At 46.3% G+C, this 60948-nt stretch overlaps 3 protein-coding genes across 6 annotated transcripts; all 3 read left to right on the top strand.

Moving 5' to 3' along the window:
- Positions 1-3516: 3516 nt before the first annotated feature.
- On the top strand, positions 3517-30249 carry OGA (O-GlcNAcase). The gene is made up of 16 exons (XM_061162444.1): positions 3517-4131; positions 7420-7471; positions 7897-7994; positions 9551-9681; positions 12360-12531; positions 13677-13775; positions 14638-14922; positions 17282-17440; positions 17894-18507; positions 18891-19065; positions 22434-22519; positions 23482-23586; positions 24430-24515; positions 24800-24992; positions 26620-26779; positions 28152-30249. Exons 1-16 carry the CDS (start codon positions 3933-3935, stop codon positions 28286-28288), a joined length of 2751 nt encoding a protein of 916 aa, XP_061018427.1. The 5' UTR covers positions 3517-3932; the 3' UTR covers positions 28289-30249.
- Positions 30250-31367: 1118 nt separating this feature from the next.
- NPM3 (nucleophosmin/nucleoplasmin 3) lies at positions 31368-33700 on the top strand. Its single transcript, XM_061162443.1, has 6 exons — positions 31368-31525; positions 31765-31850; positions 32089-32208; positions 32327-32420; positions 33142-33263; positions 33342-33700. The coding sequence occupies exons 1-5, from the start codon at positions 31408-31410 to the stop codon at positions 33252-33254; spliced, it is 531 nt and encodes a 176-aa protein (XP_061018426.1). The 5' UTR covers positions 31368-31407; the 3' UTR covers positions 33255-33263; positions 33342-33700.
- Positions 33701-39006: 5306 nt separating this feature from the next.
- FGF8 (fibroblast growth factor 8) lies at positions 39007-44623 on the top strand. 4 transcript variants are annotated; one of them, XM_061163141.1, is made up of 6 exons: positions 39007-39038; positions 39137-39173; positions 39705-39791; positions 40049-40196; positions 43396-43502; positions 44333-44623. In XM_061163141.1, exons 1-6 carry the CDS (start codon positions 39007-39009, stop codon positions 44621-44623), a joined length of 702 nt encoding a protein of 233 aa, XP_061019124.1. The 4 variants fall into 4 exon arrangements, with proteins under 4 accessions (XP_061019124.1, XP_061019122.1, XP_061019126.1 ...); XM_061163139.1 differs by having other exon boundaries at positions 40016-40196; XM_061163143.1 differs by lacking the exon at positions 39705-39791.
- Positions 44624-60948: the final 16325 nt, after the last annotated feature.

Genomic DNA, 60948 nt, shown 5'->3' with positions numbered 1-60948 from the left:
TTGAAGGCTTTGGTGTCATCCATAAAGCAGAAATAGATGCTTTTCTGAAACTCTCTTGCTTTTTTGGTGATCCAGCGGATGTTGGCAATTTGATCTCTGGTTCCTCTGCTTTTTCTAAAACCAGCTTGAACATCTGGAAGTTCACGGTTCACATATTGCTGAAGCCTGGCTTGGAGAATTTTGAGCATTACTTTACTAGTGTCTGAGATGACTGCAATTGTGTGGTAGCTTGAGCATTCTTTGGGATTGCCTTTCTTAGGGATTGGAATGAAAACGGACCTTTTCCAGTCCTGTGGCCACTGCTGAGTTTTCCAAATTTGCTGGCATATTGAGTACAGCATTTTCACAGCATCATCTTTCAGGATCTGAAATAGCTCAACTGGAATTCTCCCTCCACTCTCCCTCTACTCTCCCTTAATTCATCACCAATCCTGGGGATTCCCTGGCAGTCTAGTGGTTAGGACTCTGGTGCTTTCACTGCTCAGGGCCAGGCTCAATCCCTGGATCTCTAGAGGACTAAGATCTCTACAAGCCATGCAGCACAGCCCCCCCCCCCCAAAAAAAAAAAAAAAAAAATCACCAATTCCACCATCAAAGGTTCACCATCTCTCTCCACTGCTGTTCCTTAGTCTAAAGCACTATCGTTGCTTAACTATATTTTTTTCCATTTGAAGTAGACCTTCCTTACTGTGGTTACTTTTCATCACATCACTAGATTTCCTCTCTTCATAGCACTTATCACAAACTGAGTTCCTGTGTGTATACTGAAACTATTTCTCCAACCAGAATGTAAGCCCTGTGAGAGCAGGACCCTATCTTGTTCATTCCTCAACTGTTTATCACAGGCCTGCTAGGCTATGGTTCCTACTGTAGGTGCTGGGGGATAGAGGTGTGTTATGGAGAGAAAGGGTGTGGCAAGAATTGCCCATTAAACTTGAGAAGTACAGATATGGAAGGTGGATCTTGCCTGGGTCATGGACTTCGAAGTGTTGGCTACAGAGAGTAGATGAAATTGTGGCTGATGACTTGCGATCAGTTGCCACATTGTAAAGTGTGAAGCAAAGAGGAAAGTGTCATGAGACTGGAGGCTAGGGTCACCTGGAATGCCAACTCCAAAATCCCCAAAGGACCACAATATCCAGTGAAGCTGCTATGGCCCCCTACTGTCATCACAGGAAGTCCCCTAATCCTAATCCCCATCTTATGCCAAAGCCTTTGACTGTGTGGATCCCAATAAACTGTGGAAAATTCTGAAAGAGATGGGAATACCAGACCACCTGACCTGCCTCTTGAGAAACCTATATGCAGGTCAGGAAGCAACAGTTAGAACTGGACATGGAACAACAGACTGGTTCCAAATAGGAAAAGGAGTACGTCAAGGCTGTATATTGTCACCCTGCTTATTTAATTTATATGCAGAGTACATCATGAGAAACGCTGGGCTGGAAGAAGCACAAGCTGGAATCAAGATTGCCAGGAGAAATATCAATAAACTCAGGTATGCAGATGACACCACCCTTATGGCAGAAAGTGAAGAGGAACGAAAAAGCCTTTTGATGAAAGTGAAAGAGGAGAGTGAAAAAGTTGGCTTAAAGCTCAACATAAAGAAAACTAAGATCATGGCATCTGGTCCCATCACTTCATGGGAAATAGATGGGGAAACAGTGAAAACAGTGTCAGACTTTTTTGGGGGGGGGGCTCCAAAATCACTGCAGATGGTGATTGCAGCCATGAAATTAAAAGACGCTTACTCCTTGGAAGGAAAGTTATGACCAACCTAGATAGCATATTAAAAAGCAAAGACATTACTATGCCAACAAAGGTCCATCTGGTCAAGGCTATGGTTTTTCCAGTGGTCATGTATGGATGTGAGAGTTGGACTGTGAAGAAAGCTGAGCACCGAAAAATTGATGCTTTTGAACTGTGGTGTTGGAGAAGACTCTTGAGAGTCCCTTGGACTGCAAGGAGATCCAACCTGTCCATCCTAAAGGAGGTCAGTCCTGGGTGTTCATTGGAAGGACTGATGCTGAAGCTGAAACTCCAGTACTTTGGCCACCTCACTGGAAGAGTTGACTCATTGGAAAAGACCCTGATGCTGGGAGGGACTGGGGGCAGGAGGAGAAGGGGATGACAGGGGATGAGATGGTTGGATGGCATCACCCACTCGATGGACATGGGTTTGAGTAAACTCCGGGAGTTGGTGATGAACAGGGAGGCCTGGCGTGCTGTGATTCATGGGGTCGCAAAGAGTGAGACACGACTGAGCGACTGAACTGAAGTTATCCCCATCTTAACATTCCAGTACTAAAAAGAGGGACTATAAGAGTCTGTGGAGCTACAAGTTGGTCTACCGACAGAGGAGTCTAATATGAGACTGAAGTACAAGATGGACAATATTAAGTGTTAATAATCAGAATGAGAAGGAGATGCTTATTTCACATTTAAACCACCTACCTAACCACAGATTTCTCAGCCACTGAGTGCATCTTGACAGGACCAAAGGGTGCCCTGAGAATAAAAGCAAGGAAACCCAAGTCCATCTAGGGCTCAGGGAAGGCTTCCCACAAGGAAATGTTTGTGCTGAGGCTCAAAGAGTCTCATGTCTCCATTATACACAATTCACACTCCCCATTCCCAAACAGGCCAGGCCTTTTCACCCCTTCCTACATGTGTACTCCCTTCCACTTGCCTAGAGTGCTCTCTTCTCTCTCCCCAACTAACTACTATTTCTAAATTGGCTAAATCCTATTTATCCTTTATGACCCCGATCGAAAGTGAAGCCATGGCCGCCGCCTCTACCCAAAGGAAGATGAAGTCAGTCCCTCCTCTGAGCTCCCACCACACTTGGGTACACCGTGTGGGGATTGTGTGTGTATTCGTTAGTCTGAACCTCCTTGCTGTGAGCTCATAGTGGCCCAAGAGGAAAGCAGGAGGCAAGCTCAATAGGTGTCTGCTGAAAGAAGGAATGACTTAGTTTTTAAAGGGGGCTAGCGCCAAGCTGGAGGTAGAGGGAAATGTTTGAGGGCAGAGGAGTGAGCTGACCTTCTTGGAGTGTTGTCTTCACAGAACCGAGCCTGGGTCAGGCTGATGTAATGAATCAACTTGTCAGAAGAATCTCAATAGAAAGTAGGTCAGTTTCTTCCCAGCTCTTTAAGAACCAGAGGCTCGGGTTCCGCGCCTGCGCATTAAGAGAGTAAACACCTCTTTTTTTTCACCCACTCCCGCCTGCCAGCCCTATCCACCTCCCTATTGCCCCAACCCGCTCCAGCCTCCTCCCATTCTCCCCTTCTCCGGGTTGGTTAATGGTCTGTTCTTGGGAGTCTGGCTCGTTCTGGAGGGTGGAGAGCATAAATGGTACATCCCACTGCCTTCGTTACCTTCCGCTTTTCACTTTTTTTCTGTTCTGCTCCCCCCTACCGAATGAAGCTCAATAGTCTGGTCCAAAAGAAGGAGGGGGAGCCGGGCTGAAGGGACCGGTCTGAGCCGGTCTCCGGCGCAGGCGCAGTGCGGATAAACAGGAAGCGGGCGGTAGAGGCAGCGGCAGAGGAGACCCAGGGGCTTCGGGAGGAGGCAGCGGGAGAGCTAGGATTATCGGAAGGTCAACAGAACCTAACTGAGAAGGAGAAAAAGAGCCTTGGCCATCTGCCTCCAGGGAAGGATACGTCGCGGACTCGCTCTGCGCTTAGGCTTCCGGCCTTCCCCAGCTTAGGCTGAGGCAGCGGCTGACAAAGGGCTCGCGCCGGTGCCGCCGCCCTTCTCATCCGGGCATTCGGGTCCCTGCGGAGCAGGAGGGGGAAGGGCAGAGGGGGAAGGGAAGGAGAAGGGAGGGCGCGCGCTAGGAGCCGAGGCCCTCTCTAGGGCTCCGGGCCGGCGGCCCAACGGACGGAGGCCGAGGAGGACCTGCAGAGGTGGCGGCGGCCGGGGGCAGGAGAATGGTGCAGAAGGAGAGCCAGGCGGCGCTGGAGGAGCGGGAGAGCGAGCTCAACTCCAACCCTGCCGCCTCCGCGGGGGCATCGTTGGAACCGCAGGCAGCTCCAGCCCCCGGAGAAGACAACCCAGCCGGGGCCGGGGGAGCAGCGGTGGCCGGGGCGGCAGGAGGGGCTCGGAGGTTCCTGTGTGGCGTGGTGGAAGGTGAGAGCTGTGGCGCGCGGGCTGGGCTGGAGCGTCCTCCCCCCGCCCCACCCTAGTAGTAATCTGTTCTTTCCTGGTTAGGCGGATGGCGGCGGAGCCTGGGCGGCGGCGGTGGCGGGCGGGGGGGGGGGGGGGGAAGCTCTAAAAGGGGATTATTCCTGTGGGTCTGAAATTTGACCCTGCTGGAATGAGGGAAGAGGCGAGAGGGTGGGCAAGTCTTCTCTCGCGTTCTGGAACGGCGTCGAATTCCCCTCTGGCTATTAACGTGCCTGACCCCACCCGCCTTGGACTTGGAGCCAGGCGTGCTCCGGTGGAGGCAGTGTGGGGAGTCTGGTCTTGGGCTCTGAGTTTTACATCTTTGTACCTTGGGATCTTGTTTGCTAGGGTGGTTTGTGTTCACATACGGAAAGGCATGTATAGTGCTGCTGCCCCTACCCTTAAGGAAAAAAAGACTACCCATCAGATGTGCTAGTTGTATTCCTGTAGTGAAGAGGAGCACTGTGGGCCTATAGTTTTACAAATTCCTTTTTGCTTAGAGGTAGTTTTTTTGGTTTGTTTTTTGTTTTGTTTATTCAGTTCCCAACCGCCCACCCTTTAAATCCAGTTTCATTTGCAGCCTGGAAAATTGCCCTTTGCTAACTACTCCGCCTTGCCTCTGGGGGATGAAGCTTTGATTTTAATAGTATCTCAGATGTGGAATTTTTAGTTTAGTTATTGCAGAAGAGGTTTAAAAATTCCTTTTCACCTCCTCCATTACCATTTAGGAATGATGGACTTTTTTTGGTAGTTGGAGAAAATGAGTAGAAGAGGGTATCACAGTTTATGAATGTAATGGACAAATGTTGCACAGATGGGCATTCTGTGAAAGTATTAATCAATTTCGTTATTGCTCTTACCTGAAGTACAGCATGTATTCGAACTTTCTAAAGTATTTTGGCTAACCCAGGGTTTCCTAGCTTGTATACTTCATTAGTTTTCTTTTATGTAATGGTGTGCTTAGGAGTAACAGTTAAATAACTGGTCTTCATACAAAACCAGAAAGGCATGGAAAAGGAAAGAAGGATTGTCCTCATGGATGAGAACTTCCAAACATATGGAGTATTCATTTGAAAGATAAAGTTTAATTGTAGGGGAAAACAGACTAGTTGGCAGCTAGGGTTAGAAATGAAACGGTTAAGTGAAGTTAACTGTTGCACAATTTTGGGGAAAACAGAATGGAAAAACTACCTGTGTGTTTGTCTGGAGTCGGTGTTTATGAAAACATGATTGATTTGCTTGACTTATCCATCGATATATTTATAGGACTAGAATCTGCAGGGAGATACTAGGAAAAGAATCTGTGTTTTGTGACCTAAGATCTTGGGATGGAGGGTGGGAGAGAAGTGCTGGACAATTAGAAATTTTAGAGCTAGACTACAGTGAGTCTAAGGATACTTGCCTGTGGATTACACCTTCAGTAATTACAGAAAAAGCTAGCTGTGGTTAAGACCAGTTGATTTATTTTTCAGAATAGTATTAAAAAGGAACTAGTCTACTTACAATTGTCTTATATCTGTTGTCTTTTCTCCTTCCCATTCCCTAGAATATTTCCATGGTGACTAAGCACCTGATTTTTTTTTTTTTTTTTTTTTGATGTTTGTTTTTTCTTTCCCTCACAAACCTTTGTTGATTTTATTTATTTACATACTTAGGAGGTTAATTTGTGCTTTTATTTGCAAGTATTTACAGTGGCCAACAACATTTATTGATTTTAAAAGTGCATTTTACATCACAAACCAACACACACATATGTATACCTATATAAAAGTGAAACAAAAGTTTTGCCAAAAAGGTCTACCCTGAGTGTTAGTTTTGTTTTGGGGTTTTTTTTTTACGAGTTGGTTTTGTTTTTTCTTTTTGAAGGAAGGGTGAACTGCACTGACAGTCACCAAAGTTCCCAGTTCTTAAGGTTCACTTTACTGACGTGAATAATGTTGCCAGTTCTGTGGACGAATCTTTGTTGATTTTAACTCGTGTAACAGCCCTGCTTCCTCTTTGTGGTGCTAGTTAACTAAAACCATAAACCTTACTCTCAAAGAGCAAAGTTAGGGTTTCTGAAGATTAAAATGTTAGACCCTTGAAAAAAATTTTTTTAAATGTTCAGACAGCTCTAAAGGAAAGTTTAATGCCTACTCCAAGAGGTAATGATGATGCAAACTGTTGAAGGAAAGCTGTAAAGACTTGTAAAATTCACTTAACATTTTAAATCACTTGTAAGAGAGTAACCATGGAATTGTCCAGATTCCAAGTGCTACAGTTTCATGCATTAGTACCTAATGAATTTTTAATTTTTATTTTTTGGTCTGTTTTATTGTCTTTGTGCAGAGTAACCATTCTGTTTAGAGTGAAGGTTCAGAAATTTTGGTTTTGAGTTTGGTTTTGAGTTTGTTAAATTGTGTGTGTAAGGAGCATTTTGTGTTCAAAACAGAATTTGAACCGTCTTCATAATATTCTTGAGAGGTTGTCCTTACCTCTGGCAGATGATTAGATTGAGACTGGTGAAAATAAAGGTTAGGCAAGCCGTAATACCAGTTTGGTGCTTATATCACTAACATCATTCATCTGCTGGTTTGTTTCTTGCATTACTAGTGCTGTACCCCCACATGGGGTACTGGAGTGAGTCACATTCTTGAATTTTCAGTTGTTCAAACATTTGCTCTGGAATTGAGATTGCTTGAGTTTCCTGTTTGGGCCAGTTCCAATGTTGAATTTTCTGTGAGTGTAGTTTAAGGCACTTTTTGGGTCTCTTTTATAATGTAATTTTGGAAAACAAAATCATAAAATTGGGTCAGTCAGATTCTTTACTAATTCTGTTCCTGATTTTTTTCCTACCTTTTCTACCTCTAAAAGTGGTTTAACTCCCCTCTTAGATAGTACTTGTTATTAATAGCAGCTTGGGGTTACTAGGCTTCTCCTCTCCTCACTGTAAGATTGAGATAATCTTTTTAAAAAGTTAGGTTTAAATATATGGTATTTTTTGACAGTGAAAAGAGATGATGTTTAGCTCTTTTTAAATAACTTTATCACATAAGTAATTAGTGTCCATGGTAGAAAAACCAGAAAATTTGCCTAAGCAAAAAGGGAATTAAAGTCACTTTATAATTTCACCCCAAAACATGTTAATATTTTATTAAACATCCTTCAAATTTTTGTATTGTTTACAAACTGACGTCATTTGTATTGTAATCTGCTTTTCTCAGTACACAGTTTATCACATTCTTAAAATTTCATTCTTACTTTTGAATCCAGGATTTTATGGAAGACCATGGGTTATGGAACAGAGAAAAGAACTCTTTAGAAGGTAATTTTTTATTTTGTAAAGGAGAGTCTTAATTAACATTTCCTTTTGTTTGAGGAAACACTAGCACTGAATAGGCCAAGTACAGTTTGATGATTTCTCAGTTGCAGAAGTTATTTTAACCTTGGTCTTCTTCCTCTTCACCTAGGCAGGTGGTTCTCAGACTTGCCTGGGAAAGCTGGATAGGTTTTGGGCTTCACTTGCTTCACTCAGAGCTGTTGTATTTTTATTTAAAACTGTTGGATATGTTAACATTCCTTATTTAATTTTTTTTACAACTCCACTGGACTTGAAAAAGGTTAAAAGCTACTGCCCCAGAATATTAGCTTTTTAAGAGATGGAGCTGCTCCCAGAAAAGGGAAAAAATTGAGGTATACTGGTTATGCATGTTGCCTGTTTATATACATGTAATTTTCTTTCCTTTTAAGGCTCCAGAAATGGGAATTAAATACATATTTGTATGCTCCAAAAGATGACTACAAACATAGGATGTTTTGGCGAGAGATGTATTCAGTGGAGGAAGCCGGTAATCTTTTTCTTTTTAATCTGTAAATGTAGATTATGTGAAGAAAACAGGTATATTTTAAATGTAGTTGTACAAGAATTAAGTATTCCACTTTCACTTTGTGGGTAGGTTTCTTTTATATAGTAACTCTGTGTGTGAGTGCAGATTGAAAGAATAGCGCTAACGATGTCTGGCCATGGTGTGATTCATGACTTTGCTAGCCTCATTCCACCTGTTTTGTGGTCATAATTGTACTTTTTAACTTCTGCCAGTAAGCAGTAGGCCATTGGACAAAGAGGTGCTGAAGCAAGGCTAGGCCTCTGGCAAGGCAAGTGAGGTGCCTGCCTTGGGTGCAAGTTTTAAAGTACTCCAAAAAATCAGTAATAAAGGTAAAAAGTATTATCTATTTTTAAAACCAGAACTAATGCGAAAAAATCCATGAACAAAATACCAAAATCTAAAATAAAGACAGGGTTAGTATTATTGATTGTTTTTTTTCAGGTTCAGCCAGGTATGGCTTGGTCTTAACCACTTGATTACTAGTACTGGTCCTGTCTTTATTTAGAAGGACCTTACCCTGGTTCAGGCCTATACTGAAGTGAAAGCTCTCAAACTGCCCTTTCTGCGTGTGTTCTTATGTCGAGTTAGCTACATAAAATTCATAAATACAAGTAACTAAGGCAAATGGTGAAGTGCTTTTCTTTGTGTACTTGAGTGAGTGGGGGAACATTTTCATACCTGGAATTAAATTATAACTAACAAGTAATTTACTTGTTACAAGTAAGATAGTTACAAATAAACTAACAAATAATTAACTTGATATTTGGTTATAGAGCCCAGCCAAGATAGTGAAGGCAGAAAGTTTTCTTAAATTATGAAAAAAGTAATTAAAACTCCATCTAGTTTGTTGTTTACTACTCTATATAACTTGTGTTTCTTCAACTTGATTTCTGGTGATGCTGGTAATGAAATTTAATGTGATCAAAATATAGTTAAATGAATATCTTAAGATACTACTGAAAGTTATTTAAATAAATATCTTGTGGTATGGAATAGTATTTCAATTTACTTAGGAAAATTGTCTGTCACATTTTAGAAACTTAAAGCTGTGATAGATTTGTTGTAGTTACAGAGATGTCAAGATTGTTAAGGCCATCACTTAACCCTGGTTCTTAAGAACACATTTTTCTTTTCTTCTAAATTATAAAGTAGTTATATGTAGAGTTATTTTTTTAGGAATTCCAGTTGTAGAGAGACAGCAAAAACATAACTCTCAAACACTTGAGAAATAAAATTGGTTTGCATTCAGTAAGATTGATGCCTTAATTGAGTATTTTTGAGAAATGGCAATGGAAGGAAGAGAATTTTTTTATTGAGTTCAGGGTGATATTAAATTGTATCAAGTTTGTGCCATTAGGTAAGGCCTGTTGTCACATTGGACATGACAGTTTTGTAAAATTGAAGGGACTTTTTCTCTTGACTTATTGAAAATCGGAGAAAAATAACCTTCAGTTTAAAGGTGAAGGCTCTTTTAGTTTTCTGTGCTGCTTTCTAAAGTCATGGACTCTGTTCTTTAGAGCAACTTATGACTCTTATCTCTGCTGCACGGGAATATGAGATAGAGTTCATCTATGCTATCTCACCTGGATTGGATATTACTTTTTCTAACCCCAAGGAAGTGTCTACATTGAAACGCAAACTGGACCAGGTAATTTCCTTGCTTTTTCATTATTTTTCCCTGAGTCAGTACATGAAACTGAAAAGTTTCTGAGTTGCTTTTATGATATAAAAAGAAAACCAGATTCATAGTACTTCTTTGTTCCTGTACAGATTTTTACTTTCTGTGCAAATTTTTTACTTTTGATAAGAATATTTTCTAAAGGGAGTGAAAAGAGCTTAACTGGAGGTATACCATTGCTTTACAAATTTCCCTTTGCGTAAGAACTGCCTTAAAAGAATGCTTAGAAGTAATGCTTAAAAGAATGCTCATAAGCTCCATTCCCATAGATTCTTAATGAAGACTTGAGGTGGAGACTTAGCTCACATTCCAGCTGATTCTGAGTCTTCCAGAGTCACATTTCCAGAAACTCTGTATGCTGTTCAGTGCTTGCTTGACTGAACTTCTGAGTGAGGTTATAGAAATAGGATTCACTCGGTTATATGGTTAAGAGACGTAATTCAGTCTGGAAATGACTGGCTAGTTTCCCAAAATGAGAAGAAAAACTAGGTAAACGTGTAAGCTGTTGTTGAACCTGATTGGAATCTACATTCTACTTAGTATAAAAGCTGCACATGTGTTTTGGTCAAGTAAGTGTAATATGTTTATTAAAACAAAAGTTTACATTGGACTTCCCTAGCAGTCCAGTGGCTAAGACATCATGCTTCCACTGCCAGGGGTATGGGTTCCATCCCTGGTCAAGGAACTAAGATCCCACTTGCATTGTGGTGCACCTTTTAAAAAGAAAAAAAAAAAAAATTGTATATTATTGGTGGTATTGGAATGGCTGGTAAAGAATTTAAAGTTAATAGGTTGTTGTAAAAGTAATTGTGGAAAAAAAAAAAAGTAATTGTGGTTTTGCAGTGTTGACATTTGCCATTTGATGTTGGAATACATTCTTAAATGTGAATATATCATACATCATTTTAATGGGCATTTCTCACTTTGTTTTTTTGCTAATGACTTATTACTTGCTGTATATTTTACATGCATTTGAAACTATGAAAATGATGTTAGACAAAAAAGCAAATTCAAGCAGTTTTCTTACTCGAGTTAAAAAATGGGTCATAAGACAGTGGAGACACAACATCAACAATGCATTTGGCCCAGGAAGTGCTAATCAACGCACAGTGCAATGGTGGTTCAGGAAGTTTTGCAAGGGAGACGAGAGCCTTGAATATGAGCACAGTGGCTGGCCATCAAGTTGACAACAACCAACTGAGAGCCTTTATTGAGGCTGCTCCTCTTACAACTAGACAAGTTTAAGAACTCATTGTCAGCCATTCTATGGTTGTTCAGCATTTGAAGCAAATTGGAAAGGTGAAAAAGCTCGATAAAAGGGTGCCTCTTGAGCTGACCGAAAACCAAAAAAATCATTGTTTTAAAGTGTTGTCTTATTTTATGCAACAGTGAACTATTTCTCAATTGAATGGTGTCATGCAACAAAAAGTGGATTTCATACAACCAGTGATGCCCAGCTCAGTAGTTGGACTGAGCAGAAGCTCTAAAGCATTTCTTAAAGCCAGACTTGCACCAGAAAAGGTCCTGGTCACTTCGGTGGTCTGCTGCCAGTCTGATCCACTACAGCTTTCTGAATTCCAGCAAAACCATTACATCCAAGAAGTATGCTCACATACATCACTGAAGTGTGCTCACGATGAGATGCCCTGGAAGCTGCAACACCTGCAGACGGCATTGATCAAGTCCCAGTCTTCTCCATTACAACGCCTGACCTCACTTGCACAACCAATGCTTCAAAAGTTGAATGGATTGGGCTGCAGTTTTGTCTCATCCTCCATATTCACCTGACCTCTAGCCAATCGACTACCACTTTTTCAAGCATTTCAACAGCTTTTTGCAGCGAAAATGCTTCCAAAACCAGCAGGATGCAGGAAGTGTTTTCCAAGAGTTTGTTAAATCCTGAAGCATGGATTTTTACGTTACAGAGATAAACTTAACTCTCGTTGGCAAAAATGTGTTGACTGTAATGGTTCCTATTTTGAGTTATAAAAGATGTGTTTGAACTTAATTATAACGATTTAAAATCAACAGTCTGAAATTGCAGTTAACATTTGTACCAACCTAAAAGTTTGGGATTTCCCTGGCTGTTCAAGGGTTAGGACTTGGTGCTTTCACTGCCAGGACTGGGTTTAGTCCCTGGTTGGGAAACTAAGATCTCACAATCTGTGTGCTGCGGCCAGTTAAAAAAAAACAAGTAGTTAAATTTCTGTGAATAAGCTCCTAAGAGGTTATTTCCCTGCTTGATCATATTCTGCTATTTTGGTCTTTCTGATTGATGACTTAGGTTTATGTGCAAAGAAATTAGTTAGCATCAGTGCATCTTGACTAGAGCAAATGACTTGGATTTTTCCTCTGGTATGTATCTTCTGTAGTGAAAGATGTAGAAGGATAAGCCTCATTATAGAAGCTTTGTTAGACAATTTGTTTAGAGCACTCAAACCCAAATGAAAAGATGGGTACTGAAATTGTGTAGCTTTTTAACACAGAGAGGGAGTGGTTTGGCGTTGAACATTCTGTTAAGGAAAATATTTGACTTTTACATATAACTATTAACTATATATTAAATATAGTTTAAAGCCTGTATTTTTTACTCTCTAAGATGTGCTTGTAAAGCATCTTGTTTGTTTGTTTGTTTTTTTCTTTCCTAGGTTTCTCAGTTTGGATGCAGGTCATTTGCCTTGCTTTTTGATGATATTGACCATAATATGTGTGCAGCTGACAAAGAGGTATTCAGTTCTTTTGCTCATGCCCAGGTCTCCATCACAAATGAAATTTATCAGTACCTAGGAGAGCCAGAAACTTTCCTCTTTTGTCCCACAGGTATTGTATATAATAGCTTTCTATTTAACTAGTCTTGAAATACATAACTTTCAAAAGACAATGTATGAATTTTATTGTTGTTTCCTGTCCCTTTGGTATGTAAAGGTAGGAATTCTTTTTCTAGAAGATGTTTCTCCAGATCTTAAGTTGGAGAAATTTTAGGGGTTAATAAATGACAACTGAATAGGCGAAAGATTTTATGTATTTTTTGGTACTAAAAGTATATGAACATTACCTTTTCCGGATTAGAGGAAGGGAATAGTATTATCAAAGTGAAAACTAGAAAAAAGCAAATTTACATTGCATTTAACTAAGTCGCTTCTCATTTCCTTCCTACTTGTTCCTTTTTTCTGCCCTTGACTATCTGTGTCCCTTTTCATTTCTCTTACTCCCATCTGGGCTCTTACTTCCAGTAGTCAGAATAAAAAGCTTAATAATTTTTCCCCCTTTTCCTTTTTTTCCCCCCTCTTCTCCCTTTTTCCTTCCACTGAAAATTTTTTTTCTCTTTTTTTTTTTCCTCTCAAAATTCAGCCTATAAGAAAACTTCCCCAGACTTGACTTCTTGTTCAGGAAGAGTTTAAATAAGTTCTATTGATTTAACCATGTGTTTGTCTGTCTTGTTAAGAGTATTGTGAACTGTGAGCCTTATCTCTTCTGATGCTACATGAATATTCAAGTAATGTTTAATAAGATCATACTTGGTAGTTACTTAATTCATTGCAAATTATAATCAGTTATAATTGAGTTCTAAGCCAGGGGCATAATTTTGTTTTATTTTTATTATGATATTAATCCAGTCTGTTTGGCCTCTGATTGAAACTGAGAAATGTAGGCAATTCAGAGTTTGTAGAAAATGCTAAAAATTCCAATTATTTATCTTTAGTAAACTTAAATTTCTAGTGACCATAGGATCGTAAGGATTTATCTGTCCCACTTCTGGAGGAGGAATATCAGGTTTTATGAATTGATTTTTTTTTTTAATACATAAATGAGCTAGTTTGTTGGCTTCTTTGGGGGCATGAGATAGAGGCCTTTTATCATTTGGATGAAAATAGTTTAAAATTGATAGACGTTTTTATCCCCATTAAAATACTCATGACTATTTCATTCCTATTTTACTGATTAATTTTTCCCCCTACATTCAGAATATTGTGGCACTTTCTGCTATCCAAATGTGTCTCAGTCTCCTTATTTAAGGACTGTGGGTGAAAAGCTTCTACCCGGAATTGAGGTGCTTTGGACAGGTAAGTTTTAAACATTTATACAGTAAAACTTTTAATTAACTAGGATCTAGAGAAATTGGTTGTTTTGGTTAATTGTATACTTTGCTGAGGCTTAATGAGATTCTCTTTCTTTTACAAAGTATACACTCTTCACTTAGTATTAAGAATACCTTTTGAGGATTTTGTAGTGAGTGAATATCAAAATAATTTATAATTTCTATTTTGTTGTGGTTGCACTGCATCTTTGTTGCTGCCCACAGACTTTCTCTAGTTGCAGCTGCGGTGCACAGGCTCCTCCTTCCAGTGGCTTCTCTTGTTGCAGAGCCTGGGCTCTAGGGCACACGGGCTTAGCTGCCCTGCAGCATGTGGAATCTTTCCAGACCAGGGATGTCTCCTGCATTGGCAGGTGGATTCTTATCTACTGTACCACCAGGAAAGTCAAGAATGTTGTATTTTATGAAATGAAAGCCTTAATGCTAGATTGAAACTAGTAATTGATGAGCTGTATTAGCTTTCATTCTAAGAATTAAGGGAAGAAGCCCTCCCAGGGTTTAGGTTAATTAGAGTTTGCCTAATTGAGGATATATTATATTGGAAAAAAATTGTTTACATGGAAAATTTGTTTCTTATTAATGTATCATTTTGAGGAAACTTGCCCAAACCTTTAATATTTGTGTCTTCTAAACACTAATTCTAGGAATTTACTCTGAGGAAATAGTGACTGAGCAAAGGGATTAAGCTGAGTAGAAGCACATGTTGCTGTGTTGTTTTAAAAAGAAAAATTGTTTAAAAATATAACAAAATAAAAAGTTACATACAGTATATTACTATTTTGAAAAACCATGTATGAGAGTCTTTTAATAAATGATGGCCTTATTTCTAGGTCCTAAAGTTGTTTCTAAAGAAATTCCAGTAGAGTCCATTGAAGAGGTTTCGAAGATAATTAAGAGACCTCCAGTAATCTGGGATAACATTCATGCTAATGATTATGATCAGAAGAGACTGTTTCTGGGCCCCTACAAAGGAAGATCCACAGAACTCATCCCACGATTAAAAGGAGTCTTGACTAATCCAAATTGTGAATTTGAAGCCAACTATGTTGCTATCCACACCCTTGCCACCTGGTACAAATCAAACATGAATGGAGTAAGGAAAGATGTAGTGATGAGTAAGTAAATGATTTGATTCTTGACCCTGGGAAGAGATTGGGGGTAACTAGAACCATTGGTGAGTATATGTTCTTTTGTCATCAAGAATTTTTTAAGGTATTGTTTAGTCCTGTGAATGAGATGTAAATGATAGAAAAAGGGCTCCCTGGAGTGACTTTGGGCAAGTTACTTAATAACTTTTTGGCCTCAGTTCTTTGTTTTTAAAATGTGACTTGGCCTTTAAACCTGAGTAACTAGACAAAGTAGTCTTAATGTTCCTGTTACCCTTTGAGTAATTCTGATTGAATTTATGTTTTCAGATGATTATATTTAAATGGTGTATTTTAGATGGCTAGATATTCTTATCTGAGTTGCTTACTATGTAATTTCAGTTTAGCTTACATTTATGAAACATATTCTTATTTTAGACATTGGCTCACTGATTTTTATCTATGAAAAATTCTTAATTGAATTCCAGGTAAGAAAATGCTGACTAGTTGTTTATTCATTAACATTTCAGTTCAGTTCAGTCACTCAGTCATGTCCAACTCTTTGTGATCCCATGAACTGTAGCATGCCAGGCCTCCCTGCCCATCACCAACTCAAAGTCTACCCAAACCCACGTCCATCGAGTCAGTGATGCCATCCAACCATCTCATCCTCTGTCATCCCCTTCTCCTCCTGCCCCCAATCCCTCCCAGCATCGGGGTCTTTTCCAATGAGTCAGCTTTTTGCATCAGATGGCCAAAGTTATTGGAGTTTCAGCTTCAACATCAGCGCTTCCAGTGAATACCCTGGACTGATCTCGTTTAGGATGGACTGGTTGGATCTCCTTGCAGTCCAAGGGACTCTCAACAGTCTTCTCCAGCACCACAGTTCAAAAGCATCAATTTTTCGGCCCTCAGCTTTCTTTATAGTCCAACTCTCATATCCATATATGACCACTGGAAAAACCATAGCCTTGATTAGACGGACCTTTGTTGAGAAAGTAATGTCTCTGCTTTTTAATATGCTATCTAGTATGGTCATAACTTTCCTTCCAAGGAGTAAGCATCTTTTAATTTCATGGCAATAATCACCATCTGCAGTGATTTTGGAACCCAGAAAAATAAAGTCAGCCACTGTTTCCCCATCTATTTGCCATGAAGTGATGGGACCAGATGCCATGATTTTAGTTTTCTCAATGTTGAGCTTTACGCCAACTTTTTCACTCTCCTCTTTCACTTTCATCAAGAGGCTTTTTAGTTCTTCACTTTGCGCCATAAGGGTGGTGTCATCTGCATATCTAAGGTTATTTATTTTCTCCCGGCAGTCTTGATTCCAGCTTGTGTTTCCTCCAGCCCAGCATTTCTCATGATGTACTCTGCATATAAGTTAAATAAGCAGGGTGACAATATACAGGCTTGACGTACTCCTTTTCCTATTTGGAACCAGTCTGTTGTTCCATGTTCAGTTCTAACTTGGTTCCTGACCTGCATGTAGGTTTCTCAAGAGGCATGTCAGGTGGCCTGGTATTCCCATCTCTTTCAGAATTTTCCACAGTTTATTGTGATCCACACAGTCAAAGGCTTTGGCATAGTCAATAAAGCAGAAATAGATGTTTTTCTGGAACTCTCTTAGATACCTATTTATCAGACACTAAGGATTCAAAGAATATAATAGTCCCTACTTTGAAAGAATTAGTCTGGTGTTAATAAAGCAGGCAAGGAATTGTACTATAGAATGATGAGTACTGAGAATAATTATCTACAGAGTCCTAGGGGGAACACAGAGGAGGGGGTGGTTGATTACCTCTCTTAAGCAAAAGTGGGTAAACGACTTCGTGGAGAAGGAGATACTTAACACTGGGTGAAAATATAAGTAAAGCCTGTTGGGCATTAAAAGATTGGTGGGCTAGAGATGAAAACACTGTCAGTGGATATTTATTAATGATTTGTCCAGTGATTCTGAAATTAGTGTTTATTATTTAATTTGGGATTTTACATTTGGCAATGCATTTAGATGACTATGAGATTCCCTGGTGGCTCAGACGGTAAAGCGTCTGTCTGCAGTGTGGGAGACCTGGGTTCGATCTCTGGGTTGGGAAGATCCCCTGGAGAAGGAAATGACAACCCACTCCAGTACTCTTGTCAAGAAAATTCCATGGATGGAGGAGCCTGGTAGGCTACAGTCCATGGGGTTGCAAAGAGTCGGACACGACTGAGCGACTTCACTTAGATGAATATTCTAGGTGAAGTGGTTCAGTGAAGGGTCTTGGTTGTGTTTGCATTATTATGCTTAAGGTTTGTTCTTATTCTGGCTCTTCGCCTCTCCAGTTTTACCGTAAGAATTAGTGTTTTGTAATCAAAACTGTTTTTGTGCCCTTTCTCTCTTTTGCAGCTGATAGTGAAGACAGTACTGTATCAATCCAGATAAAGTTAGAAAATGAAGGCAGTGATGAAGATATTGAAACTGATGTACTCTATAGTCCACAGATGGCTCTGAAGTTAGCTTTAACAGAATGGTTGCAGGAGTTTGGCGTACCTCATCAATACAGCAGTGAGTTTGGCCTTTTAAGAGGGTTGGGTTACATTATTTGAGACATAAAGAACATTTGTGATGTCTTATTACAGGCCCACCAAGCAAAATGAAATTTAGGAATCTAGAGAATAAGGTTTTTTAAATTTTACTTTTGGCCTTAAATAGATTTTATCTTCTTGGAATGCTAATTTGTCTTTTAAATGTTTTTTTTTAATAGTTGTTCAAAGATACAGATCTTCAAAAGAGGAGAAGATAATAGGTGTTGCCATATTTATGATCTGTGTTTCCCCTCTCTTCGCTTCCTCACCTCCTAGTGGTTTAGAGAAGTGGCACTTTTTCTTAGGGCTCATATTATTTGGAATCTCAAATTGAGGCTTATAGTTACAGATATGATAAGTAGAAAACATTTCTCTGGATCTTATTTGTTCCGTTTCTCATTCTGATTATCTTTCTGGCAATTTGTTTTTATAGGTAGGCAGGTTGCACACAGTGGAGCTAAAGCAAGTGTAGTTGATGGGGCTCCTCTAGTTGCAGCACCCTCTTTAAATGCCACAACTGTAGTTACAACTGTTTACCAGGAGCCCATTATGAGCCAGGGAGCAGCCTTGAGTGGTGAGCCTACAGCCCTGACCAAGGAAGAAGAAAAGAAACAGCCAGATGAGGAACCCATGGACATGGTGGTGGAAAAACAGGAAGAAACAGACCACAAGAATGACAATCAAATACTAACTGAAATTGTTGAAGCTAAAATGGCGGAGGAATTGAAACCAATGGACACTGATAAAGAAAGCATCGCTGAATCAAAATCCCCAGAGATGTCTATGCAGGAGGATTGCATCAGTGATATTGCCCCTATGCAGACTGATGAACAGACAAACAAGGAGCAGTTTGTGCCTGGTCCAAATGAAAAGCCTTTGTACACTGCAGAACCAGTGACTCTGGAGGATTTGCAGTTACTTGCTGACCTGTTCTACCTTCCTTATGAGCATGGACCCAAAGGAGCGCAGATGTTACGGGAGTTCCAGTGGCTTCGAGCAAATAGCAGTGTTGTCAGTGTCAATTGCAAAGGAAAAGACTCTGAAAAAGTGAGTATACTTAATATACTTGCTTCTCTGGCCTGGATGGATCCCCATGCTGATGATACGGAGGAGGTCTTAAATGAGAATTGGCCACATCTTAGAATGTGTTCTGTAAAGTAGGTACAGACTCTGCTGAATCATGCGCTACCATAGTTTGACCTTAGAGTAGTTAGGAATGAAGGAAGGTCAAAGTTGATGAACATTTTAGGAATATTTGGGGAGACTTAGACTTTTATTGCTTATCTTTAGAAGTTTAAGCCCTGTGATTCTTTAATGTTGAGGGTAAATTTGCAGGTACTTGATAACATAAACTGCTTAGTTCATAACTGTGCTTTAGATTATGTTTTTAAACTTCCAGTTTTTTGAGTGTTGTTATTGATCTTCAATAGATTGAAGAATGGCGGTCACGAGCAGCCAAGTTTGAAGAGATGTGCGGACTAGTGATGGGAATGTTCACTCGTCTCTCCAATTGTGCCAACAGGACAATCCTTTATGACATGTACTCCTATGTTTGGGATATCAAGAGTATAATGTCTATGGTGAAGTCTTTTGTACAGTGGTTAGGTAGGTGCACCAGGAATAATCTCTTCTCAGATATATTGTCCCTTAAAAAAAAAAAATTATCCCACAGGGAGAAAAACATTTAGGGAATTGGTGAATTTCCAACTGTGTTTAAATTCCTTGCCTAGATTTCAAAGGTGTAGCTGTTGTTACAGACTTGAGGTGCAAGCCTCAGTAAACATATCGAGCACATTGATTTTTCTCCCTTGGGCTAATTCAGCATAAATATCTTGAAAATGTGTTAGAAAGTACTGACTTTAACTTGCTCTGACTGAATGCTTCCTGGATGGAACCATGTATACCACTTTTATCTGATTTGGAGATGAGACTCTATGAATTGTGACTATGTGAGCTCTCTGCTGCTTGCTGTGTCTTGATAATATTAATGCTGTGTTTAACAGAACAATTGCTGAAATGACCAAGGGGCCTGGAAAGAGGAAGCCATCCTCCCAGCCCTGTGCGCATGCGAGCTTTAGTGGTAGGCTATTCTGGTGCTACTTGGTATTATTTCATAGGACTTTTTCTTTATCCCTCTACCAAGTAATTGGTTTAGCAGGGGATAAAAATTGCAAACCCCTGAAAATGTTGCTTCATTAAATGGAAGTTCTCCAAACAGTGAACTTTTTTTTTTTTTTTTAAAGTTCTCAAGCTTGGTAAAAAGCACCAGCATGGCCAAGTTTCTCCAGGGAATCTCATTTCATTTTCAGGTTTTCAATCCAGGTATAAGGAATATGTAATGGACTTATGCATAGTACACAGCAGGCAGCACGGCTAACTGACATGTCAATTTTCATAGTAGTTACAAACACTATGATGGGTTACATAGTCTTGGTTGTGAAATAGAAATATGAAAAACACTGTGAGCTTACAGTTACCGTTACCCAGGAGTGGTAGCAAAGAGATTTCTCACTTTCTGTGTATATACTTTTAGATTCTTAAATATATAAAAAAAATATTTCCTTTGATACAACTAATTAGCAGCTAAAAATAGTCTGATTGTTAATTTGAAAATAGAGGGAATTCCCTGGCTGTCCATTGGTTAGCACTCCACACTTCCATTGCAAGAGGTATGGGTTCAATCCCTGGTTAGGGCACTCCCCGCAGGGCATGGGCAAAGATGAAAAATAAAAAAATAAATTGGGAGAAAATATAGAGAACTTTGGGTTCCTATATATATCGCACAACAGGTAGAAAAGAGAATTGTGACCTCTTCCTGTTAAAAGGCTCCAGGATACCTCTTCTGTGTGATACTTGTCTGCTTTTAGGCTTAGGAAAAAACCTCTCTATTGTTCGTTGGATGGTGGCATTTGCCTTCCAGGGGATATATTAACCTTTATAGGGATCAAAGTCTTAAATTTCCAACCTATAATCCAGATTATTGGGTTTGAGAAAATGTTGCTTGAAACATTGGCTACTTAGCTTTCAATTCAAAAATTATTAAAAACTCTTGATTATATACAGTATTGCTGCTTTTTCCTCTCAGGCTTTTACCTCTGCACTGTGCAGTTCCGGGGGCAGCTTTCCCTAATTGTATATAGCTGTCGTACAGTCTCAAGGTCAGAGTATCTTAGAAGTTTTAAGTGATCATCTTGGCATCCACATAGCTCCACAACAGCTCACTACAAAATATTTTTATGGTTCTATGGTAATTTCAGGGAGTTACTGATTAGGACCCTTTGTTTTCCTCCAGTCTCCAGTCCAGCTGGCATTCAGTCCTTTAAAGAATGTGGCTATGCAGTACTTTTGATTACTAACGACTTCTATTATCTTCTTCCCCATTGTGTACAGATGGGAGAATCCTCAGCACAAGTTCTACTACTATTGGATGGACAGCGGCAGATGTTCACAGCGCGTCATGATTAATTAGTTTAAATTAAAAGGTTCTGTGAGGTAGCTCAGGTAGATTTAAGGGCAGTAGGCATGAACTGAAGTCACGTTTGCGCAGCGACTGAGGCATTAACCATGTTTTCATTTATACAGCTCTTCGTACATGCAACTTTTTATTGTCATAGTTGGAAGTGCTAGTTATGTTGTAGTCTCAAAGTGGGGGGTAGGGGAAATTGGCCGTTCCTTAAAGTTTGAGTGGTATAGTTTTTTTCCTGCAGTGTAAATTTACACTGAGCTATGGAATGGGGCAGGTTCTCTTCATAACCAAAATTTTTACCCTATTTCATATTTATTTAACAAATACTACATTTCATATATATATATATGTATTTAAGTACCCCTACCCCTGAGAAATGACAACCCTGGATATAATCTCTTAATGGGTCTGAATTGTCAGCAAAAAAATTGGTTTGCTTTGGGACTGTCTGACTAGCACACTATATATTGTACTGATGAGACTGTTAACTTGAACAGGAGGTAGAATGCTGTCTTCAGTTGGAAAAGAACTATATTGCGCTGCTTTATCTTGTCAGAAGACTAGGCAGGTGATTGTGATTTGGCCTCCAAATTATCTTTTAATTTTTCTCTTATTACTAGCTTCCTTAATTGCCTATGGAAGGCAATTATAATTTGCTTTTAATTCTCTCTCATTATTAGGTTCCTTAATTGCCTGTGGAGTGGGTTAAGTGGTGACCTTAAATGCAGATTTTTGGACCTCAAAGCCTGCCACTCCATGTATGAGCTAATAAGTGTACCACAAAGATTATAATGGTTGCTCAGAGGAGCCAGATACTGTCATACTTTTAAGAAAAGTATGTTTTAGTTCTGGACAAATTAGGAGCATCAGTTGACTCTCTTTAGTTCTCAGAATCTGTCAGACTGGTATTGTTACCAATTCAGCCAAGTCTGAATTTGAATTGTCCTTGTCAAAAAAAGTACTCACTGTGTTTCATTGTCAACTTACTGAATAATTTCTTTTATTCTGCTGACCTTAGTTTTCTGACAAGATTAACCCCTTTTCTCCCATTTTTCCCTTCCCTGTACCCTTCCTCAAAATGTAAAATGTGACTTCAGACAAGTTTAATTCCTTTATGGGCTGTGATAATAAAATGTGTCATCAATTTCACTTTACTTCACTTTAAAGTTAACTTTTGGTAAAGAGGAAGCAGCTGCCTTGATATTTATAGCTGTACCTAGGGAATATATAAACGTGACTTAGACAAACTCGACACTTTCCTTCCAATAATTTAATAAAGGGTGGAACTCTTTCACTAGAACAGTGATTATTCATTAATCAGAGGAAGGAACGTCAGTATTGAAATTCCATTACAAGTTAAAAAATTATTATCACAGCCTTGTCCTGAAACCCTGGATTATTATTGTTAGAGAGCTGTTTCCACAGTGTTTGTTAGTTTGTTGGACGTTTGAGACCCCAGGAAATCCCCTTTCTCGTAACGTTCTCCGCTTGGATCTGATCTCAACAGGGTGTCGTAGTCATTCTTCAGCACAGTTCTTAATTGGAGACCAAGAACCCTGGGCCTTTAGAGGTGGTCTAGCAGGAGAGTTCCAGGTATCAATATGAATTCACAACTGAATTGACGTTTTCTTTGTTTTATGAGAAACCTTATGTTGCGCATCAGATGGCTGGAAGGATTGGTCTGCCGAAGGCTTTCTAGTCCCAAATTCAATTTAGTTACATAGCTGGATTTTAAATCAAATTTTCCTCCTCTTTCGCAGTAATTTCTGAAGGAGATGCTGCCAATTCCCCCCCGCGCCTGCGAAGCGCAGCGGCTCTAGGTATACACTTCACATTGTTTCTTTGCAGGTCGCACAGCATTTTAATCTGCGCCCGCAATGCACAATGCGCGCATGCTTGTCTGCCAGTGGAAACTCCATGAGCAAAAAGAATAAATAATTATGCAAGTGAATGGTGAAAGGGCTTTGAGATATTTTCCCAATTATTTTATAAGTAAATTTTGTACTTGAAAGAACAGTCCAGGAATGAAAATTTAAACAAAATGCAACTTTTTTTGGTGTTGGAATTTTGTTCATGGACTTTTCAGGTGCTCTACTTTTCTCCCCCCAACAGGTGCTCTGCTGCGCACAGCAAACTGAAGCGCATTGCTTTGGGGATAAAGCGTCTCCTGGACAGATAACCCTCTTCAGACCAAACCTCTCCTCCTGACATTCTGTTCTGCCATCTTTTAGTAGAGAGATGGTCTATATAAGATTGGTTTAAAAAAATAGATTTGTCATAATTGGAATAGATTTTTTTTTTTTTACTGTAAATTTAAATCCCCAGTAGTATGCCACTAAAGCTATGTAACTCAGTTTGGGTAATTTCGATTCAGAAGCATTCCCCTCCCTCAGCAAAGAGGTGTTTATATTAGTAAAGCATAGTGCACCCCTCTTCTTTAGGTCTGCCTGCAGTAGCCAGTTAATGTTAAGTTGGTAATCTGCAGTGCACACTCATTAAAAGAAGTGAATGTCTTCCCAGCACTAATCTGTCTCCCTTTTTTTTTCTTCCTACAGCGTTTGCTGCCAATTGATGGGGCAAATGACCTCTTTTTTCAACCACCCCCACTGACTCCTACCTCCAAAGTTTATACTATCAGACCATATTTTCCTAAAGATGAGGTAATTGTCTACCTGCCAACTTGGAGTGTGGTTATGGTGAACACTTAATACTTTCTTTTGAACTCCCTGATTAAAAAAAACACTTTTGTGTCTTAAAATACAAACTTTAGATGGAGAAAGTTAACTGAAACATTAAACACGGGCAGTTTAAGGAAAAGCCTAAGGAGTTTAGACTCAGCATCTTGTGCTTAGTTTTTTAATTATTTATTTGTTTGGCTCCTCTGGGTCTTAGTTGTGGTATGTGGTTTCTTTAGTTGTGGCATGTGGGAGCTAGTTCCCTGGCCAGGAATCGAACCCAGACCCCCTGCATTGGGAGGGTGAAGTGTTAGCCACTGGACCACCAGGGAAGTCCTGTGCTTAGTTTTTATCAGATGAAATGTATTCAGAGTCAGAATCCTGAACAATATCTCTGTGATGTGTTGTTCTAGCCTGATGTTCTCCAATATATTTTCTGCAGTTTGTAAAGTGCTTCCAGGCTGTTGATAATCAGCTACAGAAAAAGGCAAGCCTGCTTAAGGAAAATCACCTTTTAAGTATTTTGGATGTATAGAAAGCTGAGAGAGACTCAGCCTCATAGTTTGCTGAATTCTGAAGCCTCTACTTAGTGTCTAAAACTATCCCCTGCAAGGCAGTTCTCACTGTTTACTATAACCGTGCTGTTGTCTACTGATTTTACAAATATGACTCAATATATAAATATTTAACAAAGCAGAGGTGATGTTTATGACAAGTCAAACATTTTGTTACTCCCTCTTCTAGAAGTCCTTTATGACTTATGAGTCATATTGTCAGAGTCTGTTGCCATTTTTCTTGATGTATTGTTTAATTAGATTGTATTTTCAGGCTTCCGTGTACAAGATTTGCAGAGAAATGTATGACGATGGAGTTGGTTTACCTTTTCAAAGTCAGCCTGACCTTATTGGAGACAAGTATGTGATGAAGTATTTGTTGGATTTGGGAGTAGACATTTCAAAGGCAGGATTATCTGGTTGTGGGGAGATGAAGACTAGAAATACAGATACAGTTCTTTAGAAGTCCTACTTTAGTTGTAATAAAATCTGAGTTATTAATATGTATAAATTTCCAATTTTTATTTATGTCAAATGTAGTTTCCACACGTTGTCATTTGAGTGTATTGGGCTTTATTATATCACTGATTTCTGAAGTTTTATGTTAGTAACTTAACTCATCTGGTTTCTTTTCTTCTGAGCAGGTTAGTAGGAGGGCTGCTTTCCCTTAGCCTGGATTACTGTTTTGTCCTAGAAGATGAAGATGGCATATGTGGTTATGCCCTGGGCACTGTAGATGTGACCCCCTTCATTAAAAAATGTAAAATTTCCTGGATTCCCTTCATGCAGGAGAAGTATACCAAACCAAATGGTGATAAAGAACTCTCTGAGGCTGAGGTAATACACAGATTTAGAATTAAACAGTGGTAATTTTTTAAGAAAGTAAAGTACTTATTAAAATAAAAAAGCAAGCAGATATATCTTAAAATCCCAGTGCTTTCTAAATTTCTTACAGAGAAGAATTCTTAGGGCTTACTACTACTTATTACTAGCATGGCATTTTCCACTGTTCCCAACATTTTTTGATTTGGAGCTGTTGTGTTACTTTCTCAAGTGAAAGCACAGTGTTAACAATGAAAGAACCTTCTCTTTTCCCTTTCTGTTTTGAAGCACCAGACTTGTACGTTATGGTTTCTTCTTTAGGTACTCAGGGCAAGTTGAGTAATTAAAAATCTCATTTGTGTGCTGATGAAGCTAACTTGCTCTCTCAGTAATGCGTTTCACATGGTAGTATGAGTGAAAGTCAGTCGACTCTTTGTGACCCCATGGACTATACAGTCCATGGAATTCTCTAGGCCAGAATACTGGAGTCGGTAGCTGTTCCCTTCTCCAGGGGATCTCTCCGATCCAGGGATCGAACCCAGGTCTCCTGCATTGCAGGCAGATTCTTTACCAGCTGAGCCACCAGGGAAGCCCAAGAATACTGGAGTGGGTAACCTATCCCTTCTTCAGCAGATCTTCCCAACCCAGGAATTGAAGTGGGGTCTCCTGCATTGCAGGCAGATTCTTTACAACTGAGCTATCAGGGAAGCCCTCACATGGTAAAAGGAATGAACAGTAAAAAGTTTCTTCTGGAGGATAAACTTTACTTACACTCAATAAATACTTTCAGAGAATATACTTGGACTTATATTTGTGACATTGTCTGTTTTCTTCTGAATTGCTTCTCCCCCTTTTCTGAAATTCTCTACCCCTCTTCCCCACACCAGTGTACTCAAATTCTATTACTATTTTTTACCTTTTGCCTCTAGCTAGATGGCAGTGTAATAAGAGGCTAGTTTGGAGTAGGCTGCCTTACTTAGAATTACATCAACATGACTGCAGCATGCTGGTGATTGAGCTGTTGATGTATTGCTTTTCTGTATCCAGTGGTTCTTGGCCTAGGAACATATGAAGAATAACCAGTGTGTCTATTACAAACGTTTTTTGTAAAAATTGTAAAATATACATAAAATTTACTATTTTAACCATATTCTAGGGTATAGTTCAGTTGTGTTAAGTACATTCACATTCTTGTGCAAGCAGTAGAAACTTTAAAAACATTGTTTTATTGTGAATTATTTAGTTTTTATTTTGAATAATTTTAGATGTACAGAAGTTACAAAGATAATAGAGTTTAGGTATACCCTTCATCCCACTTTTTACATTTGTCCTTGTCTAAGAAACCAACTTTGGTGCATTATTGTAAACTCTTCACCTTACTTAGAGTTTTTCCATTAATGTCCTTAATCTGTTCAGGAGCCAATCCAGTATACTACATTACATTTAGACAAACTTAAAAAATGAAAACGTGTCAGCCAGAATTATAAGCTAATTGATTTTGCATGTGGTAATTTTCCCATTACCAGAAGAGTTGTTATTGAATATTGCTTTCCTTTTCCTGTTTCTAAGTTCTGTAGTTGGGATATGTAGATTCATAATGAGTAGCTACTGAAAGTCAAGAGATTCATCCTAATTTTTACAGAAAATAATGTTGAGTTTCCATGAAGAGCAGGAAGTACTGCCAGAAACTTTCCTTGCCAATTTCCCTTCTCTGATAAAGATGGATATTCACAAAAAAGTAACAGATCCAAGTGTAGCCAAAAGCATGATGGCTTGCCTTCTCTCTTCACTGAAAGCCAATGGTGAGTAGATATTGTGGAGTTGCTGGTATTTGGGCTAGGTGGGGACAGGACTCTTATTTTAGGATAAAAAAAGAAGTGAATTTACATTCCTTTCACCATGTACGGTTTTGCTTCTGAATTAGTGCTGCAAGAATTGCATGTGTATTAACCATTGAAAAATGCTGCTCTTTTATAAAATGAATGCTTATATTAAGCCCCAGTTAAATGAGAAGTAAACACATGACTTTATTTTTCCAGGAGATTTATAAATGATAGTTGAAAATTAAATGAACCTTGGGAAGACTTCATTTAGGAATGCAGAATCGCTGATACTCTCTCTTGAGTTTGTTACTTAAATCTTAAAAATACTTTGCTGTACATTCAGTTCAGTTCAGACCAGTCACTTAGTCCAACCTTTGCAACTCCATGGACTGCAGCACACCAGGCTTCCCTGTCCATTACCAACTCTCGGGGCTTGGTCAAATTCATGTCCATCAAGTCCAACAACCTTTTAAAACTAAAAACTTCTTAGCCTTTGGGCAAGACAAAAATGAACATACAGAAGGTGAGCACTCATTAGAGAATTGTTGATGAATGAGAATGCACTTTGTTGCATCTTTGAATCATTTGGTTCAGTGGTGTCCCCTTTGTGGGATAATTGAAATAATTCTGTCTGAGGAAAGTATAATTCTCAGAAGTGTTGTGCTTGGAATTGGATTGTACAGGTGTGAGGTATATCAATATAAAAAACACATTCTGGTTGTGTTGACTTGTGACGTAGGTTGGAATAGGCTCTGCTCTGTGGGTCCTTCAAAGGTATTTTGTGTGTGTATGTATAGTATTCATATATTCATGTATACATATTATAATTATATGTCAGCAGAGCTATTGTTTGCCTTGAGTTTTGTTCCATCCAAGGCTGGTGCCAGGCCCAACCCTACTTAGCTTCCGAGATAAGACAGGATTGGGCAAGTTCAGGGTGGTATGGCTGTAGACACTGAGGTTTTTGGACAACTTCTTTGCTAAAAGATACTCTTTCTGGGGAAGAGTTTTTACTTGCTGTTCAAAAAAAAATTTTTTTTGACATATATTTGACAAGGATTGTCTGTATTTAAGGTGTACAATTTGATGCCTTGAAATACATTGTGAAATAATCACCATATTCAAGCCAGTTAACATACCCATTAACTTTAGGATAGTTATCATTGCAATATTGATGAATATTAATATCCATTGACTTTATATAAATTTTAAAAATTGTGAGAGATTTAGGGACTGCTATAGATAAGCTCCTACTGTGATCTATTTGAAATATATAAAGATTAATCACAAGTTCATAATTCTACTAATTCAGTAACATTTATATTGTGAATGTTTTGTTTTTTTTCCCTAGGGTCCCGAGGAGCTTTCTGTGAAGTGAGACCTGATGATAAAAGAATTTTGGAATTTTACAGCAAGTTGGGCTGTTTTGAAATTGCAAAAATGGAAGGATTTCCAAAGGATGTGGTTATACTTGGTCGGAGCCTGTGACATTCGCTGGCACTATGAACTGTCGGAAAGTCTTAACTTCACCTGGTGGGTGGTGGTTGGGGTCTTCATACAGCTCAGCCTCTGGAGCGTCAATGAATCAGCCAATTCAGATTGGAAACAAAGAGAACTGTGTAAAATTCACTCATCATACTTAGAGATACTTACTCACTGGTTGGAAGAAGATAATACTGCTGCGAATCCTGTAGGAAAGAGATTTGGGCCTCCTTGTTGGGTTTTGTGTTCGGTGCCAGGACCTCTTACATGGGCTTATAGGGAGGTGGTCTTCAATAAATGTAGTCAGCACCCAGTGTGGTTGCATTTCTCACCTAAGAGTAATGAATCATTTGTCATCCTCCTTGGCTTATTGACTGAAAATGTATCTCATGCTTTAGAGACGTGACAAAGATGGGAAAGATTTGGGTTCAGAGGCCTCAGGGTGGAAAGTCCAAGTGGGATGGTTATGGCATAGTTTGAGTTGAGGAAACAATTTCGGTTTGGACGGTTTTTCTGCTTTTTGTAAAGCCTTGGCTGGTTGTCTCATAGTGACCATTGGTTCAGGCAAGTTGTGATTTGTAGGGACAGATGTGCAGTTGTTTGTGGCAAAAGCCTAAAAGTGACAAACTTGTAAAAAAAAAAATTGTATATAAACTAGTTGTAACCTGACTATCCTCTGTGTTTTCGTAATTTTCCTTTTGAAAATGAAAGGGTGCGGTTCAGAATGGCACTTTGAATAATGTAAATCAGTGGACAGTGAATTTTCTTTACTTTTGTCTTTGGTTTTGTTTTGTTTTTAAAAGAAGTGCCTCCCACCTCGGGCTAGGCCATGACCACTTTGGGTATAAGAGCCTAACTTCATAGGACTCACAATCTGTTGCAAAGTGCAGTCATTTCTGGAAATTAACCTCAATGCAGGTCAGCATGTGAAATGTTAGTTTTGACATCTGGCAAGTAGGGTTTGGGGACTGATTGATCCCATTTGCCCACAGGTCAGTTGTCCTTTAATTTCAAGAGGTTACTACTGGTTTTATTAAATCAGTCTTTAGTTCTTGCATGTTTGTATCTAATTTTTAAAAGAATGAGTACACTTTAACCAATGACTTATGGTTTCCCTTTTCTCTTTCCTTTAACTGCAGGTTCTGAAAGCTTCAAGTATTTTAATTTAGATTTGGTGTTTTTAAGGGTTCTGAGCAAATGCTCTTGCATTGAATCTTGCTCTGCAGGATTCATTTTCTTTTTTTATCATGGCTTGCTGGCTTCTCTGTAACAATGTTTTGTTACCTTGCTTCCCAGCAGTTTTGTATCAGCAGTTTAAGTTTGAGCTAAGAGGGAAGAGGGTCAAGGAGAAGAAAATTTAAAACATTTTCTTTCATAGATTTCCATCAGTTGTAGGCTTTGAAAAAAGCCTTCTAAGGGATTGTACCTAGTGACTTTCAACCAAAGCCTGTGAGTGTGCACCGAATGGGTGAGAGGAATGAAGGAGGGTTACATTCAGGGTTAGAAACCAGCAACTGGTAGCAGGATATGGAAGGTATGTTGTACAACTGGAACCAAGTTTGCATTTTCAAAGGCTGAGATGAAGGGAGGGTCTCTACCGGCTTAATGTCACTTTGTTTTTCTAAGTACATTTTGTACACTAGTGGACAGTTCTAGCATTTTATCTGGTGGATTCCATGGTCATCCTCCAGTGGAATCAGGATTTTCAGCAAGTTTGCTTGCAGCTTTATCTTTGTTTTTAATAATCAGTTTGGCTGGTATTCTGGTCACAGAGCTAACTATGAAACAGATGTCCAGGCCTCTAAGATCGTAAAATGCTGTGCTGTCAATCTTCTGTGGTTATGGCTATTTATTATGGTTGGGATGATATTTCATTGATTGTTTAGATCACAGCTCAGTTCCTGTAGAAAATGAACTGTAAAACTATCTGAAGACCATACAAGAGGCAAAATAAAACTTGAAGTGAATGTGTGGTTGTGTACTGTGTAAACCTCCTCCTTGTTTCTGCCTCCTGCCTTTTTTCCTGCTTGTGCATTCCCAAGCAAGTATGCCTCCTTTCCAAAGCTGTTTCAACTTAGGGACTGGGTCTTAAAGGCGGTTTTCTCCCACTTCTATCTCTAGTAAAAGATTGCCTTCCATATTTTCCTCAAGGCAAGGCAAAGGATACAAGTAGACTCGTTTTGGCCAGGCCACCTTCCTGACACAGTTATAACATGGGGGTAAATGAAGGCAACTAGTTCGAGTTAGTTCATGCCACCTAATAGAATAAGGAAAATTGCCTGATTCTTCGGTCAAAAGGTGAAAGTTGAAGGCAGATCCCGAATTATGAGACAGGAGTCTAAGACGTCAATCAATGTTAGGCTGGACTAGTCTGCCTCTTGACAGGAGCAGCAATTAGCCCCACGTTTTAGCTAACTACTCTGCTAGCAAGCGCCAGCATCTGGAGTTCAGTGTAGGTATACAACCATGTGGATAATGAGCCGCAGGATCGTTGCATATCCGGGAGTGGATGGAGTGGTTTGGGTACTAAGTAACAGGAGCTCAAAGTCTTCCTTCATGCTCCGTTCCTTTGGTTCCTTTGGAGGGACAACATATCTGTATTCGCTTTTTTAAGAAAAACGACGCACTGTATCTCGCCTTTGCTGGGAGAACTGGGAAGGCTTGCATTTTCATGTATTTAATGAAAGCTTAGCCTGGGGTGGGTGAGGGGAACACTTAGAGGGAGTGCAGAACTAGAGGAAATGGAGGCAGGAGCCACCCTCAGAAAGTCTTGGTCGTTGAAGTGAGCAAGGACGTTAATGCCAAGCTGATGCTTGGCACTCTGCAAAGATACGCAAAGCAGACGCGACATACTGCGAGACTGCTTTAAGGAGATGGTTGGATGGCATCACCGACGCAATGGACAGGAGTTTGAGTAGGCTCCGGGAGCTGATGGACAGGGAAGCCTGGCTTGCTGCAGTCCATGGGGCGAACAGCCGGACACAACTGAACTGAAGGAGACAGGGCGATGAAGCCCTGGACCCAGGGTGCCTCGCCAGCGTCTCCTTTAATAGGCGGGGCCGGAACTGCCGCGAGTCCGAGGCTTTGTACGTGTCGGAGGCGGAGCCGCAGAAGGCCCTAGCAGCATGGCAGCTGGCGCAGCGGCCGCCTTGACGTTTTTGGATCAGGAGAGCCGAGTCCGAGCTGGGGGGGTCGGCAGTCTGCAAGTCCCGGCCCCGGTCACTATGGACAGTTTCTTTTTCGGTATTGAGGAAAGGAGGGGCTGAGGGTGGTGCTGGGTTAGAAGCAGGGCTGAGAAACGGGGCGGGGGGGGGGGGGCGCGGGGGGGGGAGGGCCTCCCGCGGCAGCCTGGGCCGAGCACACCAGCGGTTCCTGACACGTGGCCGTGTGGATGGCCGGTTAGTCCCTGGCTGCAGGTGAACGGGATTTGGTGAAATGTCCTCCGCACACTGAAGCACATTCACACTGTTAACCTCTTCCAGGCTGTGAGCTCTCAGGCCACACCCGTTCTTTCACCTTCAAGGTAGAGGAAGAGGATGACGCGGAGCATGTGCTGGCTTTGACCATGGTAAGGGGCGGGGTAGGGGGAGTGGAGGTTAATTGGTTGACCTAAACAGGCTCTACTCGCGTGTCTATTCTTACCCGCTCTACTGGGAGTCATCTACTCTGCTTAATCCCCACGTGGGGGCTCCCCTGGCCAGGCGATCCAGGGACCTCGGAGGCTGGGCAGGTTGTAGGGTAGATGTTTCCACTTGTGGTGTCCACCCTTATTGGGGGAGACTCCGAGGCCCTATATACCTTCCCAGCTCTGCCTCACCGAGGGGGCCAAAGATGAGTGTAATGTGGTAGAAGTCGTGGCACGGAACCATGACCACGAGGAGATCGCAGTCCCTGTGGCCAACCTCAAGTTGTCCTGCCAACCAATGGTGAGTTCCCTGGCCATACCTTGGGAGGCTGGGAGGTAGGAATTGAGGACTTCAGGACTTCTCGCAAGGTGGGGTGGGCTAGGAATGGGCCAGGCCGTCATCCTTGTCTTTCTCCCAGCTCAGTTTGGATGACTTCCAGCTCCAACCACCTGTAACCTTCCGCCTGAAGTCAGGTTCTGGCCCTGTGCGCATCACTGGGCGGCACCAGATTGGTGAGAATTTTCTCCTTTGCCTCCAGTAGACTCTCCATCTGGACTCCTACCCCACCCCAGCCATGTCTCCCAGTGCAGTTCCCATACAGACCCTGGACTTTACTGCTACTGCTGCTGCTGCTAAGTCGCTTCAGTCGTGTCCGACTCTGTGCGACCCCTTAGACGGCAGCCCACCAGGCTCCGCCGTCCCTGGGATTCTCCAGGCAAGAGTATGGAGTGGGTTGCCATTGCCTTCTCCGTGGCCTTTACTACTCCACTTTAAAGATCCTCCACTTTGCTACTCCAGCTGTTCTTCACGGAACCTACCCCAGCTTATCCAGCTCCACTGATGTGGACTCCTTTGAAAGTGAAAGTCACTCAGTCATGTCCGACTCTGTGACCCCATGGACTGTAGCCCACCAGGCTTCTCTGTCCACGGAACTCTTCAGGCAGGAATACTGGAGTGGGTTGCCATTTCCTTCTGCAGGGGATCTTCCCGACCGAAGGATCAAACCCAGGTCTCCCACATTACAGACAGACTCTTTACTGACTGAGCCACCAGGGAAGCCCTTTGACTCTTTGTTATCTAGTTTAGTATCTGAGGTTTTTCCCACCTAGGCCATAAGCTTTGGGAGGTCAGAGTCCTTGCAAGCCTAGAGCCACAGGGCATGAATAAATGACATGTAGTATGAAGGAGGTGTGGCTTTAACTTCTCTTCCTCCCTTGACTGCTTGTGTACCAGTTACTATAAGCAATGATCTTTCTGAGGAAGAGAGTGAAGAAGATGGGAGTGAGGAGGAGGAAGCTGAGTTATGTCCTATCCTGCCTGCCAAGAAGCTGGGGCGCAGGCTTTAACACTCCCTGGTGAGTTGGAGGGGCCTGGGAAGGGACAGGAGGAGCATGTTTGGACATCGATGCTGACCCCTGGTTTGCTCTCTTCAGGTCAGCTAGCTGCCTGCCACATGCACCAGGTTCCTGGACAAGTTTCAAGAACTTTGTATCTTCTCCGTTGAAGAGGGTTGGGGGCGGGGGCGGGGTTGGGGGTGGGGGTCTTGGTCTGGTGCAAGGAGAACGGGTGTCCCATTCTCCAAAGGACCCTGGTGTTCTAATCCTGTACTTCACCCCGAGCTTCCCTTTTCTCCAGGAGAGGGAGGAACTCTGAACTTCTATCCTGACCTTCTCTCCGCACTTGCCTATGAGGTTGGAGGTCAGCATCTGAAGCTCAGGAATACACATTTTTAATATTTTTTACATTTTTGGATAAAGGTTGAAATAAAATGTGGATGAGGGGTTTTTTGCAACTCATTTGTGTGGCTTCTTTCCCTCCTGGGGTGGCATTCCCCTAGGGACCACCAGGTGGCACTGTGGCAGCACAGAGGGTGGCCCTGGACCTGGGGAAGGGTGAGGAAATGTGGGATCCTGCTACTCCCAGAGCGCTGGGACTAGCCCAGCCCTGGGCCCCAGCTGCCTTCCTAGATGAGGACCTCCCAACACCAAGCCCCTTTCCAGTCCCTTGGTGGGGGAGGGCCATCCCAGGAGGTTATCAGCATCTAAACAAGGGGTCCGGGCCTCTGTCACCACTCAGGCTGATGGGCAGGGGGGCAGATAAGGGGGCTTAAGCAGCCTGAGGAATGTGCATCCCTGGCCCCATGAGGGGGCTCAGGCCCCAAGAGGACCTGTGAGGGGTAAGGTAGAGGCCAGTCTTTGCTCCTCCTACCAGTCATGCAGGCCATCTCTGAGCCAGCCTGGACCCTTAGAAACCTGATTCCAGGGGCCAGATGGAGGGGGCTGGCCAGATTGGGTGACAGGGAAACCAGAATCCGGGTGGCCTGGCATATGGGGGCAGAGAGGAGCCCCTGGGATTCAGCCTCCTGGGCTAAAGGGTTCCAGCCCCCTAGCCCTCCACCTGGTCTGGGGTGGGGGTGGAGGGGGCGGTTCTCTGGTGCCTGAATTCAGGTGGTTCTGGGGATTGGCTGCTGCTGTACCAGGAAGAGAAAGGGATGTACCTGATGTGATCATGAGTGTGTATATGACCAAGTCTGAGGTCAGTAGTTCAGCAGCTGTGTTGATGGGGCAGGGGGGTCTCAGTGCCCTACAAACAAACAAACAAACAAAAGGTTACCTCCTGAGACAGCCTGGGGCCCGACATGCTGAGGAGGGACACAGAAGAAGGCCTGGTGGGGCCAGGCCCACTCCCTCCCATACTGGCTTCTGGGCAAATGAGTGAACAAGTGGGAGGGGTCCCTGGATAACCAGAAGAGGTTGGCATTGGAGCAGGTGTTGGAAGGAGTGTTTCCACACCACAGAAAAGCACTCCCTTTTCAACACATCTCTGAAGGAAGTGCCCTTCTCCCTGTGGTGAGGAACAAACAGGTCCAGTGTTTAACCTCCCTTTTTCCTAGTTGAGGATAAAGGAAGATGATCCTTCTCTGTGTCGTAGTGGTCAGGGTCGCAGGCCTCTTTCTTTGCTGCAGGACTTTCCTGAAGTGCTTCCACCAGAAACACCGGGATGGAGAGGGCAGCCAGGATGGGACCATTCACCAACCGGAGGCAAGGGGTCGGGAGATAGAGGAGAAGGTGGAGTTGTCGCCCTCTGGTGGGAGAGGTTGAAACAGCTTGCGGCGGTGCAGCTCGCCGCGCCGCCTCTGTAGCGGCTCTAGGCGGGCGCCGCGGTGCAGGGGCCTACATACCCCGCCAGCGGTCTGCGCGACTAAGGCAGACTTCATTCGTTTGTTCGTTCATTCATTCACTGGAAGGGTTCCTGTTAGAACCCTTCCCTTCCTCCTCTCGTCTTTCGCCTCCAAAGTCCTCCGCACGTGCTCGGTTGAAGGTACGGTAGCCTGGCTGAGTGTAGGGAAAAGTCGGGGAATCCTTCCCAGCCGACATTTCTACCCCCAGCAAGTGGCCCCGCCCCAATATTTACCCCCCTCGACGCCGCTGATCGCTCATTGTGAGCCTTTCTAGTTTCTTGGCGGGTCCGCCCGCGGCCCTGGCCGGCGCCAAGCGCGCTCCTACCCGCGGTGGGGGCCCAATCCACATCCGCCTCATCCCGGAGTTTCTCGACCCGACGGGGCGCCCGAGGACTGAGCCGGGAATTGTTTTTTCTCCCTCCCCTCCCTCGCCTCTCCTCGATCCCCCTTTCTGCCCTCTCAGCGCACAGTAGGAGCGTTGCCCATTCATTTAGGCCTCTGAGCGCTGAGGGCTTACGCCGGGGTTTGCAGACTGCTGGAGGAGGGGCAAGACTGTATTTGAGGGGCAAAGGGGGACGACCAGACGGGGCCTAAAGTGCTTAACACAGTCTCTGCGATTTACATTTGAACAGTCGGCGGAGGGTCTGCCGCGCTTTGAACGCCCGGCGCAGGCTGCGCGTGTTGGAGCGCAGGCGGCCCTCGCCGGTTGGTGTGGATTTGAGGGGCCCAGAGTGGGCCAGGGGCGGGGGCGGGGGGCGACCGATGCGTTTGGAAAGAGGCTGAACGTGTGTGTTTGGGTCCTTGCAACGGTGTGTTTGCAGAGAGGGGCTATTTGTGTTGGCGAGAGGTGTGTGTTTGTGTTTGCAGGAGGCGAGGGACTCTGTGTGTGTGTATTTGTGTTTGAGGAGTGTGGGGGCGGCCGGGAAAGGTGGCCGGGCTGTCACTCAGCGATCAGGTTGACAGGCCCTCCCTCATCAGGGCCAGGGAGCTCTGATTGCAGATTCGAGGAAACAAAATAGCAATTGTAATTACGGGGCTTTGATAAGATAAAGGAAGGAGCAAGCCGGCCGGGAGGCGAGTAAGAGCAAGGGAGGAGGGAACGGCCTGCTGGGGCCCCGATGGAATATTTACATCTGTCATTCACGGGGGTGTGTCCTCGCAGTACCCGGCGCCTGATGCGGGGGTGTCCCTATTGACACCCCCTCCCCCATCTAGAGACGGGGATTTTTGAGGATATGAGAAGAATCCCCTCAAATGGACGAAGACCCAGCTGGGGGACTTTCTCAAAATGTAGAGGAATTCTCATCTGTAGAGGCCCCCAGGTATAGGTTAGGGTGTGGGACTCAAATCCTGACGGTCCACACGTTTAGGCCCCGGATGGCCCATCTCTGGGGGAGACTGAGGAGGGTGGATTAAGATCATTGAGGTTCAGCCCAGAACCTTCGGGGGCTCCAAACCAGGGCTGAACTCTGGTCTGAGCCAGGTGCTCTAGTCTCCACCCCCTACTCTGGGGAAAGGCAGGTGCCCAGAGTGACATAGGTTCTGACTCCAGGACTACACATGCTAAGGATGGGCTGGATGCCCTGACCCCTGCTTGGGTCCTGCTCCTTGCTGTTCTCATCAGACTGTTTTCAGAGGGCTGGTCCCTGGTGAGAAGACCCTTTTCATCCTCTGCCTCTCCTCTCTCCACTTATTTATTAATATATACAAATAAACATATTCAAGGGCCTCCTAGGTGCAGGGCATGAGGTTAAGATGGTGAATATTTTGCCTGCTTGAATTAGTGTACCTGGGGATGTAGACACCCAACAACTTCTAAGACAGAGGAGCTTGAATGAAGGAGAAATGCTGGTCTAGGCTGTGGGTACAGGAGCCCACTTCACTTGTCTTCCTCCAGTGCCCACCTCCCAGTGGGGTTAAGAGGAGATGGTGCAGACAGACAGACTTTAGCAAATACATGTGCTCAATAAATGGTGGTGCTTATGATCCTTATCTGTTGGGAGGGTGGTGAAGGCAAGTAAGTCTTCCTGGGGAGGCCCCACATGCACTGAGGTCTAAATGCTCAGCCAGTTTCCCCATTATTCATTCATTGAATACAGAATTGTGGAACCCTGCCCTGCTCTCCTGAGCTAGTAAGATATGGTCCTTGCTTGGAGGTCTGGGTGGGAAAGAGCCACTTGAGGGAACAGACTCAAGTGGGTAACAGGTGAGCTCAGGGAGTTTGCTTCTCTGGGGAGGGATGAGGTCTTGGGACAAATCTCCTGATTCTGTTTCCCCATCTAGACCTTGCTCAGTGTTAGCACCATGGCTGGGAGTGGGAAAGGCAGGCCACAGAGAAAGGGGAGGTAGGAAGAACTTGGTTGTGTTGCCTCTGGTCTCATGGTTTCCTGAGGCCACCCCAGCCCCTCCAGCCCAATCCCCAAGGACATGGGGGCTGGCAGTAGGGCAGGGGAGGTCTTGGGCAAGGGCAGCAGCTGGGCAAAGCATCATTGGCTCCACCTGCTCCCCAGAAGTATCTGTCTCAGGGCATCTCTGCCCACCCAAGCTGCTCTCAAAGAAGCACCACAGCTTAGGGGTTCCTGAAGCCCCTGCAGGTAGCAAAGGGCGGCTGTGAAAGGCTTAGACAACTCATTACCTTCTTTGATACTTCCCCCTCCCCCAGCGTTGACAAAGCACCAGTCGAAGTTTAGTACACAGTAGGTGTGTAAATACCTGTTCAGTGCACAAATAATGGGACTCTGAGCAAAAAAGACTAGGCAACCTCTTCTTTCCCAGGAAAAGCAGCTGAGGTTATTTTTGCGCCCACTGCCTGCCGCTTTGGGGAGGGCATGGTGGGGGCAGTGACTGGGGTTTTCCGTTTGGGTGGGCTCTCTCCTTTTTGGGTGGTGTGGTCAGGCTTCAGTCTAGCGTGTTGGGGGCGGGGTGGGGGGGAAGAAGCAGGGGTGATGGTGATAATGAGAGAAGGAAGCAGGAAGGGAGATGTTTCTCGATCTCAGGGCCTTCTTGGTGACTGACCGAGGCAGGAGAGACCGGCAAGGCAGAGTACTCAGCAGAAAGATGGGGGTGATTGTCGGTTCCCGGTTGCACAGGCACGCACTGCCAGAGGAACGCGCGTAACCGTTCACCCCAGTGTCAGCGCCTACTTGCAGGCGGCAGCCCCGGACAGACAGAGCACAGAGTAGGTGGCTCAGAGAACCGCCGTCTAGCTTGAGGCTTAAGCGGACCGGGTCCCACGGTGCAGACCGGGCGCCTTCCCACTCGGGCGCCCGGGGGGTCCAGGAAACCCCATCAGAGGGGCTCGGGACTCCACGGGGTGGGCGGCCGACGCGCCCCCCCATCCCCGCGCGCCTGGACCCCAAGAACGCGCAAGGGGACAAGTCTGGGATGCAGAGAGGCGCCCAGACGGGCCGCCCCCGCCCCTTGCAGCGGGTCCCCAGACCCCTCCCCTCACCCAGACCCCCAATCCCCGACCCTCCGACCGCCCCGCCCCGGTCCGCCCCGCCCCCGCCCCGGGCTGCGTCCCGGCCCCCGCTCCCAGCCGGGGGCTGCGGGCTCCGGCCGCCCGCCCCGCGCTCCCCCCTCGCGCCGGGTGCGGCGCCCCCCGCCCCCCACCCCTCCCCCTCCCTTCCCACTTACCCACCCCCCCCCTGCCGGCCGGTTACCCTCCCTCCCGCTCCGGCTCCTCAGCAGCCAGCGGCCAACGGCTCCGGCTGCGGCGCAGAGGCACTCGGCGCGGCGCGGCGAGCTCGACATTCCCTGGGACCCGCGGAGCCGAGTCCCGATCGCCCGGGCTCCCGCCCTCGAACCACCCTCGAGCCCCCCTCTGCCGCCGCCGCCGCCCTCGGCTCGTCGGTCCGCTGCCTCCCGCGAGCCGGCGAGATCCCGCCGGGGCTGTGCGTGCTCCCCGGCCGCGCGCCATGGGCAGCCCCCGCTCGGCGCTGAGCTGCCTGTGAGTACCGCCGCCCCGCGCCCCCGGCCGCGCGCCCGCCCGCCCGCCCGCCGCTCACCCCGCGCCCCTCTCTCCCCGCCCGCTTTTGTCTCCCACAGGCTGTTGCACTTGCTGGTTCTCTGCCTCCAAGCCCAGGTAAGGCGCACTGCGCCGGGGCCGGCGGGGCACGCCGGGGGGCGAGGTCGGGCAGGCCGGGGCAGGAGGACTGACCCCGCGGCCGCGCGGCGGGCTGGAAGGGCTGGGAAGCATCTTAGGACTGCAACCCCTAACTATCCCGAGGAGGGGTTAAGGACCAGAGAGGTAGCGCCGGCCTCAGGTCACACAGCCTGTGAGTGGCGCGAGGCTAGAACCCGAGGTTTCGGAGTCTGGCGCTGTCTTCCACGCCTCCCAGCCAGGTGGGGGTGGTTGGGGAACTCGGCGGCAGCCACTCCCGGCCGCGCGGAGGAAGGGGGCATTCGGGGCCAGGGGGTGTTCGATGTCAAAGGTCCGGTGACTGCCTCAGGGACCCTCTCCGCGGCTCTCTGGGGGGACTTGCTGCGGGTCTGGCCGAAAGATCAGGTGCCCGGGTCTTCTGTGGTCTCAACATTTGCTCCGTGAATTTGTCTTTATAAATGTCAGGGGTCGGGCCGCGCTGCCTCCCGACTTAAAAGCGCCCTGCTCTTCTAGGAAGGCCCGGGCGGGGGGCCTGCGCTGGGCAGGGAGCTCGCTTCCCTGTTCCGAGCTGGCCGGGAGTCCCAGGGTGTTTCCCAACAGGTGGGTCCAGATCCTTCCCCATCCCGGGCGCATCCATGCTAGACTGGGTCTGTGCGACTTTCCTGGGTAGGGTGGGGGTGGTCCGAACTGGCATGTTGGGGGGACCCCAGCCCCTGCCGGCTGCCTGGGGCAGTGGAGGGAGGTGCCGGGTGAAGGGGGCCACTCGGGCCCCTGGGCAGGGTAGCATTATAATGGCGTGTTGTGTATTTTTCAATTTCCTAAAGGTAACTGTTCAGTCCTCACCTAATTTTACACAGCATGTGAGGGAGCAGAGCCTGGTGACAGATCAGCTCAGCCGCCGTCTCATCCGGACCTACCAACTCTACAGCCGAACCAGCGGGAAGCACGTGCAGGTCCTGGCCAACAAGCGCATCAACGCCATGGCAGAAGACGGGGACCCGTTCGGTAAGGAGCTGCACTGCGCTGGGGTTAAGGTAGCCTGCGGAGCGCGCCCCTCGTCCCCAGGCTGGCCTGCTGTGACGGGACCCAGCAGTCGCATCTGCGTTGAGCTGAGGCCTGCAGGCTCCCCAGCTCAGAAGGGAAGGAGTTAAGGCCACAAAGCATCTTGGGGGTCAGCTGGAGAAGAGAGGGCTGGAGAAGGGACCCCAGGGAGTACTTGGCCCATAGGTGCCCTTTCCTGCCCAGCAGATGAATGAATCCAGGAATCTCCCTTTCCACCTCCCCCTCTCATACCCCTCTCCACTGCAGGTGGAGGCAGAGGGTTCAGGGGGAGGGGGCCCAGGTTTAAGGGAAGCTCTTGAAAGAGGATATGTCACCAGGGCCCACAAAAGGAGAGTGGGAAAGAGAAGGGAGAGAAATCCCCTCAACTCTCCCAAGTTGGGTGTGCGGTGTACTGCGAACCTTAAATACTTTGATCAGGAGGGTCAATTACACATGGGGACTAGGCTAGGAAAGGGGCCTTCCCCACTTCACTTGTCCAGGAACCCAGGCGGTCGGTCAGAGCGGGGCTCCTGGCTCCCGGTGGGGTGGTGAGTGCAGGGAGCTACTGTGGGGTGGAGAGGCTGAGGACTGATTGATTTCTAAAACATTCAATATTCCTGCCTTGAAACAAGGCCAATTTCCAGAGTCCTGGATGTACCAAGAGAAAAGCAAGTCCTCTGGGCGGCTGGTGTTGTTTTTAGAGAGCGATTATTGTGAGTTTAAAAACCTTTAAATAATGACCAAGTTAAACAAGCATGAAAGGAGAGGGGAAGACTCTATTAAAATGTAATAAAAAGGTGAAGCATTTTAAGAGCTAAGAAGAAAAATGAAGAATGATATAAAACAGAAAAAGAACGAGCCTTTTTTTCAGATGTGGAGTTTGAAAGGAGTTGCAAGTCTGTAAATGTTAAAAGAGAGGTTCAAGATTGTTCTCTATGAATCTCTGGAGAGACCCCCGTGTCTGGCAGAGCGATTAAAACTCTTCTTACTTTCACCTTTTTTAACATTTCCTGAATACTTTCTCCTCTTCTCGAGCCAGTTTGGGGGATCGAGTATGTCTCGCTGCATTTTTTCTGCATCGACGTAGCTGACTTCCCTTCAAAGCTGGAGAAGGAGACATAATTTTCCTGGGATAAATCTGTCACTGGGGTGGAAGAATAGGTTTGAAAATGTTAAGCTTTCCAAAAGCCCGGTCGGGAAAGCCGCTGTAAACTGCCGCCCCAGCTCCCCAGCTCCATCCAGGAAGGAGAGTGGGGGCTTTCTGTGGTGGGGGTGGGGGCGGCCTGCCTGGTGGCCGAGCTCCCCCGCTGGGCTGGCAGGGCCAGCCTGCCGTCCCTTTGTCCCTTCAAACTGGCTGCTCGTTGCCCTTCTCAGCTTCCAAGGAAAGGGAATGAATGCCTGGCTCCTCCTGGGTTTGCTCCATTGGAGCAAATGGTCCAGCATCCTTGGGATTTGGGGAGGGAAGAAGACGCTAAGCTGGTCATGGGGGGATTCATCTTCAGACATCAGAGGTCTGATGCCCACTTCTCTTCATACAGTTATAGGAGGCTTCCCAGGTTCCCTGGTCCCTGCCTGGTGGGCAGGAACAGGAGCTGGAGGACCCAAGAGCAAAGGCTTAGGGTGTATAGCCAGGACAGGTAGAATCTGGGGGAGAATGGCAGAGAATTCCCGGGGGCTTCCTTATGGGCCCCAGGAAGGGACAGAGGGCTCCATTCCTTTCTGCCTTGTTTGGTCAGACCCCCCTCTTCTCCAGTTGGTGTCCTTCTTCACCCTTAAAAAATAGTTGTTCCTTGCCCTGAAAAACAGAACAGGAAAGGGATGGGCAGACTGGCTGGATCCAAGAGGAGCTGGGTGGGAGGAGAGGTGACAGCTGCATTTCCCTGGCTGACTTGGAGCCAGACTGGGGACTTGGCTACTGGGTCCCAGCTCTATGCTTCTGCAAAGGGAGGCAGGCAGTCACAGGCTGGGTGGTGAGGGCTGCCTTGCTGACCTGTGCCCATCACCTCCCATTAGTTTCAGGGTCAGAGAAGGTGCCACCTTGTCAGAATAAGCTGGGAGGTAGCCCTGGGAGTCCCCAGACTTCTTTCTCAAGGAGGTAGAAGGCTGAAGGAGGGAGGGCAGGAGATCTAGCCCCTTTGGTTCCATCCCAAACAGCTAAGTTGGTCCCCACTCTCAAAGGGAGGAGTTGTGCAGAGAGTGGGTAAGGGCCAGGGCTTCTGTGGCAAGCTGGCTGTCTAAGGGAAGAGGTAAGAAGGCACAGGATTCAGCTCCCTGTCTCCTGGCTCTTGAGTGAGAGGCAAGCACACATGATTTTCTCTTCTCCTCCCCTACAGAAAGTGTTTGGTCACTGGCGTAAGAAGCCCAGTGATGCTAGAGGGGGTGCAAGAGAAAAGACTATTGAGTTACTGATTTCTGAACACTGAGGCTGGGGTCTGGGGTGACTAGGAAGTATGGGGAAGAGATAGTATCCTCCTAGCTGGTGTCTGAGGTTATAGGAAAGCAGCCAGCCATAGGCTGTGTGTGGAGGGAGAGCTGTCCTCATCCCTGTCACCTTCTCAGCAGAGCCGGGGTGGAGGGCGGGAGATGTGGGGTGGGGCAGGGTGGAGTGGGTTGGGGTGGAGGGTGTCTGGGGATGGCCAAGGCTGTGGGTTGGAACCCAAGGTATCAGAAGCAAGAGAGAGTGCTTTCGTGTTTGATCTCAGGAATGGAGGTCACCACTGCACCTGGATGTTTGTAATAATCTGTAAGGCACATACGTATAATATTTTGAGTTGGAAGAATCCTCATAGATCTTTTGATTGGCAGTGGAATTCTAGTCAAATTAAATTTTACTTGAAGCCTCGACACAAAAGTCATTACTGTCTGGTTATAAAAGAGGATCTTCAGTTTGATGGCTTTAAGACCCCTCTGCATAAACCAGTTCAGATACCATGATCTCATCCATTCCCCCTCTGTAAACCCAGGCAAGGGGCTGGAAGCCCAGAAAGGGGACTTGACCTTTCCAGGGTTGCACAGCATATTAGTGGCTGGAGCCCACAGCCTGGGCATCTGGCCCTTGGAGCAGCTGCTTCTGGGATGGGCCAGCTAGGGTAGGGACGTGGAGCACTGGAGGTCAGGAAGCTGCCAATAACCACCCCCACCCCACCCCAACCTTTCCTGACAGCAAAGCTCATTGTGGAGACAGACACCTTCGGGAGCCGGGTTCGAGTACGAGGAGCTGAGACAGGCCTCTACATCTGCATGAACAAGAAGGGGAAATTGATTGCCAAGGTGAGGTCCTAGAAAGAAGTGAGGGACTGGCTGGGGTCTGGGGAGCAGGCTGGGCTGGCTGAGCTCCTCCAGGATCCCAACAAGGTGGGCAGAGAGGCCGAGGGCCACCTTGGGGTTACCTAATGATTGTGGGGGGGGGAGGTGGAGGAGGTAAGGGGGGAGGTAACTGAGAGATGAAAAGCTATAAAGGCAAAGGAGGGAGAAGGAAGGCTAGGGAAGGGGCTGGGGAGGGGGTGTCGGTAAATTCCATATATCTTTTTAACAAATCGCCAAATTGCTTTGCTATTATGTCCAATTACATGGTACCAGCATTTGGAATGTTCAGTAAGCCGAGGGCCCAACCCCTCAGCCGAGCTCTGAAATGGCCCCATTAGTCACGGCTCCTCTCCAGCCTCGAGCTCCCCGCTTCCCTGGCTTCTGGGGCCTGGGGCTCAGCATCTCTTCACCAGCCTTCCCTCCCCCATAGGGTGGTGGCCCTGGGGCTGCAGGTCAGCATCCTGAGATGGCTGAGGGGGGCAGGTGGGGAAACGGGTGCTAGCAGCTTGGGCCAGACTGGTGGGCAGAAGGCCAGGGTGGGCAGGGGCTGGGCCCCCTCTCGGCCCCTCTGTGTTGGGGCCCAGCCTTTCTGTAGACAGCCATGTGTCACTGCTACCCGGGAGGACAGGAAGTTGCCGGGTGGGCTGTGAGTTGTGAGGGATTAGAGAGCGGGTGCCCACCCTGCCATCTGCTGGGGTGCCCACCTGCTGTCTGGGGCCGCCTGCCCTCTGCCTAGGATGGGAGGGGGCTCCGGACAGAGCCGGGTGACACCGTGTCTGCCCCCCACCCTGCAGAGCAACGGCAAAGGCAAGGATTGCGTGTTCACGGAGATTGTGCTGGAGAACAATTACACGGCCCTGCAGAACGCCAAGTACGAGGGCTGGTACATGGCCTTCACGCGCAAGGGTCGACCCCGCAAGGGCTCCAAGACCCGGCAGCACCAGCGCGAAGTCCACTTCATGAAGCGGCTGCCCCGCGGCCACCACACCACCGAGCAGAGCCTGCGCTTCGAGTTCCTCAACTACCCGCCTTTCACGCGCAGCCTGCGCGGCAGCCAGAGGACTTGGGCCCCCGAGCCCCGATAGGCCCTGCCGGCCCCTCCCCGCCGCTCCCCGCCCGGGTTTCCTCTTTGCAGGACGAGGTCTGCGCTACTGAAGGCTGGGGAGGAGCCTGGGGAGGAGCCGGGAGAGCCCTGGGCTCTAGTTGTGGATAATTGTTTGCTGTTGGGTTTTTTGTTGTTGTTGTTTTGTTTTGTTTTTTTAAACAAAAGAGAGGCTCTATTTTTGTATTCCACTAAGCTGTTGTGTCTGACTTCTTCACTCTCACCTAGGCTGGTGAGTGGCCTAGACTGGGATTCTGGCGGGGGTTTTCCTGGGGGTGGGGGGCCTTTTCTCATCCCGCATAGGTGCTCCTGGGACCCCAGCAGTTGCAGGGCAAGACTACTAGATGGTCAGGGGCTCCTCTGAACCCCTAGGTGGGGGCAGAGAGGAAAGGGACTGGAACTTTAGGTCAGGTCTTTCAAGAGCAGGTGTCAGTGGAGGATGGTTGTGTACTAGCTGCTATTAAATGACTGAAATACTTATTTAATTGTATTAAAAACGTGTGTTGGAGAGTGGGTCCTGCTGGGGTCAGCCCCCTCCCCCTGTGCTGCTCCAGGCGGCAGGCGGCTGAGACCTGCAGCGAATCAGGCAGCAGCTCTGACTGGAGTTTCGCTTCCACCTAAGGATCCACACCTGTTACTGGAGGGGTTTTCCTGGGAGAACAGAAACAGGGAAAGGGGCAGGAAGAGGCTCTTAACTGGTCTTGGGGCCTCTCAGTCATGGACTCTTAATCGGAGCTGATGGTAACACTTCCCCAGGCCATCTCTGGGTCAGAAATGATGACTCTGCTAGGACTGGAGCAAATCATGGATTCAGTGGGTCCTTTAAAAAGTACCTTTCTGTGTGCCTTGGTGTGTGGGGGAACTAGTGCCTGCGCTAGTTCTGAGTATCAGACTCCAGAAGATGCAAGAAAAGAGCAACTGCCAGGGTCCAAGGTAGGGGTATGTTGTGTGGGGGTGGGGTATGTTGTGTGGGGGTGGGGTGGGTGGGGTAGGGCACCACAATGCTGGTGCTGTCATTTGCGACCTGAAACAAAGTGTTCACTTTGGGATATTTAGTTAGCTGTGAAGGTGCTGAGCAGAAGGTGCTGAGTTCAGATGTTGCAAAAGAGCCCAGGAGACTGAGGTCCAGGGAGAGGCTGCCAACTTTGGAGAGACCAGGCCTAAAAGGAGATGAACTGGGATTGTGGGGGAAGGGAAGCTACAAATCTAGAGCAGAACTCGAACTCTGGGCAGGAGGAGAAGCAGCAGGTGGTATGTCAGAAGGACTAGCCTGTGAGGAAGGACTGCTGTGGAGGAAGGAAGACCAGGTCATGCCATGGCAGTGGTAGAGCAGGTCATTCATAGCAAGGGTAAGAGAATTCGCCTGTGGTGGGTGGAGGGGTGGGTTCTCAGAGGTGCAGCTGTGAGATTGGCATCCCACCACCCTGAGCAGAGCCCAAGCCCAGAGGCCGCAGATCTCCTGAGGTCAGAGCTGGCCCAGCTATCATAACTGAGGCCTCTCATTCTGGCTACTTATGCTGCCTTCTTTGAGCTGGTCCCACAGCCCAGTTAGTGGACCAGTCCAGAAACCTCTTTCCTCTGGGTCTCGGTTCTTTGGTGCTTTTGGGAGGGCAACCCAAGGCTTCCTGACCATGTGGGTCTCTCAGAGTTGCAGCTGCAAGTCCCAGGCTCAGGCCATCCAGGTGGATCAGGAATCCCAGGGCTCAGTGGGAAGCCTTGGAGTAGAGAGGCTGGGGTACCATTGGACCTCTTCAGACCTGCTATGGGGGTGCAGGCTTCTGGATAGAGTAGATTTCTCTCAGTGCACAGGTACCAGGGACGTGGGGACCTCTCTTCCAGCTCCCCCAGCTCTTAGTGCCTCCCCTTCTGCTCCATCCCCTCCCCTCCCCCTTTAATTAATTCTGGGTGAGCAGCCTGGCTTTATTGTGCAAGGAGCTGGGGTCTCACTGTGGGAAAAGTCACACCTTCTGAGCAGCTTCTGATGCCATGCAAATGAAGAGACCGTCCAGGAAACGCTTTCATCTGCACGGCCGCCTGTCCAGCCCCCAGCCCAGTAATTACCCACATTTCATTTGTTTGAGAGCAATTCCTGGGAGAAACCACAGGGTAGGAGGGAGTCTAGAGGGTGAATGGAATGCCAGGCTGTCCCTGCCTGTGATCCTGGGACCTGGCTGGGCCAAGGTGGTCACCAGCTAGGCCAAAGCTACCCTGAAGTCCCCTGGCTAGGGATGCCTGAGTGCTCCAGGGTTGTGGGGTGGAACTGTGCCATGGTTGTGACAAGGGAGAAGTGGGTTGTCCAGAGAGCTGAACCTGCCTCCTGGAGAAGGGAGAGATGGCTGGTGGAGGAGTGGAGGTGGACAGGAAGGTGGTGATATGATCCTTGAGGTGGCCTGGGGCTTTGGGAAGGAGTTGACTCCCAGCAGGATGCCTGACAAGGGACCCTGGAAGCTGATGCCAGAGCAATGGGGCAGAGATGGGCCAGAGCACCCACCACCTTGTTTATCTTTGCATTGCTGCCTCCACAGAACCCTCACTAATAGGGTTTTACAGCCCACTCAAGCTGCAACTGGCCAAGAATCAATCATTACCGGCACTTAGTGGTTTGATAGTTAACAGCCTGAACTGAAGCCAAACTGGTTGTTAACTGTGATAACAACTGATTTCAAGGGGTTATTGCCGGCCCAATATGCTCAGCCCATTTATTTCGGGGAAAACAAGCAGGGAGCTGTTGCAAAGCCCAGAAAAGGGAGGAGGACTGGGTTTTTCTGCAGCCAAAAGGCCTGCCGCTCTGTCTCGGAGTGGGTGCTGGCTGTGAGAGTCCTGGGGCCTGGCTGAGGCATGCGTGGAGGCCTGTCTGCCAGAATTCACTGAGGATCTGTGCATGGGTCTGGGTGATCCCCACAGGTTCTTCCTTCTTTCCAGCTTTCACCTCACTCTGATTTCCCATGTCCCCTTTCCTCCTCTTCTTACAGCAGTGATCCCCATGAGGCCCTAACATGGACAGCGCTCCATGAGGAGGAGCCCAGCCCTAGTGGCCAGGCCTCTGCTTGTCCCCACTCAGCAGGCAGGGCTGGACCTTTTTACCCATTCCTTCCCACCTGGGGCTTCCAGAGCCTAGCCCAGTCCAAGCTAGAACTTTGCCTTTCATTTCAAAGCCAGTGTTGACTCCACCCAAGCCTTGACTAGAAAGGATACCTGAGAGGCCTCTCCTCTCACTCCACCAGGTCCTGTCCATCCCCACCTGCTACCCTCAGCTGAATGGCCACTGGTGAGGCTATGGCCAAGCAACCTTCTAGAAAGCTGCAGCAGCAAAGGACCCCAGGAGTTCTCCACCTTCTACAGATAGACAATCTGAGGCCCAGAAGTCACAGAGCCAGCATGAAAACTAGTATGAAAAAGTCAGGTTTTAACTCCCAGACCCAGGCTGCCTCTTGAGGACTGCGGGTCTTTTTCTAATTCATTTATTCTAGTCACATTCATTGAGTGCCTATTACATGCCAGGCTCTGTTCTAGGTAGATGGGACAGAGCTGGAAATAAGAGACAAACCTCTGTTATTATGGAGCTCATAGTCTAGTAGGAGGGTGGAGGGTGGGGTGAGAACAAACGGTGTATAGTTTATCAGACCCTGACAATCCCTACGGAGGAAACAGAGGGAATGCGTGTGGAAGGCAGGGCGGGGTCATGGCAATGTTAAGTAGGGTGGTCAGAGAAGACCTCGCTCAAAACCTAGTGCCTAGGCAGACACCTGATGGCACTAAGATCTGCACCTGTCTGGGGGCGGAACCTTCTGGGTAGAGGGACCAGCAAATACAAGCTTAGAGTGTTGGGGCAGAGGAGCAAGGCCAGTGTGGCTGGAGCAGAGTGAAGGCAGGGTATAGGTACATTGTGGGTAGTGTGAGTGTAGTGGGGCAGGAGGATGACGGAAGCTGCAGTGACACGTAGAAGAGGTGGTGGTGAAGGCAGGTCATGTAGGGCCCTGGAAAAGACTCATCTTTAGCCTGCATGAGACAGCAAACCGCTGGTGGTGTTTTGAGCACTAGAGTGACATGATCTGAATTCTTAAGGACGTTTTTTATTCGGGTTTCGTTGCTTTACCGTGTTGTATTAGTTTCTCCTGTAGAGCAAACGGAATCAGCTATGCGTGTGTGTTAGTCGGTCAGTCTTGTCCGACTCTTTGCTATCTCCATAGACTATAGCCCACCAGGCTCTTCTGTCCATGAAATTCTCCAGGCAAGAATACTGGGGTTGGTAGCCATTTCCTTCTCCAGGGCATCTTCCCAACCCAGGGATTGAACCTGGGTCCCCTGCATTGCAGGCAGAATCTTTACCATCTGAACTACCAGGGAAGCCCCTATGTTCATACATATATACCCGCATGCATATTGACCCCAAGCTCCCAATTCATCCCACCCCCACCCCCTGCTCCCTTGGTATCCATATGCTTGTTCTCACCGTCTGTGTCTCTGTTTCTGCTTTGTAAATAAGAGACATGATCTGAATTAAGTTTTATTAGTAACAAGATTACTTTGGCTGCTGTGTTGAGTATAGATGGTAGGGGGGTAAGGGATATTAGTTATGAAGTTTTTGCAGTAATCTTGGCGAGAGGCTGGAATTTGGGACTTTTTCTTTTTGCAAGTAGAGAAGTGGATGTGGTTTGTGACAGAAAGAGGAGTCTAGGGGTTTCCAAAGTTTCTAACCTGAGTGACTGAAAGGATGGAGAGGCCCTTTATTGAGATGGAGGAGATTCTAGAAGGGGATGATTTTGAGAGAAGAGGAGTTTAGTTTTGGATATGTTAAGTCTGAGCTGACTAGATAAATATTCAAGTGGAGGTGTTGAGTAGGCAGTTGTATGTGAGTCTGGAATTCAAGGGAGAGGTCTCATGTGAAGATATAAAGTTGGGAGTATTCAACACACAATTTTTGAAGCCAGGGGATGGAATAGATTTCCCAGGGAGTGAGCATAGCTAGAGAAGAGGAGAAAGCCAAGTCCGAGCTGTGGTATCCTCCAACACTTAGAGGTCAGTATGAAGGGGAGAATCAGCAAATATTGTGGCCTGTGAGGTAGGTGGGAGGAAAACCAAAAGAGTGTGTGTCCTGATGATATAGGAAAAGCACAACAGTTTCTGAGCCCAAAGCTTTAAGTGAGGTTTGGATAGAGTTTTCTTGTCATCCACTCTCTCACTTCCCTCCTATCCCCAACCAGTCACAGGGCCAAGAGAAAGTGGCCAACCAATAAGAGGGTGTTGGTTCCACCTGGGGGTCTCCTTGACTCTTCTTTTGGCCTCCCACTGTCTCTCGTCCCACTGCTGTTACCTCCAAAACACATCTTAGATCTAGCCCATCTACTCTTCTGCTCATCCACTGGCCACCTCCCTGGTCTAAGTCATCATCAGCTCTTGTCTGGCTTATGGCAACAGACCCCTAAATGCTTTCCCTGATTCCTCTCATCTCTCCTTACAATCTTTTCTGTACTCAGTAACCAGAATTTCCAAAACACAAATCTGATCATGTTACTTCTTCCATATCAAGAATTGAATTCAGACTCCTTTCCATGGCCTTTGTGGTCTCCACGCTCTGGCCCCGGTCTGTCTATCTAGTTGAAAGACTTAACCTTTCTCCCTGTCACCCACTGCATCCTGGTTACACCTCCTCCTAGCTTCTCAAACAAGCCAGGCTCCCATCTGCCTCAGAGCCTTTGACTGCTTTTCTCTCTGCTTGAATACTTTTCCTCTAGTAAACCCTCTAGGAGGGTTTACTGGTCATTATATAGGTCTCTGCTGTCCTCTGCTTTCTCTGCTTTATTACACTTATTACTATCTGACATTATCTTGTGTTTTATTTATTTACTCACTTTTGGTCAGCCTATTCCTCCCAAGAAACCAGGGACTTTGACTCCGTTCATGATGAATATCTACTGCCTAGAACAGTGCCTGGCACATTGTAGGTGTTCACTTAACATTGGTTGAGGCAATCAACTAATAAAGTAAGAGTAGATGTGGAGGTTGTTGAATGGAGAAGGTGGGTTGGGGGTTCTCTGTGTCCGGGACTTGGGTCAGGATTTAGGAAATGCCTGAAGGTCAAGGAGACTTGAGGATGGTCCTGGGATGGGTGACCCTCTAAGCCCATCTGGACATCATAGTCTTACTAAAGAGGATCCAAGTCTTCCAGTACAAGCTCACCCCCATTTTCTCAAGCTGAAATGAGTATCTCCAGAACCTGATAAACGAGCATCTAAGGGGGCCTGTTGGGATGGATGTCTCAGAACTTCCCCAGATTCTGCTTCCTTTCCCGCTGCTGGGTTTCCATAGCAACCAGAGGATTTAAAAGGAGAGAGTGAAGGGGAATTAAGAGCCAGAGAGAGCAGAGGAGAGAGGAGGAGTAAGTGGTAGCAAGACAGATGGGGAGCTGGCAAGAACTCCGAAGGATCCCCAAGTCCCATGTTACTGTGGGAGATTGTGCCGATAGGGTCCCTTTGGTTGCCCTCCTTCCCCATCTGGATCTCTTGCTGACCCTCAAGAACTAACTGTCCATCTGGGCAGGCCCTAGAGCTGACCCTCATACATGCCCCCCTTCTCCTGTTGGCAGATGCTAGAGGAAACAATGCAGATGACAGATGTTAGTGAAGCAAGTTGGGGTCACTGGTTGGGTTTTTGGATCTGCATTCCTTTTCCCTCCCTTATGTATGCTTGGGGGAGGACATGGAGGGAAGAGAGTCAGGGCATGATCCTATGCCAAGTGAGGTCCCAAGGTTTGGCACTTGGGGAGTAAGGCCAGGTCCCCCATCATGAAGAACCAGATGGCCTCTAGCTTGGGCCTGGCTGAAGGTGCTCAAACAAGAGGTCAGCCTGGATACTGCTTTGAGGGAGCAAGAAGAAGCCTGCACAGAACTCAGCACTGTTTGAGGCTCCTCCTACCTTGAGCCCAAAGGACCAGAAAACACCTGGGCCTGGAGCCTGGGAGCGGTGGAATGGTGAGCCCTTGAGGAGCCGGGGCACTGGGCCCTGAGACCCAAGCCAACTGCCTAGAGAACCAGCCAGTGACTTTCAAGGGCAGGAGTAGCCAGGGCCAACACCGAATTCCAGCTGCCCCTCTGTCTGCCCGCAGGCACACAGCTCCCAAACAGCCAGGCTCAAAACCTCTACCTTCTTGGACTCTTCCCTGTTTCCAGCCACCGACATTTAATCATTTCAATAGGACAGAAATGAACATGACCAACTCTCGCTAAATCCTTCTTCACAGAGAAATCCCCATCCCATCACAACCTGCACTGGGCCATTTCACCCCCCTCCCACCTTATCTTCCTGCCCAGCCACTCCCTGGGGTTTTTTTTTGTATCATTCCCCTCTTCTGCCTGCCTCCTGCAGCCTTCAGTAATGAAGAGTAAGCTCATAAAACATTCACCGTGGGTAATACACCATGTAGGATCTGCCTGATCGAAGTTCTGATAGGATAGCCGGGTCAGTAGGATGCTGGGTCTTAGGCTTCCGAGAGTTGGGGCAGACTTCTCGCCTTGGGCTCAAGTTCCAGTCACTTCCATTAATCCAGGCTCAATCCTCCCTGGTGGGGTGAGGGGTCCAGGGCAGAGTAGAAGAGGGGTTTCCTAAGAGGGAGTAACTTCTAGGGGTACTCCTGAGCTAGGCATGACTGGTAGCTGGAGTTCTGGATAAAAGCTGAAGACAAGGTGCTGCTGCTGCTAAGTCGCTTCAGTCGTGTCCGACTCTGTGCGACCCCATAGACGGCAGCCCACCAGGCTCCTCCGTCCATGGGATTTTCCAGGCAAGAGTACTAGAGTGGGTTGCCATTGCCTTATCCGGAAGACAAGGTGAGCCATGACCAAAAGGCTAAAGGCTTGTGCTGAGTGAGGAGGGTCAGGGCCTAAGTAGTCAGTGTCTGGAATGGTTATTATTGCTCCCGGGAAGCCTGGTAAAATGGGAGTGTGCACAGGTGTGTGAGGGTGGGGAGGGTGGTGGGCCCTTTCCAGGAGCCCGCCCAGGAAGCAGGTCTTCGGGTGAGGGCATTTCATCAAAAGCAAACAGAGAGAAAGGGAAAGGAGCCTTCTCTTACTCCCCTCAACACCCCTGGAGTTTGCACTGATCACTAACACTAATAAGGCACCTGCAGCCCCACCCCACAAGCCTCAGCAAAGTCGGAGAAGGAAATTGGGGAAATGGCACTGGGACCAGCCAGAAATCAGCTGTGGTTTTGGAGTCAGATGGAGATAAGTTAAATCCTGGCCGTGCTGCTCCCTGACTGTATGAACCTCTCTAGGCCTCAGTTTCCCCACTTGCAAAATGGGAAACAGGCTCCACCCTCTAGAGTTGTCACTGGAGTGTGTAAGGGGCCCTGAAGAGTGTCCTGATACGTGGTGGCTGCTCTGGGGGAGAGGGAGGGCCCGTTGGGCTAAGGTCCTAGGAGCCCAGATGTGCACCACGATGTCATCCAAGCAGCACCCTGAGGAGCTGGAGGGAGGAGGCAGAATCTACAAGGGCCTGAGGGAGCCATGAGGCTGGGTGAGGTGAAGGGCAAGGCCTTCAAGCACGTCCACCTGGCTTCGCTCTCCCTTCCACTCACTGCAGCAGGTGCGCCAGGCAAAAGCCGGGGCTGGGAGACCAGGAGAAGTGAGAGCGTAGAGACGCTGGTGTCCTGCAAGGTGGGGTGTCCTTCCCGCCCTGCTTCTCTGACCGACCTGGCCTCCCTCTCCCAAGCCCCAAGGCAGCAAGCTGGACAGAGAGTCAAGTCTGAGTTGTCTGGAGTTAGGAAGAATTCAAAGAGAAGAGCACGGAAAACCCAGAGAGCCAACAATCAAAGCTCCTTATTATCTTGGCTCCAGCCTCTTCCCCTCCCCAGGGCCTCACATGGATACAGGGCCAGTCCACTGGGTACTTCCTCTGTGCCAGGTGTTAAAGCGAGAGTTGGGAGGCACCAGTGAGTGAGGTGGACCCTTGGCTCCCGAAGTTTCCCTTCCAGAGCCGACAGCTGCCATTGGACAGTCAGCCCCAGTGAGGTGTGGGGAAAGGCTGAGATAGAGAACAGCAGGGGTTGGGCGAGGAAAGGGGTTCAGGGAGGAGGGCTGATGGTTCAGGGTTGTGGCCATACTGGCTCCAGATCCTGATGGAGCTCAGCTTGACTCCTCTCAGCCCCAACTCTGTCCTGTGCAGACCGACTGTTGAGTCGCTGGAGCTCAGAGGACAAGGCACGCCCCGACCCCCACTCAAGCAGCCCCCGGGTGTTGGGGTCCACAGACAAGTACACCCGGGGTTGCCACATCGTGGGCTGCAGTGGGTCAGTACCAGGTGCTCCGCTGACTGAGTCGTAAAAGGCCCACAGAGAAGATGGGAGCTGAGAATGAGTGTCTGTGGGATCCTCAGGGAAACTCCTCTTTCCTGAATCTTAATTTCTTCATCTAGAAGGCAAAGATTTGACCTAGATTATTTGTTTTCAAAAATTCTTTAGTGGCAGAATCTTATTTCCTGAGGAAAACCTGTATAGAGGCATATTCATAAAATGGGTGTAAACGATATCTGCTTTGGTCAGCTCAGGGGCTGGATCTCCCTCAGGTTCCCCCTCCATGCCTGACATCCCCACTGGGGCAGGTTGTGAGGGAAACGGGGGCCCTGAGCCCAGCAGGGTCCTTTGTGGCCTTCAGGGGAAGATGGTGGCGAGGACCCTCCAGAGAGAAAGGGCTGGGTGGGCTCAGGCCACCCCCTCAGCCCCGCTCCCTCCTCAGAGCACCTGGACAAGCGGGCCTGTTCCCACAGCCTCTCAGAGAGGCTCCTGTCTCTTCCTGCACTGACCACTCACACCCAGGGATTATCCCAACCAGAAACTTCCATTTGGAACAAAGCTCCCAGGAATGAAACCCGAGCTGCCACGGAGAGGCTCCCAGGCTAACCGGGAAGCGGCCGGGAAAGGGAGGGAAAACTTGCAAAGCACGGGGAGCCTCAGGGAGGCCGTGAAACCTGAAGACGAACGGCCAGCCAGCGGACTGGTGCCGGGGAGCTGCCACCACCGGCTGCAGAACCAGAGGTCAGCGGAGCCGAGTGGGAAAACGAGGGGGAAATGCACCCCCAGGCTTTCCAGGGGAGAGTAATTGGTGCACCTGTGGCCAGGGCCAATATCCCCTGTGAGGCCCTCAAGGCTGGCCTGCAGTTCCTCAAGCGGCCCCCTCCACTCCCCGCCTCCCCACCCCCCTCCCAGCTGCTTCCACTTACGCTAGGGGGCCGCTGGGCCGGTCAGTGGCGGGCTTGCCAGCAAACCCAAGGGAGGGGAGGGAGGAGTAATAACCACAGTTACCATTTACTGAGCACCCATCAGGTGCCAGGGTGCTGCAGGTGTTATTTCTCAACCTCACGCTAGCCCTGTAAGATCAGTACGACCATTGCCATTTTACCATTAGGAAAACCAAGGCTAAGAGGAATTAAGCAATTGGCCCCAAGTGAAAGGGCTAGTTAGTGGTTAACCTAGGATCTGCCTGGGACTTTTGGACTCTGAGGTGCTTAAGTGCCTTCTGCCACACCAGGCTCTGAAGTCTTAAAATCTCTCGTTAGAGCTCAAGAACCCTAGTGAATTTCTTTTTTTTTTTTTTAGATGTATTTTTTAAATTTTGATTATAAGTTTTTTTTTTTCCCCTAGTGAATTTCAAAATAAACTCTTTCTTCCCCCTGAAGCCACTGTGTATGATAGTGCAAATGCAATGAGAGGTCATAGCTCCAGTTTGGATCCTGGTGACCTTGTGAAAGTGATTTCATTGCTCTGGGCTCAGTCTCCTCATTTGTAAGACAGGATTCATAACGTACAGGCGGAGGGCCAAAAGGGTTACACAGATAAGGTACTTGGAGCAGTGCTGGGCACAGAGGAGACGTTCAATAAATGGCTACTCTTGTTGTTAGGAGGGTTCCTCCCCCGCTCTGTCTGGAAGTCCAGGGTCCTGAGGAAGAAGCCCTCCATGGGCTGAGTGGATCATCGCGAGCTCACCCACCTCTGTGCCTGTCTCTAAGGCTTCATATGTAGGTTAGAAGGCACTTCAGAGGACCAGGGACTTGGCATGTTCTGGGAGCCAACAGGAGGTCTTTTCTCCCACCTCCAGACCAGCTCCAGGCAGTCTAGTGACTGTGCCACCAAATCCCTTGCAAAGGCAAGGCTCTTGGCTGAGCTACCAGACTGCGCTGGTGTGGCTCTGAGGCTGACAGTGAATCCCAACCCAGCAGCATGTTTTGTTTCAGAGGAGCCTTGAAGTCCATCCGGCCTGGGAAAGAGGCAAAGGTAAGGTGGTTGGGCAGGGTTCTGGGGACTGGGCTGTTGTCGGGTACTGCCAAGTGGCAGGTAGCTTTGGGCTCTGAGCAGGAGTCATTTTGCTGTGCTGAAGACCAGAAGCTTGGTCAGAGGCTGTGGGCTTGCCATTCACCTGCAGCCTCCCTAACTCAGACTTCCAAGATGACTGTCCTCTGGGGTCGATATCAAGGACTGGTTCTGCCCTGAGGTTAGAGAGACCCTGCTGATCCCTGCTTGTTTCCCCAACATCTGGGCATCTGAAGGTCTGGCTTCTGGCTGTCATTAGTGACTGAGGTTTGGGCTAAGATACTGCGTTTAAGGACAAACTTGAAGTCAACTTTTGTGATGCCTGTGTTTGAGCCTGTGTGGTCAGCAAAGGAGGCTGGGTGGTGGACTGGGCCGGAGGGCACCTCCCAAACTGGGGACTGGCTTCAAGTGGAATGTGGGGCTTAGACAGAATTATTTCCACTCCCTGGGACCAAGTCCTGAGCTCCACTCCACTGCTCATCCACAGGGAAAGCAGTGATTTTTCTCCTGTTCCTGAGGAGTTGATGGTCTGATAGGAGAAACTATACATGTAAACAATAGTCAGATATCAAACAGGCAATTACAAATGGGTGTATTTTTCAATTTTATTCCAACTGATCAGTGCAGATGAGTCAACACAGCATCATTATCTTTTAAAGATAAGAAAATCAAGGCATAAATATAATATCTATATTGTTACTGAGCCCATATTCATAAATGTTTTAAGATAGCATATTCATAATGTTTAACACCATAGTACACTTGTGGGGGTGTGTGTGTAGTATGTTCACTAAATATTCTTTAGTGAATGCTTAATGTTTCAGGCACTGTGTTTACATACCTTATTTCAATTATTCTTTCTATTGACCTTCTAATGACTCAATGTGTTAGATATCAATATTCCAAATTTACAAAGAAGGAAATTAGAGTTGAGCAAGGTTAAATAATGTTCCCAAGCCACACAGCTGCTCAGTGGCTGACCCAGGATTTGAAGCCAGGTCTGTTGACTCTAGTCTTTCCAATTTGCAAAGCACACCAATGACTAACAATGCAGAGCAGAATGTAATGGAAAAAGTGACCTAAGACAGGTTCCAACATGGTGCTAGGGAATTTCTGGGGTGGAAGAATTGAAGGTTGAAAGCAAGAGGCACTAAAGAATTGAGTCTTACTTGCCAAGGTCATATAGCTGATTAGCTAGGAGTCTGAGGTAAAACTCAGGAGTCTTGATTCTAAAATCAATACCAGTTATGAATACTACTGACAATAAGAACTTTGAGAGGCATTCACCTCAACCCTATTTTGTTAACGATAAAATTCTGAAGTCTTTGAAAGTCTGTCAGAACCTGTGTGATATTTGGGTGAACCGAAAGCATATGCAAAAAGTGGGGAGGACACCCACTCCTCCTTCTCTTGGAAGCCAGAGCAGCAGTAGGCTAGGACCCTCTACCCTGTCCCCTCATTCTGCAATCTTCCTACAACAAGGCAGCCAAAACAGAAATTTCTAAACAAAGCCAAAAATTGTCTCAAGTCACCTGCATGCTCAAAAATCTGTTTCCACTTGCCCACAGAATAAAATTCAAGTCTGACTACAACTTTCCAAACTTCTCTCTTTCCACTTTTGTGGGAGAGTCTAGTGATACATATTTTTTGACCATTTCCCAAGTACTCCATGATTTTCCATGCATTTCTCTTCTCGCATGCTGTTTTCTCTACCTAAATGAACTGCTTTGTGCCCTTCAAAGCCTGAAATTGCCTCCTCCCTGTAGTATCTCCCAGGCAATCCTTTGTGGACTCACACATTATTCTGTTGATAACACTGAGCTATAACTACTTATTGATAACTATAATTCCTTTAAGTAGTCTTGGAATATAGTAGGCGCTTCATAAATTTTGGTAAATACATGAATGAAGTCCAACCTGGGTGCCTTAGTATTTGACTTTGCCATTATGGGTCAAATAATAGGTCTACAAACATGAGGAGATTTGACCAACAATCTCAAGTTTGGAACTCTGAAGATTTAGAAGTAATTTTAGAAAAGAAAATAGTAATGATAACTACCATTTATTAAGTGCTTACTATCTACCAGGGACTATTTAAATAAACCCTTTACATACCTCACCTCAGGGCTTCCCCGATGGCTCAGCGGTAAAGAATCCACCTGGAATGGAGGAGACACAGGAGATACAGGTTTGATCCCTGGGTCAGGAAGATCCCCTGGAGTAGGAAATGGCAACCCACTCCAGTCTTCTTGCCTGTAAAACCCCATGGATAGAGGAGCCTGGTGTGCTACAGCCCATAGGGTCACAAAGAGTCGGACATGACATAGCGACTGAGTATGCACGCATGCCTCACCTCATTTCATCCTCATGACACTACTCCACAGTAAGGGTTATCCCCAGGAAGATTTTATTCCCTAAATAAGTTACCTCCATTCTCCAACTGGAGAAACTGAGGTTCAGAAAAGGAAGGAACGCCTTCCTTCACTTTAAGCCCAGACTTGTTTGGCTTTAAAACCCAAGTGCTTAACTTCCCAGGTTTTCTGCCTCCAACTCCTCTGAGTGTGAACCTTTCTTCCGTGTTAGGTGGGAACAAATCCCATTGCTCCTTCTGCCTAGTTAGACGCGCCATTGGCTTGTGGGTTCTGAGCTGTATGGCACAGGGACTAGGGTTACACATGCAGGCTGTGAGTGATCAGAAGTTCCAGCTTGATTGTGCTGAGACCTTGACATGCACCCTGTCATGGGGGGGTTGCTAATCACTGACACCTCTGGATTGGCCTAGGTTGAAAGCTAAAGCAAAAACTTAGAAAAACAAAACAAAAAAATTAACTTAGGATTGACTGGGGTTTCCCTCTCCTGGTTACAGGCAATTTGTTAGGAAAATAAAACCCCTCGTTGGAAGCTCAGAAGGACTTCACTTTGAGGACTCAACCTGGGTTCTAGCCTAGCTTTTGTTATTAAGCAGCTGTGTGACCTTGGTCAAGAGGCTTAACCTTATAAGCCTTTGTGAGTGGGCAGAAAAGTGGGCAAGAACACAATGCACTTAGGAAGGAAAGATCCAGATGACATCCTGAGAATGGGAGTCTGAGTTGGAGTTTGGGTCAACCCCACGAAAGAGGCTCCAGAGCTGTGAATGATAGTGACCCAGTGTGCTGGGGGGCCAAGGCCCACCCTGGGGCAGGAACCAAGGAGAGGAGGGGATGTGGGAAAGGAAACCTAAGGCAGAAAAAGCTGCTTGCCTCATGTAGGGTGTCACAGGCAGGCCCAACCCCAGTGCTTCTGGGGAGTCGAGTGGTGGGCATCTAGACACCCCCCGCTTCAGGAAGAGTTAACCCTCCCCTTCTTTGGGCCTCCTTGTACCCAATACATTCTTCTATCTCATAAGCGGTTCTAGTTCCTTTCACTTTAATGTTAACCTTCTCAGTAGAAAGTGAACTCTTGGAAGCAGAGAAACTTGAATTTTTCATCTCTGTTCCTGGGTCGCTTTACTGACTGCTTGACTCAGAAGGTACCATCTAACTGTCTGATGAATGAATGGATGACAGGATAAATCTTGGGTGAGATATCACAGTAGAGAAAACCTTTAAAGCTTATTATTAACAAGGAGGGACATTCAAGAAGAAACAGAATCTCAGATGGCCTGGGGAATTTAGGAGCAGAAGAGCTGAGAATGAAAACACCAATTCACGTGGTCCGTGCATGCATGATGGCCAGAGAATCCTGGTCTGGGTAGACTCTAGGCCACTCTTAAATCCCTCGGGGAAGATGTAAAGGCAAGTGGCACCCAGGGATTAGGTTGATTATCTCTAGATGGACTGACAATATATCCTGGCTTATACAATATATCCTAGAGTAGTTATTAATACCTCACAATGTCTTGACAGTGGTTTGGATGACAAACTTTCTTTTTTAGGTGGAGATATAATTTCTCTTCCCTTCCCCTTTTCTCTTTAGTTAAGGTATAATTCACATACCACAAAATCTATCCCTTTAAAGCATACAATTCAGTGGGGTTTTTTGTATTATTGACAAAGTTGTGCAATTATAACCACTATCTAATTCCATGGTTTTTAGTATATTGACAAAGTTGTGCAATTAGCACCACTGTCTAATTCCATGGTTTTTAGTATATTGACAAAGTTGTGCAATTATTACTACTATCTAATTCCAGAGCATTTTCATCACTCTAGGAAGAAATCTCATACCCATCAGCTGTTCATTCGCTTCTTCCTCCCAACCCCTGGAAAGTGCCAACTTACTTTCTGTTCCTACAGGTTTACCTACTCTTGACATTTCATATATTTGGACTCATGCAATATGTGGCCTTTTGTGTCAGGCTTCTTTTACTTAGCATAATGTTTTCAAGGTTCATCTATGTTGGGACAAGAATTAGCTCTTTGAAAAACAAATTATTTGGTCACTGCACTCATAGATGTTAATACTGTAGCTATTGCATTGTGGGTATTGCCCTGGGGCCAAAGAGGAATTGAGATGGAGGGACCAGACTCAGATTTTCTTACTGGAAAGGCCATTCTGTGGGCTCAAGGCACAGAAAAACTGACGGGGGATAAAGCCGAGAAGGAACCTCATTTAGGATTCTAGATTCTTGAGCTGGCATTTTTATTGGTTTTGGGCTCCTTGACTCCCTGATAGTAGTTAGAAAGAACTGCTGACAATCTCATCTATTACTAGCTTCTTGGAGAAAAGAAGAACTGAATAAAAAAAATTAACCACAGGCTGTAGGTTTGAGTATTTCCTCAGCCACTGGCTTTGCTTGAGTCCCTCTGTGCCTCATCTCTGTACAATGAACACAGTGATAATAAGGAAAATCCCCAAACGATTAGGTTTTAAGATGTTTCACATAATCTTCCAATGTTCTCTGAGCTGTTCTGCAGACGTGTAAGGCTAAGACCCACACACTAGGGCAGCCTGAACCTTTTGAAAGATTCATAGCTCACGATTATATGGATTTGAGCATTACCAGTTGGGTAGTTTGTGTGCTAAGCAGT

This window comes from Dama dama, chromosome 15 (assembly GCF_033118175.1).
Source record: "Dama dama isolate Ldn47 chromosome 15, ASM3311817v1, whole genome shotgun sequence".
Classification (NCBI taxonomy): Eukaryota; Metazoa; Chordata; class Mammalia; order Artiodactyla; family Cervidae; genus Dama; species Dama dama.
Note: the sequence above shows the minus strand (reverse complement) of the source record. Positions and strands in the feature narration are given on the sequence as shown.

Bases quoted from the DNA above. Each gene is read 5' to 3' on its own strand.
- FGF8 (XM_061163139.1), top strand. From the start codon at position 39,007: ATGGGCAGCCCCCGCTCGGCGCTGAGCTGCCT. The intron at 40,197-43,395 runs GTAAGGAGCTGC...CTTTCCTGACAG, and splicing joins AGAAGACGGGGACCCGTTCG to CAAAGCTCATTGTGGAGACA. The intron at 43,503-44,332 runs GTGAGGTCCTAG...CCCACCCTGCAG, and splicing joins AGGGGAAATTGATTGCCAAG to AGCAACGGCAAAGGCAAGGA.
- NPM3 (XM_061162443.1), top strand. From the start codon at position 31,408: ATGGCAGCTGGCGCAGCGGCCGCCTTGACGTTTTTGGATCAGGAGAGC. The intron at 31,851-32,088 runs GTAAGGGGCGGG...ATACCTTCCCAG, and splicing joins ATGTGCTGGCTTTGACCATG to CTCTGCCTCACCGAGGGGGC. The intron at 32,421-33,141 runs GTGAGAATTTTC...CTTGTGTACCAG, and splicing joins CACTGGGCGGCACCAGATTG to TTACTATAAGCAATGATCTT.
- OGA (XM_061162444.1), top strand. From the start codon at position 3,933: ATGGTGCAGAAGGAGAGCCAGGCGGCGCTGGAGGAGCGGGAGAGCGAG. The intron at 7,472-7,896 runs GTAATTTTTTAT...TTTCCTTTTAAG, and splicing joins AGAAAAGAACTCTTTAGAAG to GCTCCAGAAATGGGAATTAA. The intron at 7,995-9,550 runs GTAATCTTTTTC...TCTGTTCTTTAG, and splicing joins GTATTCAGTGGAGGAAGCCG to AGCAACTTATGACTCTTATC.